Source organism: Artemia sp. Qi Xiang Cuo, unplaced genomic scaffold, assembly GCF_049724085.1.
Source record: "Artemia sp. Qi Xiang Cuo unplaced genomic scaffold, ASM4972408v1 HiC_scaffold_3021, whole genome shotgun sequence".
In the NCBI taxonomy this organism is placed as follows: domain Eukaryota; kingdom Metazoa; phylum Arthropoda; class Branchiopoda; order Anostraca; family Artemiidae; genus Artemia; species Artemia sp. Qi Xiang Cuo.
The window spans coordinates 221283-287135 of NW_028300416.1; the positions used below are offsets into that span (position 1 = coordinate 221283).

The 65853-nt window shown below is 33.6% G+C and overlaps 1 pseudogene across 1 annotated transcript; it reads left to right on the forward strand.

The window, feature by feature from the left end:
* Positions 1 to 1953: 1953 nt before the first annotated feature.
* On the forward strand, positions 1954 to 41342 carry LOC148938705 (glutathione S-transferase Mu 5-like; annotated as a pseudogene). The gene is made up of 6 exons (XR_016143645.1): positions 1954 to 1959; positions 3049 to 3189; positions 11669 to 11854; positions 27994 to 28089; positions 31558 to 31768; positions 40483 to 41342. The product of XR_016143645.1 is annotated as a glutathione S-transferase Mu 5-like (transcript).
* The last annotated feature ends 24511 nt before the right edge of the window (positions 41343 to 65853 follow it).

Genomic DNA, 65853 nt, shown 5'->3' on the forward strand with positions numbered 1-65853 from the left:
AAAATGTGTCTGCAAGTCGATTACAGATTCAGTACAGGGGTAAAGATACATGCTAAATCTGTATCTGAAGTTTTTTTTGGGCCGGACAAGTAGTTCGCTCAGAATCCTGCCAAAACTGGAAATTTGGTAAAACGAAAACAAAATCCGAAGTATAAGGGGTAAGGAGACATACTGCATTCGTTTTTAACCGGAAATTTAGCTTACTAGAAATAAAAGTTTGTTATGAAGTCGATTATAAAATCGAAATAGAGTAAAATTGCATACTGAGTCCATACTTGCTCATCCGTCACTTTATATTTTTGCCGGACAATTAGTTTGCCCGGAATCCGGCTAAAATTGGTAAAAATATTTTTCTGATCTTAATTAGAGTTTCGATATAGGGGTAATGAAACACGCTGAATCTGTTTTTGAGCTTTATTTTCCTGCCGGACAAGTAGTTCGCACGGCATTGCTAAAATCGGGAATTCAGTAAAAGTAAAGGATTTTTCTAAATTCAATTGTCGACTGGAGAGGATATTTAGGCGTAAACATAGCTGCTGAATCCATATCTGAACTTGGTCTTCTCAGCGGAATAGCCGTTTGGTCGTGATCCGTCGAAAACCCCACTTCGGTATCATTTTTTTTTACATTTTCAAGCGGTTGATTAGGGATAAATGCTCTAACATGCTTACGGGTCTGGCAAAAACCGAAAATCTACAAACCCGATTGTCTGGACCAAGAAGTCCAATAAATATTCCAATTTTTGGGATCCCATCGAAATCTTTGGTCTTGTTTTTACTTCGGCAATACACCTATTTTTTTTTATATTATTTTTTTAATCCCACCTCCTCTCCTCTCAGTGACAACAAATTTACTTTAAGCAACAAATCTAATTCTTAACTTTTATGCGTCACCTACAATTTTTTAAATATCAATTAGCAGCCGAACTGGACACACAATAAGTCACCATACACTACCTAAATTTTTTCAATTATAAAAAACTTGCCTTAACCGTAGAAAAGGGTGTCGTTCCCCCACAGGAAACTCTTCTTACGGTGGCTATCTCTTACTAACTCATAAAACTTTTCCAAATAGTGACCCGTCATGTTCCCCCCTCCCAAAAAAAGGAACTAAAACAAACTATTAAATTTAATAACAACAAAACCTAAAGAAAGATTTCTATCATTATAACTTCCTTTAACACAAGAAACCACCATAATATATACGCAAAAAAAAAAACATCGAAAAAAGTTATAATGATAACACTTTTTAAATTTACCTTTTCTTCTTTTCACTTTAAAAACAAATTCGGCTGCTATTTAACGACAATGCACCTTAAGACCAAGGCGAAGTACTAAATTTATGTTTGGGGGCGTTTCGCCATGGGGGGCGTTTGCTAAGAGGAAATTATGTTATGGGGACATCTCCACGGAAAGTTTCGCAGACAAGACGAGTTTGTAACTATGTTTCACTAGAGTTGTAGCCAAAAACTTACCTCCCGACTTGAATGAGCTACTCCAGCGTCTTCAGAACCACCCCTGCCCTGGGAAACAAATTCTGGGTACCTGGCCAAATCTTCCTTGTCCTTCTCAAGCGCTGTATCCACCTCAACCTCAGACTCATTTTGTAATCGAGATTTTTTCACTGTCCTAGATGCACTTGCTTCAAAGGGGTTTCGCGGGGCTCCTGTCATTTGAATTCTGATTGCTTTTCCATTGTGTTTAGAAATTTCATGCCTTCTTTTCCGCTCGTAGTCAAAGTTTGGCCCACAGTCCTTGCACGTAACCTTGTCTCTCACTTTGGGTTTATTCATGTTATCCAATCAGACTTCACTTTAACAACTACCCTACAATAATGTTGACAGGCTAAATCTGAACGACCTATCTGAGACAGACACAAATTATATGCGAGTAAGAACAGGTTTTGAAACAAAGCGAGTTGCTACCAGTCCAGTCCCTTTGGAACAAAAATTATATGCGAGTAAGAACAGGTTTTGAAACAAAGCGAGTTGCTGCCAGTCCAGTCCCTTTGGGAATCATTTCACCAGAGACCTAACGGGGCTATGAAACCTGCTTTAATTTAAACGACCTTGTCTTTGAGTGAAAGTCTTTCCAGGAGGAAGAAAAACGACTCGGACTGTCACTGACTGAGATGAGCGCCCGGGACCTGGATGAGGCCAAAATAAACGACTGATACAACTTAGGAAGAGGCAGGGGGGTGTATCACCCCCCCCCTCAAACCCCCCTCCTTCGAGCCACCCCTGGTGGTAGGCTACTAGTGTTTGAGAAAAAAAATCTGCCATTTTGGATCAAGAATATTCAAAGGTAAATGGTAAGTTTAATGGTGATCCAGACGTCATACTCTTCAACTGGGGTCCAGCTTGTGAAGGACTTAAAGTTAATCTTTATGGAGTGTTGGTTGCTCCTAAACTGGAAACAAAACATCTAGACCTCCCAATCAGTGACTCCCTTAAAACTACTAGAAAGCTCCTCACCTATCATTGCAGTGCTGGAGTATAGTGCCTACAGAAGCATATTATCCAATAATCTTTGTTTTAATCATCAGCTACTGTCTAAACTGCATAACGCATGCGTACTTCTAAATTGTCTATACCTTGTGCCTTTCTGGTGTATTTACTCATCAACAGAAACAAAACAATAGTTTACTGCCGGCATTCGAAGTATCACTTTGGCCTCCACCCTTGGGTAAGTAATTCTTGGACCACTTGGAGGTACAACACCATAGACCCTGATGCTGGCATCATCAGCTGCATCAAAGCATATAACAATGGATCCATAGATGGCCATGGTGTTCAATTTTAAAGCAGTATGTATAATGTAGTTTTTCTGTTATTATTGTGCATTTATTTATGTTATGCATTTCATTCTTGTTTTATTTGTTATTTTTAACCATTCCCTTTTCTCTCTTCTTATACTATACTAAGTTTGTTATCTATGTATGCAGCAGGTCGTAAAACAAATTCAATTGATTGAATTTAAATCAAATAAAGGTTCATTTTTTAATTGAGTTTTTACATTCCTAAGAAATACATTAATGTATCCTTTTTAGCTAGCTCAGCCAATCAGGTTGCTTCTTGGATATACTGGTACTGATTTTGAAGATAAATATTATGTGTGTGGCGAGGGACCTACACATGACAAGTCCTGCTGGTTTGATATTAAGCACAGTCTTGGCTTGGACTTTCCAAATGTAAGTTGTTTGTTTTTATCTTCTTTTACTTCTTTGAGTTGTTTAATTTTTATGCACGATTTTCCCTTTGGTTTTGCCTTTTTAGTTGGAAAAATGCAAGATTAATAATGCTAGCTCTTCTGGATTGGAAAGGAATTATAATTATTGAATCTACACGCAGAGATATAGGCTATTGACTTAAGAATTAAAAATCTGGATTGGTATATGAAACAATGTACTGATGTCCTTCAGGGATATATGTAGCAGAGAGGGCCTTTAGGTGTATATCACCCCAGAAGTGTTGTGATTTTTTGCAATTTGTGCTGTTGTTTACATAAAGTTCACCAGTCTATGATATCCCCCCATGACTTACTTGACTTAAGGCTCCTGCCGAGGGTTCGGCGTAGAGAACGATGATACTAGCCGCCTCCAAGTTGACCTATCTCTTGCCAGGATCGCAGCTTCTTCCACCGGGATGTGGGCTTGGGTGAGGAATTCATCGCCTTTGTCTTTCCACCTAGTGGGTGGGCGTTCTCTGGGTCATTACCATCCGTTTCGGGGGGAGTCGAAGTTGAATGTGACCCATGGTGGGGCGTTATGTGGTATGCAAAGGAGGTGGCCGTACCACCGAACAGTAAACTGGGCGATCCGCATCGAGAAAGGAGTGAGCGATACGTGACAGGAGAGTCTGGTTGCTACCGAAGTCAGTCCAGTGAAGATATCCCCCCATGGTTAAAATAAATATGTTTGTGCTTATCTGTGCTTCAATATAGACTAGGAATAGTTCCCCTATGAATTCTATTTCCTTGAACAGAAGAATTAAGTCCTAGATCTAGGGGTAGGGATTACTTCTTTGATTTAGTTCAACTTTGTGCTGCTTTTACTTCTATTTTTAAATTTTTTGACTAGTGGACGTCAGATTTGAAAAAAAAACTTGACTGACAAATCTGCAGAAAATAAGATAGAAATATGTTGCGCGAAACAGCTTGAGAGGGTAGAAATTTGAAGGTGTAGTGGTCTTTGGAAATCAACCTATTGCTAATGTTCAAATTTTTTAAGACAAAATGTGCTGTCAGATTTAACCAAAACGTTTCGCTTATTTGTTTTAACGGTTCCACTTGGCAACAATGACGAAAATATGATACTATCCGAAAAATCATGATTTTGAACAACATAAAAAAAATTCGTTCGAAATTGTGGCTTTCGTGTATGAACAGACCTAATAGAGTCAGAACAGCTCATTAGTACTAAGTTAGTCTTAAAAAAAGGAAAAAAAAACACATGTAAGGATACCGAGGATGTTTTAAAAGTTAAAAAAAAAATCATTATTAAAGAAAATAGGTTGTTTTTAAGATATTTAAATAAACCTAATTTTCATATAAAGTTGCACTTATTTAATCTATTTATTTAATTAATTACTTTATATTGAGGAATTTTATAAAAAAATTAAAATATCCTTAGAGTTTAAAAGAAGATGAGTCACACTGACATTCAAAGCACTTCTTTATGTTTTGATACCCACACCCTAAGAATTAGAATTGTGTGTACCTATGGCTTATTTTTGTCAAATTCAGGTGATTTTTAATGAGTCTTGATGATTTCTTCAGAAAACTATGTGACCTATGAAAACTATGTTTTCATAAAAACGTGTAACTATGTGACCTGTGTTCATTGGTTGTCTTAACACAGTTCCTGTGTGTGTGCTACAGGCTCATCATGAAAATAATAAATATATGAACTAATTTACGATATTGATTATTGAAATTTTTTTTTGAACCGACAAAGACAAGTGACAGAATAAATGGGAAATATATAATTTGGGCTATATATTTGCACATAAGGGGTCGGGGTAAAGTATTTGGACAGTTTGAAGTCAGAAAACAATTCTCACTTCATAATATGCAGAATAATTGTACCTAACACATTTTGCATGCAGAGTTACTGAGGAAGCGAAAACTGCACGCGTAACTATGTGACGAACGAACAGAACAGAGGGCTGTCCCCTCCTCAACGCCGCGCTCTTTACGCTAAAGTTTTTCATCTTAAATAAAAATAGAGTTGTAAGACAGAGTCAAACTTTAGCGCAAAGAGCGAGACGTTAAGGAGGGGATGGCCCCTTTCATATACGGAATAATTTCTGTTCGTTTTCAGTTTTAATGTCGCTCCTTACTTTCAGTTAAAAAACTTTCTTTTTTTTAAATTTAATTTCTGAATGTTATTGAATTAATGCAGCTTTGTTTTTGGCTCACCGTACATGAATAGTTGAAATGAAATTTGCATATTAATTTAATTTTTTTTTCGATTTCTGTACGATACGACAGATATGACAGATACGATACAATTGAATTTTGTTCGAATCACAAACCCCTGAATCACAAAGGCTGTGTAATTAGAATAGATAGCTCTTTTGAAAGCACTAAAAGAACTTTAGCGTAAAGAGCGAAGTATTGACTAATAGGTGAACTCCCTCATATACATAATAACTTCTGTTCGCTTTAACTTTTAATGTTGCTCCTTACTTTCAGCTGAAAAAACTTGTTTTTTCTTTTTAATTTTTGATCGTTTTTTAAATAGTGCTGGGAAATCCGGTACACCCTTCATAGAAATACCTCTTCCCCCAGGAAAACATCCACCATGTAAAGATCCTCCCACGTCCCTCCTCCTCCTCCGACCTCCCCCTCCCACTAGAAAAAAATCCCCTCTGAAAACTTCTATCTACTTCCCAATAGCCAATACTATAAGATAAGGTAAGATTTATAGCAAAAAGCCTGTGGGCCATAGCAACACATAATACAGTCTACAAACAAAGCTCAGGAACAATATACAACCTTAGATAATAAAAATCAAAAAAAAAAAGAGTGTGGGAGGGGCCCTAGTTGAAAATTGCATTTTTTCTACTGAAAAGTGCATAAATCTTAATAATTTCAGTAATTTGTTGGAATTCAATAAGCAAGTCACAATTCCAACATAAAAATTTGATTTTTTTTTGTGACTTGTTGAAATTCAATAAGTAAGTCACAATTCAAACAGAAAAGCTTGATTTTTTTTTTTACTTGTCCGAATTCAACCAAATCACTTTGTTGGAAATCATTTTTTTTAAGTGCAGGAAGTTCTAATTTCCTTTGAAATCTTTCTTTTGACCCCTTCCCACCACGATTACTAATTCACAAAAATGTTGGGGAGGTGATGCGAAATGTAATTCTAGAAATCTAGGCGGGTGTGGTTTGTTATCATTTCAAGGAAAATAAAACAAAGGGTATTTTTCAATGAAAATAGCAAAAAAATGTATTCAAAATCTAGAGGGGTATTTAGGCTCCCCCATTGATATTTTTCGTCCCTTCATCCCTGTATCGACTTTCTAGGGAGGAGACATCGAGAATTGAATTTAAATGAAAAAGGCCTCCGTATGCAGTTGTGCAGTTTTTGGTGGTAATGGATGCTTAATTAAAAAAAAATGGTGTCTGAAAAATCAGCAAATCGTCTGCCGGGTATCAAAAGGTCGTATCTCCATAATTGTAAATTTTCAGAAGAGCAAACAAAAAACCTCACTGGTTTTTGTTAAATATTAAAGAATCAATATAATTCAAAATTTCATAAGAAACATCTTCGACTAGTTTAAAAATACGACTCAAGACTATTTTACGAGCGTAGATTTATATAGTAAGTTACCGATAGTAACAGTAATATTATATACTATTACTATATTATAGTAAATAATAGAATATACTAGTATTATATTACTATATTATAGTAATAATATAATATATAGTAATGTTACCGATTTTGTTTCCCCTCTGATAACCATTAAATAAAAAAAAACAAGTCTTTTTAACTGAAAGTAAGGAACGACGTTAAAATTTAAAACGAACAGAAATTGTTCCGTATATGAAAGGGGCCGTCCTCTCCTCAACGCCTCGCTCTTTACACTAAAGTTTTTTATTGTTTAAAAAAAATAAGAGTTGTGAGAAAGGGAAACTTTAGCGTAAAGAGCTAGGCGTTGAGGAGGGGACATTCTACTTTTATTTGGTTAAATTGCTTTCTCGAGACTTGTTTAATTTTATTTATGAACGTTTTTATCAGTAATAAATATACGTAACTTACGAATTAACTTGCGTAACGAACTTCTATTTTCATATATTTTCAATACAAATATTAGGGGGCTCGCCTTCTAGTCAATACCTCGCTCTTTAAGCTAAAGTTCGAATTTTGTTCCAATTCTTTGAAAATGACCCCTTAATCACAAAGGCCGTTATTTAGAGTAAATAGCTCTTATGAAAGTACTAACAAATCTTTGGCTTAAAGAGCAAGGTATTGACTAGGCGGTGAACCCAACCATACACGTAATATTTTCTGTTCCTTTTAAGTTTTGATGTTACTCCTTATTTTCAGTTGGAAAACTTGTTTTTTTTATATTTAATTTTTGATCTTTTTTTTAAATAATGCTGGCAAGTCCGGCGCCCCCTTCATGGCAATTTCCCTTCCCCCATGAAAACTTCCTTCGTGGACAGATCCCCCAACATAACCCCCGACCCCCCCCCCCCACTACCAGAAAAAACCCTCCTGAAAAGTTCTCTATACTTCCCAATAACCAATACTATATGTGAACATTGGGTAAAATTCATAACTTTTAGCCCTACCCCCGGGGACTTCGGGGGATTAAGTCATCCTGAAAGACATAGTTCTTATATTTTTTGACCATGTTGAACAAAATGGCTATCTCAAAATTTTGATCGGGTGACTTTGGGAAAAAAATGAGCGTGGGAGGGGGCCTAGTTGCCCTCCATTTTTGGTCACTTAATAAGGGCGCTAGAACTTTTAATTTCCGTTCCAATGAGCCCTCCCACGATATTCTAGGACCACTGGGTCGATACGATCACCCCTGGGGAAAAAAAAAATAAACAGGCATCCGTGATCTTTCTTCTGGCAAAAAATGCAAAATTCCACATTTTTGTAGATAGGAGCTAGAACCCTCTACAGTAGGATTCCCTGATACGCTGAATATTGAAGTAAGTGCTACTCAAGCGGTAGTGAATAAAAGTAACTATTTTGCAAACACGCTGCTTATTGGATTTCGATATCAGCGGGCCACATAAAGCCCAAATCAAAATCATAGGCAGCGCAATAGCGCTGTCTAAGTAAAGATACAGGATAAGTGAAAGTGTTACCACAGATTGTGTAGCATAATATTGTGACATATTCCTCACATTTAAATAGTGACCGTATTTCAAATTTGAAAGTGTTCGAAAAATAAAGTTAGAATTATTAACTTATCAGTTGGGGCGTTGTTGACAAAGAGACAAAGAATATCCAGAAAATCTGAAAAATACTTGGCATCATTGCGGCAGAAACCTTAAATTAATTAAAAATTGCCTGAGATGCCAATTAGAAGGCACCCCAGGCAATTTTGAAAATTAAACAAAGGGTATTTTTCAATGAAAATAGCAAAAAAATGTATTCAAAATCTAGAGGAGTATTTAGGCTCCCCCATTGATATTTTTCGTCCCTTCATCCCTGTCTCGACTTTCTAGGGAGGAGACATCGAGAATTGAATTTAAATGAAAAAGGCCTCCGTGTGCAGTTGTGTAGTTTTTGGTGGTAATGGATGCTTAATTAAAAAAAAAATGGTGTCTGAAAAATCAGCAAATCGTTTGTCGGGTATCAAAAGGTCGTATCTCCATAATTGTAAATTTTCAGAAGAGCGAACAAAAAACCTCACTGGTTTTTGTTAAATATTAAAAAATCAATATAATTCAAAATTTCATAAGAAACATCTTCGACTAGTTAAAAATACGACTCAAGACTATTTTACGAGCGTAGATTTATATAGTAAGTTACCGTCAGTAACAGTAATGTTATATTACTATATTATAGTAAATAATAGAATATACTAGTATTATATTACTATATTATAGTAATAATATAATATATAGTAATGCTTCCGATTTTGTTTCCCCTCTGATAACCATTAAATAAAAAAAAACGAGTTTTTTAACTGAAAGTAAGGAACGACGTTAAAACTTAAAACGAACAGAAATTATTCCGTATATGAAAGGGGCTGCCCCCTCTTCAACGCCTCGCTCTTTACACTAAAGTTTTTTATTGTTTAAAAAAATAAGAGTTGTGAGAAAGGGAAACTTTAGTGTAAAGAGCTAGGCGTTGAGGAGGGGACATTCTACTTTTATTTGGTTAAATGGCTTTCTCGAGACTTGTTTAATTTTATTTACGAACGTTTTTATCAGTAATAAATATACGTAACTTACGAATTAACTTACGTAACGAACTTCTATTTTCATATATTTTCAATACAAATATTAGGGGGCTCGCCTTCTAGTCAATACCTCGCTCTTTAAGCTAAAGTTCGAATTTTGTTCCAATTCTTTGAAAATGACCCCTTAATCACAAAGGCCGTTATTTAGAGTAAATAGCTCTTATGAAAGTACTAACAAATCTTTGGCTTAAAGAGCAAGGTATTGACTAGGCGGTGAACCCAATCATACACGTAATATTTTCTGTTCCTTTTAAGTTTTGATGTTACTCCTTATTTTCAGTTGGAAAACTTGTTTTTTTTATATTTAATTTTTGATCTTTTTTTTAAATAATGCTGGCAAGTCCGGCGCCCCCTTCATGGCAATTTCCCTTCCCCCATGAAAAATTCCTTCATGTACAGATCCTCCAACATAACCCCCGACCCCCCCCCCCCCACTACCAGAAAAAACCCTCCTGAAAACTTCTCTATACTTTCCAATAACCAATACTATATGTTAACATTGGGTAAAATTCATAACTTTTAGCCCTACCCCCGGGGACTTCGGGGGATTAAGTCATCCTGAAAGACATAGTTGTCATATTTTTGACCATGCTGAACAAAATGGCTATCTCAAAATTTTGATCGGGTGACTTTGGGAAAAAAATGAGAGTGGGAGGGGGCCTAGTTGCCCTTCATTTTTTGGTCACTTAAAAAAGGCGCTAGAACTTTTAATTTCTGTTCCAATGAGCCCTCCTGCGAAATTCTAGGACCACTGGGTCGATACGATTACCCCTGGGAAAAAAAACAAAAAAAAACAAATAAACACGCATCCGTGATCTTTCTTCTGGCAAAAAATGCAAAATTTCACATTTTTGTAGATAGGAGCTAGAAAACTCTATAGTAGGGTTCCCTGATACGCTGAATATGATGGTGTGATTTTCATTAAGGTTCTATAACTTTTAGGGGGTCTTTCCCCCTTTTTTTGAAAATCAGCCAAATTTTCTCAGGCGCGTAACTTTTGATGGCTAGGACTAAACTTGATGAAAGTTATATATTTGAATTCAGCATTGGAATCTGATTCTTTTGATGTATCTATTGGTATCAAAAACCCGTTTTCTAGAGTTTCGGTTACCATTGAGCCTGGTCGCTCCTTACTTACAGTTCGTTACCACGAACTGTATGATAAAACAAAAACCAATTGATATGTAAAATCAACGCATATCAATCTGTTTTTGTTTTACAGTTATCAAAGAGGAAATAGAAAAGTTGTGAGGTTTTTGTTTGCTCTTCTTAAAAATTACAAATATAGAGATACAACCTTTTGATACCCAACTGATGAAATACTAAAAGATCCGTATTTGGTTGCATGATGTCTCTGTGTTGCCGTGTTGTGTTTTTGTTGCTGTGTATGACTCTTTTTTTCCATTTTGGTTCCTGAAGGTTTCTAATATTACCGATTTTGTTTCCCCTCTGATAACCATAAAACAAAAACCAATTGATACCTAAAATCAATGCATATCAATCTGTTTTTGTTTTACAGTTATCAAAGAGAAAATAGAAAAGTTGTGAGGTTTTTGTTTGCTCTTCTGAAAAATTACAAATATAGAGATGCGACCTTTTTATACCCAACAGACTAAATGCTAAGCAAAGACATAGACCAAACGGCGTAAGAAGATGAATTTTTCTTTGGAAATCAGCAGGTTATTAACGTTAAAGTCTTTACAGATGAAAAGTGTTGTCAGATTTAACTAGTTAGTTTTGAGTATTTGTTTTCACATTCAAACGTTGCAACCTTGCAACACTGACGAAAATATGGTTATTACCTTAAAACTTCATAATTTTGAAATTTTTTTTTTAGAAAATTACGATTTTCAAATATAAATTTAAGATGAAGCACTCTTTTCTTCAAATTGGTGTAAGGGTTTATCAAAACAATAGAAGTTTCATTTCATATGTCTAATTCAGGGTAAATATTTGACAATTAGGGGATTGGGGGGATGGAATTCTTATTCTAAAGGTACGTCTATTCCTTAGCTATCTCAATCATGGCCATATCCAGGAGGTAATGGGTTTGACCCCCCCCCCCTTGAGATTTTTTTCCGACTCATAAAAACATAACAAAAATGTATATAAACAAATTTTTGATGGGTTTTTTTAAGTTTTTGTACCCCCCCCCCTCAACAACAATAGCAATCCTGGATATGCCCATGATCTCAATTGTCAGTTAATTTGGAAATTTATCTTTTTTTTTAGCTTCCTTACTATATAGATGGTGATGTAAAGATAACACAGAACAATGTGATTTTGCGGTTTATCGCAAGGACGTACGACCCCTCTTTACTTGGGTCTAACAGTGAAGAAATGACGCGTATTGACATGCTTGAAAATCAAGCTGGAGATTTCCGTAATGGATTTGTTCGACTTTGCTATGGAAAATTTGTAAGTTAGAATATTATTTACATTATTTGTTCCATTTTAAGTTTTTTTAAATATTTATTTTTGGCACTTTGGCAGCTATTAGTTAACTTAACAGAAACTGTTAGGGTAAATAATCGCATATGAACATGATATCAAACAGTTCGTGGTAACGAACTGTAAGTAAGGAGCGAACCGGCTCAATGGTAACCGAAACTCTAAAAAACGGGATTTTGATACCAATAGATACATCAAAAGAATCAAATTTTAATTGTGATTTCAAATATATAAATTTCATCAAGTTTAATCTTACCCATCAAAAGTTACGTGCCTGAGAAAATTTGACTTATTTTCGAAATAAAGGAAGGAAAAAACCCTTAAAAGTTAAAGAACCTGAATGAAAGTCACACCATCATATTCAGCGTATCAGAGAACCCTACCGTAAAGGTTTCAATCTCCTATCTACAAAAATGTGGAATTTTTCATTTTTTGCCAGAAGAAAGTCAACGGGTGCGTGTTTATTTTTTTTATTTTTTATTTTTTTTCCCCAGGGGTGATCGTATCGACCCAGTGGTCCTAGAATATCGTGGGAGGGCTCATTGGAACGGAAATTAAAAGTTCTAGTGCCCTTTTTAAGTGACCAAAAAAAATGGAGGGCAACTAGGCCCCATCTCACGCTCATTTTTTTCCCAAAGTCACCCGATCAAAATTTTGAGATAGCCATTTTGTTCAGCATGGTCGAAAATACGATAAAAATGTCTTTTAGGATGACTTGATCCCCCAAAGTCCCCAGGGGGAGGGCTGAAAGTTATGAACTTTACTCAATGTTAACATATAGTATTGGTTATTGGGAAGTATACAGACTTTTTCAGAGGAGATTTTTTCTGGTAGGTGGGGGAAGGAGAGGGTCGGGGGCTATATGGAAGGATCTTTCCATGAAGGAAGTTTTCATGGGGGAAGGGACATTGCTATGAAGGGGGCGCCGGATTTCCCAGCATTATTAAAGAAAAAGATCAGGAATTAAATAAAAAAAAACAAGTTTTTCAACTGATCAACTGATCAAGGAGGCACACTTGTGCCTCTATAAAGAGGCGACCCACCACAATGTTAAGCGATTTCAGGTCCTAGAGGTCGCAGAGAGACGGTGGTAATTGCATTTTGTAGCCCAAGCTCAAACTAAGAAACTTGCAAAATTTCATCCTCCTCCGACTTTATCTTCATGGGGTAAACTGGGCCGGAAGTTTCGACCCTCCCACCACAGCCCCCCTTTAACGGTGTCCGATTGGGCTGAAATTTAGAGGCTAAGCTTTCCTAGGGCCCGGGAGCTTATCCTCGAAATTTCAGCTCAATCCGATCACTCCTTCCCTGTTTTCAAAAAACCAAATATAGCCCCTTAAAGTTCATCTCTTTTTTTTTTTTTTAGCCACGCCTAAAGGCCACAGTTGGCACCGGATCCGGTTGAATGAGGACTCATTCGAAGCAGAATTCGACCTGTTAGGGCCTTTTGATATTTTCAGACCGAAAAAATTATCCCCCGAATTTACATTTACGAAAAACCTCGTTTTCCTATATTAGCCCATGTTAATTTTTCCCTCCACAACCCCCCTTTAACGTTGTCTGATCGGGCTGAAATTTAGAGGATAAGCTTTCCTGGGGCCTGGGAGCTTATCGTCGAAATTTCAGCTCAATCTGATCACTCCTTCCCTGTTTTCCAAAAACCACATATCAAGATTTTTGGGAATTTGCTTGCGTCGAAAATACCTTCTATTTGCTAAACAACAATTACTATTGTGTTTGTATAGTCCAGCGGCTGAGACTTCAGACTTTCAGGCGGAAAACTCGGGTTCGATTCACCATCAGAGCAACTTTTTTATATACTTTGAAAAGAAACTCAGTTTCTTTTTTAAATTATTTGAAAAAAATTACGTTTTCTAAAGAGTTAAAGAGGCTGAGTTACAAGGTCGACCCTTAAAACGTACAGGGATTAGGAGGCACAGTTGGGGGGCTGTTAAAGAGGCTGAGTCACAAGTTCGAACCTTAAAACGTACAGGGATTAGGAGGCACCCTGTACGACGTGATTTGAGTATTCAGGAATTAAAAGCCTTAACACAAGAATGTTCAAGAGCGGGGGGTTTGGGGGACGGAAGCCCCCCAACTTTAACTCCTGACACGATCAGCTAACAGTTAGTCAAGCAATAATAAGTAATAAACTGTACAAAAACGTGCAGAAATTATTTGAAAAAAACTACGTTTTCTAAAGAGTTAAAGAGGCTGAGTTACAAGGTCGAACCTTAAAACGTACAGGGATTAGGAGGCACAGTTGGGGGGCTACCACCCCCAAACCCCCCGCTTTCGCAGCCTTTAAATATAAAAAAAATTTCTTTAAACTGAAAGTAAGGAGCGACATTAAAACTTAAAAAGAACAGAAATTATTCCGTATATGAAAGAGGCTGTGCCCTCCTCAACGCCTCGCTCTTTACGCTAAAGTTTTTATTGTTTAAAAAAAGAGTTGTGAGAAAGTCAAACTTTAGCGTAAAGAGCGAGGCGTTGAGGAGGGCACAGCCTCTTTCATATACGGAATAATTTCTGTTCTTTTTAAGTTTTAATGTCGCTCCTTACTTTCAGTTTAAAGAAATTTTTTTTTATATCTAAAGGCTGCGAAAGCGGGGGTTTGGGGGTGGTAGCCCCCAACTGTGCCTCCTAATCCCTGTACGTTTTAAGGTTCGACCTTGTAACTCAGCCTCTTTAACTCTTTAGAAAACGTAGTTTTTTTCAAATGATTGTGATTAAGAGGTCATTTTTAAAGAACTGGAAAAAAAAATTCGAACTATAGTTTAAAGAGCAGGGTATTGACTAGGGGGTGAACCCCCTATATACGTGTTAAAATTTTATGAATATAGAAGTTCGTTACGTAAGTTAATTCTAAGTTACGTATATTTATTACTAATAAAAACGTTCGTAAATAAAATTAAACAAGTTTCGAGAAAGCCATTTAACCAAATATAATATGCAAATTTTGTTTTAATTATTCATGTACGGCGAGACAGAATAAAAACCTGCATTTATTCAAAAACGTTCAAAAATTAAATTAAAAAAAAACAAGTTTTTTAAACTGAAAGCAAGGAGCAACATTAAAACTTAAAACGAACAGGAATTATTCTGTATATGAAAGAGGCTGTCCCCTCCTCAACGCCTCGCTCTTTACGCTAAAGTTTGACTTTCTCACAACTCTATTTTTCTAAACAATAAAAAAACTTTAGCGTAAAGAGCGAGGCGTTGAGGAGGGGACAGCCCCCTTCATATACGGAATAATTTCTGTTCGTTTTAAGTTTTAATGTCGCTCCTTACTTTCAGTTTAAAAAACTTGTTTTTTTTTATTTAATTCTTCTAGATACGACTGTAAACACTTCCAAACTGTGGCTAAGATAGCTTTTACGGCAGCATTAGTAGGAATAACATGATCGCATTTCAAACAGTGGGGTGACTTACAGCGACATTCACACCGAAGATTATTACACTAAACCGTGGCTCTGTTTATTAAAGGTGTTATAGTGGTAAAAGTTAAAGAAAATATCGTAGTTACTCTAAAGCACATGGCTCCTTGGAAAAAGGGGTTTGGGAGGAAGAGTTACCTCACACTATTTTAAAACTATCAAGAAATTGGAAAGTTTGAGGCCATTTCTTGATTTGGACAGAATAAATTGTTATCATAAAACAAATTTTGTAACATCCCAAATGAAGAGTTGCATCTCTTACGAGGCTGTGGGGGCCATTTGGGTAGGATAACAACAATACCCTAGACACCATTCTTTCCCTTTATGCCTCAGCAATTCGTAAAATTTGTCTTACAAAAGTATTTTTTTTCTTGAAAATGTTTAATAATAGGTTATCCTTCTTAGAGGACAATTCTCGGCTCTTCCCCCCCCCCTCAAAATCTCCAAAAAACGGAATTACTACTGTGATGGAGTTTACAATTAGACAAATCTGGTGTTTTTAACTAAGTGACAATTATCTTTGATATGATATTTCAGGAGCTGCTTTTTTGGCAAAATGTAAGAGACCATTGGTTGAGCATTTTGTTAAATAGTATATATTGACAGATATTAAAAAAAACAACTGGTTGTATGTTTTTCTGAAACTCCTTTACTAAAACAAAAATAATACTGTAATAAATAAAAAAAGTGCTTAAGGAACGAAAATGTTATTGTTTGTGCAACATATGTTGTCAGAATATCATACTTACTGTTATTCCAAGCATACAATGGTGTATCCAGGATTTTTGTTCTGGGGGGGGGTCAAAATAATCGCATCAAGCATTTGTTTATCAGCATTTTTGTTATGTTTTGACGACTCAGACAAAAATTTAGGGCGGGGGGGGGGTCTAAACCGGTAGGCCTACCGCCCCCCCCCCTCAGCTGAATACGATCCTGCAAGAATATATTGCTTGATTTTCGAATCCTAGTACTATTGCTTTAATAACGACATTATAAATATTAATGCTTTAATTTTATTAGTTTGTGGGGATTGATGCTGAAAATATTATTGTTTGTGCAACATATGTTGTCAGATTATCCTACTTGCTGTTATTCCAAGCATATAAGGGTGTATCCAGGATTTTTGTTCGGGGGGGATTCAAAATAAACGCATCAAACATTTGTTTATCAGCATTTTTGTTATGTTTTGACGACTCAGACAAAAATTTAGGGTGGGGGGGGGTCAAAACCGGTAGGCCTATCCCTCCCCCTACATGGATACGATCCTGCAAGAATATATTGCTTCATTTTAGAATCCTAGTACTATTGCTTTAATAACGACATTATAAATATTAATGCTTTAATTTTATTAGTTTGTGGGGATTGATGCTGCTATATTTGTTAAAAAATCTGCTTCGTATATTGATTCTAAATACATAAAATTTAGTAAGTTTAAAATTATCCATCAGCAGCGGTTAATATAACTTCAGAAAAGGGGGGGAAATCTACAGAAAGGGGTGAGTCTCCGATAACAACCATGTCACCAAATTCAATGTATTTATGAACCCGATAACGGATAGTTTTTAAGTTCCTAAATACACAAACTCGAAAATCTTCAAATCTTACTGTGAGCGTTGGTCAGGGCTGCCGGTTCTGTTTTCTTTCGATTTTTTGGCATAGGCGATCGCGTCGAACTATAAAAGGTGAAATATAGGGAGAGGATTCATTCGGACAGCACTTCGAAGATCTAGTGTCCTTTGTAGAAAAAGAGATCGTGCTAGAGCAAAGTGTCGGCTTTTGCCATTTTGGGTAATAAAACTACATTTTTGGCCCAATCTGAGCCAAAATGTACGTTCTAAGAAGGTTCTCATGGAGTGAATGTTCGGAGATAGCCAATCAGTGGAAAACTTCTCAGAGTGAAAAAGATCAGAGGGCAACTAGTCCCTCCCATCCTCAACGCTTTTGGGCCTATCGGATGGATAAACCTTTCGATAAAAATTTCAGTTCACTATTTTGTTAAAAATAGTTCAACCGTCAGATATTAAAACTCAAGGGTCGACACAACCCCCTCAGGGCCCAGGGAAAGGTGTTGTAATTTATACACTGGAGATATATATGGTTCTTATATAAGGGATACTCGTATAAACTTCAGAGAGGGCTCATTTGATTGAAAATAGAAAGTTCTAGTTCACTTTTAAAGAGTCAAAATAGACCGAAGCTTAATCTAGTCCCCCACGCCCTTTTTCCCAAACCCATCCTATAAAAATTTTGAGATAGCAATTTTGTTAAAAACAGTTCAAACATCAGATAATAAAATCTCCGAGGTTGACGCAAACGTATTTTTTACTTTGATATTGTTACTTTGATATCAGTTTTGATACTTTGATGAATATTTGATTTTTGTGGACGTTTGATTTTGAAATTAGGAAATTTTAAAAACTTGAAATTTTTTGCAATAAGAAACGAACCAAAAATTAACTAAAAAAAACTTTCCAAAAAAAAAATTTTCAACTATATAAATTTTCAAACCCATTTTTTCACTATGATATTGTTACTTTGATATCAGTTTTGATACTTTGATGAATATTTTATTTTTTTTTAAAGTTTGATTTTTCAATAAGGAATTTATAAAAAATTTAAATTTTTTTAAATTAAAAAAATAAAAAAAATTAATTAAAAAAAAATTTCAAAAAAAAAAAATTTCAAATAAAAGTAAAGACATTTTTAAAATTAAGATCAGCATATACAAATTCCTTTTAAAATTCAATCTCAAAACGACCAGAAATTACTAATAAAGATTAAATGAAACCCAAAACGAACAGAAATTAAATAAGCAATCATTGTAAAAACATACAACAAGTGATAATATAAATGAATAAATAGATCTTAAAGCGAGTAATGCTTAGATTGAATATGAATATCAAGCTTAAAATGAAAAAAAAATATCTTCCTATTGAAGTATAAAGGAAACTTAAAACGAACAGAAATTAAATAAACAATAAATGCAAACAAACATACAATAGATAGTAATGTAAATTAATAAATAAATCTTAAAACGAGTGAAAGTTAAATTGAATATGCAAATCAAGCTTGAAACGAACAAAAATCACCACAAACACGAGTTTAGGTATGACCTTCTCTCACTGTAAAATTCTAAAACCTAATGTGTCATTGGCGCGTTACTGAAAAATATATTCGTATTCAACAGTCTTGGTAATTATAAACAACATCAAATTGAATATTTGGTGAATAATGATATTAATTGTTGAAAGATCTATCAGTTCAAGAATTTATTTCACTGTAATTTTATTTTATTTTCAATACTGTAAGAACTGGAAAAGAAAATATTTGTAATATAATTCGTTTTCAGTTAAGCGCCAATGACGCAGTAGGCTTTTGGTTTTTATTTACAGTTAGGAAAGGAGGCAGTATCCAAAACACTTGTCTGTAGGGAAGCTATATTCGTCTTTAACAACTTTAAAAAGAGCTAATAAATTAAACTGAATAGAGAGAGAAAAATTCCTTTTTATTAAGTATCAATATTCACAAAAAAACATATCAAACAGACCTACCACGTGAAAATCTATACAGATTTGTTTGTGGCAGGACTCACTATTTTACTCACTCATATATATATTGAAAAAACTCACTCACATATATAATGGAAAACAAAATAATAATAATGCAATCCTATAAATAAATAAGAAATAAACCTCACGGGAACCGCAAACCATTCCTTACACAAGACAGTATACGGAATACAGCCCCCCCTCAGCCATCCCTATTCATTAAGAAATTCGTTAACCTATTTTTAAAAGAGGACACACTCTCAGCAATCCTAGTGCTTTCCGGAAGACTTTTCCATACCGAAACACTCACATGCCTAAACACAAAACTAGACCTAGCAGTGTGTCGTCTCTCATGTACTAGGTCCGCAGAATTCCTTGTATCATAATATTATATATTAATATTAATAAATATTAATAATATAACATATATTAATTGCTGAAAGCTCATCAGTTCAAAATTTTACTATAATTTTAATGTTTATTTTCAATATTAAGTACAAAAGAAAACATTTGTTATAAAATTGGTTTTCAGTAAAGCGCCAATGACGCAGTAGGTTTTAGACATTTACAATGAGAGAAGGAGGTTATACCCAAACTCTTGTTTGTGGTGATTTTTGTTCGTTTCAAGCTTGATTTGTATATTCAATTTACCTTACACTCGTTTTAAAAATTACTTATTCATTTACATTAATATCTACTGTATTTTTGTTTGCATTGATTGTTTATTTAATTTCTGTTCGTTTTAAGTTTCATTTATACTTCAATATGAAAATATTTTTTTTTCATTCTAAGATTGATACTTATATTCAGTCTAAGCATTACTCGATTTAAGATATATTTATTCATTTATTTTATTAATTTCTGAATGTTTTTCCTGTGATTGCTAACTTAATTTCTCCTTGTTTTGGGTTTCATTTATTATTTAAAAGTGATATCTGATCATTTTGTGTTCTGATTTCAAAATTTATTTTTATATGCTTTTAATAATTTGGAAATTGCACTTAATTTTCTTTGAAAAACTTATTTTTCGGAAAGTTTTTTTTTTTAATTAATAACATATAACGACTTGAAAATATTCTGTATATGAGAGCTTGGCCCCTCGGCTGCCGTCAATCAAAAGGCGATATCTGACATGACGAGCGAAATTGAGATTTCTGCGTATGCCAAGTAAAGACACTCCGCTCTATCGGTTGGTCGAGTCAAAAACGTGATATCTACAAAAATAGCCAAGATATATGGTAGTTTTATTTGCCGTGATCCGGAAAACTTGTAGTCTCTTGTGACTCAAAATGCGATATCTACACAGGCAGATATCGTCTTTTAGATCTTTGCTTTTACTTCCAGCGCAAGAGCAGATATCGCCAAATAAGGCCAACCTTTCATCACATTCAAGGCTATGTAGAAGAAAAGATTCCGTAAAACTGAAGAGCAGAATCATGAGCCGTGGCAATTTCTTGTTGAAAGAGGCCCTTAAGATAGCGAGAGAAAAGTAAGGGTAAATGGCTTGTTAGGCCTGTGTACCTGTAAAAGGAATTCTTTTGAAATTTGTAGAGATTTGACCCCGGCAAGGGAATCAGCAGTTGTAGGATAGGTCAGTTTGTTTCTAGTTTGCAATTCTGATGCAGGTTTTTCGTCATAGCTGTTCTGGGGGTTCGTTTTGCAGATGGTTTGCTGTTGTCAGACCACATTATTGCTTGTTTGGCAAATGTTTTGTGTATTTTTATCTCTTCAGCAGTGTTAGCTACTATACATTTTGAGGCTATTTAAGAAGAGCTTGAACTCTGTTAAAATCTGACGAAAACAGGATCTTTCCCAGTCAGGGCCACTAGCTGTTTATGGGGTAGAGTACCCACTATTTCGGGCTACTCCATGGATGCATGTCCTGTGCATGTCCACAGTCAGGGATGGTACTTTAGATAGATTTTTTTTCTTTTACGATTTAAAATGTAATAAATAACAAAAGTGTTTTATCCAGTTTTGGCCTCGAAATAATTTATGACTGAGTTATATACTTTACATTTAAAAATTTAATGTAAAAAATCATATTTTACATGTAAACGTTACGTTACATTTTTTTTTTTTTTTTTACATTGCCAACCCCTGTCCACACTAGAAGCAATCAATGCATGTCTGCAGCACTCAGGCAGTATCTATATATTTGGGGATCTGTCTCCTGTCATGACTCTGCGCTCTCAAATAAAATCTGACATTGTATCCGTCCGGGTCAAATAATTGAACCATTAGAAACAAGACAAAACTAGCCTTCAGTCGGGAAAACCATTCGAATCCACCGTTTTGGCAATTTGTACCTTCAAAAACTCTCGCGGTTCCATGGCTGTGCTGAGATCTGGCTGATGGCTGCTCGACTAGGTGTTAATCCGGTATGCAATCCCTTACCTTCCGAAATCTGATCCATGGTCCAAAAAGTTTCGGGACCCCTCTGCTTTACGCTATTTGTTCTTTGTATTTTCTGCTGATAATTTTTTTTTTCAGGGAAACAGCTCAAAACAATGCGCAAAGTAGCTCAAAACAGCTCAAAAGAGACACAAACAATGAGATGGCAAAAAAGATGCACGCTTACAGCAGTGAAATGGAGACACCAGATATGCATGCGGATAGCAGGGTAGCAACTCCTTTTGTCGTGTCCCAAAAACAAAGAATCATCAGAATTGTTCCCAAAGAAACAGTGATACCAAAAGAAATACCCATCAGTGGAATATTCTCAAGCCATCCATTACCACAAAAATTTTCAGTAGACCAAACAGATGCTCCACCTGAATTAGAGAGCATACAGTTTATCAAATACTGGCTGGAAAAAGTTGAGACTGAGAACATTGGAGTAAACTATGATATGGGGACAGAAATGCGTGCGGAAAACAATGAGACTACTACAGAAGATATGTATGTAGATATGAGTGAGTTTAGTGAAAGAGACGGTGGAATAGTTTTAGACTTGTCCACTCAATCTAACCGTCATGCAGCTAGTAACGAAGATACCAGACAAAGCCTACATAAAAATTTACTTGATTCAGACGATGACTTGGAGACCAACAACTCAGCAAGTGAGTATCAGCCAGATGGAGAATCAGAAGATTCTGATTCTACAGGCGCTAGTGTTCGAAGAGCAGCAAGACAAAGTACTGATGTACAAGGCGAGCTTATCTCATTATTACCTGAGAGTGAAGTCTCTATCGCCAGTGTTGAACGACAAGAAAAACTAGATGTTGAAGAACCTGCTTTTGTGACAAAATAGAAGACCCAAGTCTTAGAAAAAGGAGAAAGCAGATTGAAAAGAAAAGGCAAAAACATCCATTCATAGAGAATGGGTGCAACCCTGAAAAGTGTAAGAAAAAGTGCAAAGAATTTGCAATTAATCAGAGGAGACAGATCTATGACAAGTTTCAAGAATTAAGCCAGGGAGAAAGAATTGCATACATCAAGTCGTTTTTTTTAGTTACCCGCAAAAAAATAATAAACCTGGAAGACAAGAAAAGTCCAAAATTTATAGACAAAAGTTTCGTGTATCACCTACCAAATGCTGCTGGAGAACTCTTGGTGGTAGTGTGCTAAAAGACGTTTCTTTCAACTTTGGGTTACACCAGTCCGAAAGTCATCGAGGTAATATCAAGAAAGCTAAAGACCGCGGGCGTTGGATTTTCCCCTTCAGAAAAAAGAGGAGGTGCTAGAAAGGTGGATGTGGATCGCGAAGCTATTCGCATGCATATAGAATCGTTCAAGCCCTGTCAGCCCCACTAAAGGAGGTATAACAGTCTCTATGTGAGATAAAGAACGAGAGAGATTGCGTATGAAGCTATGTTTGCTGACTTTCAAGAATAATGTTCCGAGCAGCATTGTAGTCAGAGTTCTCACCTTCAGGTTTTGCAAGAAATGAACATATCAAACAAGATGTCAAGGTTAGATGCATGTGAAATCTGTGACTTGTTCAAAATAAAGGAATCCAGGCAAGGTGTGCCAGACGAAGAAAGGGAGAAGCAACAGGAGCATAGAAACCAGGCAGAAAAAGCTAGGTGAGAACTTGACAAAGATACTAATCACGCACACGGCGAGGAGAAGGCAGTGTTTATAGCTGATATGCAAAAAGTCCTAATTCTCCCAATACAGCCAGCAGTTAAAGAATTACTTTTCACAAGCAGGCTAGTGTGTTTCAATGAAACTTTTGTTCCACCGGTTTCTAGTGCTCGCACCGGCTCGTGACTAAAAGTGGTATACTGCGTAGTATGGCACAAAGCAACATATGGTAGAAACGGGATGCTGTCGCCTTTGCTATTTTTGGTCTTGTGGATGAGTTACGGGATACAAAAGAATTTACATTCTGGGCCGATAACCGCTCGTCACATAACAAGAACTGGATAATCTTTTCCATGTTTGTGCGCATTGTAAACGAATCATGGGGTCCAGAGAAGATCTCCATCAAGTTCCTGACAAAGGGACACACACACATGGCAGCTGACAGCTTGCATGGAGTGATAGAGAAGAAAACCCGCTCGAAGCAGGTTGTTGAGGACTTTCCCGAGTTGAAAAAGGTTTTGCAGGATTCCAGACAAAATACCCGAGTTAAAGAGCTCCGAATAAGCGATTTCTACGAATGGAAGAATGAGAAGTCTGGGAAAAAGTCAGTTGATATTCAACTTAGAAAGATTTTACAGGCAAGTTTCATAAAGAAAGATTTAAAACTATATAAACGATATGATTTTGACGACGAAATGAAAGCTGTAGATTTTATGACAGTGACAGCCAAAAGTGATGCAGGAAAAAGTTTGCCTAAGTATATGTTAGTTCCAAAGGGTATTTCAAGGGACAAAAAAAACAACATCCATATGAAACCTGTTTCCCAACATTTCAGAAACACTGAAAAAGTCTTTCTCGAAGAACATTCACACAGCCAACGTGCAAGACTTGGTTGACGAATTCGAGGGCTGTGAACCAGAAGACGAGTAAAAAAACGTAGACTTTTTTTTTTTTTTATAACATAAATGAATATCACCTTTATTACCTTTATAAAATTAAACGAATTCAATGTTGTGGAAACGCTTGTGCTGTAGTTTGACTTGATCTTAACGTATTCCTCTGAGAATTTGCGCTTTTTCCCGCAATAGAAACGATCGAAGACCAAGACCAAACAACAGCCTGAAAACAAGGTTATTCTACATCATGACATAGCTGATGTTGCTGGAAAGCAAATACGCTTATTGGAAACTGCGTTTCGCTTTGATTTAAAGTCGTTTTGTAAAAAGGTAATCTCGTTTTTCTTATAAGGAATTTTACTGTGGCGCTCTTGCAGATACCGCCATTTGTTGACAGGTTAAAAGGCGATATCTGCACTATCTTGAGAACGAAAAAGAATTGTCTAGTTTTTCCTTAACAAACAAATTTGTCTTGCTCTGAAACCTAGGTTTGATGTATTTGTTTGCAAAACAGGCACCTCCTATCATGTTTTCTAAGGCTTCAAACTTTTTTTGTTTTTTCATTCTCCTGTAAAATTGAGTTTATGTCAGATATCGCCTTTTGATTGACGGCAGCCGCCCTGTCTCAATTCCTCGTCCTGTATGCCAAACTTTTAGTGATTTGTTGAAATTATCGTGACTTGCTGAGAGGATTCATTCGCAGGGTTGTGACTAGCCTCCCGGTGCGGGGGGCGGGGGAGAGGAAGAGATTTTACCGACTGGCTGGTCATTCTTACCGACTGTTTTTGTCAAAAATTAGCATAATGTCTGTTTCGAATACAGTACGTAAAATCACTGCAGGAGTCGGTAAAATCGCTGCATCTACCAACCAAGATTCAGATTTTGGTACATATAATCTCACTATTATAATGCTGTTTATTTAAACAAATTGAAAGTTGTGGCATCATCTACACACTCACGGCAGGAGTCGGTAAAACTGCTGCGTTTACCAACCAAGTTTGAACTTTCTGTATATGACATGTCTGTATTTTCGTGGTCTTTTTTTAACCGAACAAATAATTTTAGCGGCGTCGGAATTTTACCGAGTGACCCAAACCTTGGTGCCCCCCCCCCCCTCCCCCCTCAAGGGTAACGACCCTGCTCATTTGGACTGCATTTTGAAGATCTAGTGTCCTTTTTAGTAAAGGAGACGGTGCTAGAGCAAAGTATCGGCTTTTGCCATTTTGGGTCATAAAACTACATTTTTGGCCCGACCGGGGCCAAAATGCTATGGAGTAAACGTTCTGGGTTATCCAATTGGTGGAAAAATAATTAAAACCTATAAACAGCCTCTCAGATGAAGGCTTATACTGATCCACAATGGCAATTTGCCAACTAAAATACCAACTAAAAAATAAAAGAATAAAAGAATGAAATAAAGAGCGACAATGCAACATGTAACGACCTGAAAGTACCATGTGCGTGAGAGCTTGGCCTCCTCCCTCAACTCCCCGCTCTGTATGTCAAAGTTTTGCTAATGATTTGCTAAAATCATTCGCAGCATAGCTTGCAAGCAGCAACTAGTCGCTAATTGCAAGTCTTTTGTTTGCCAATTGTCTTTCCAAACCCATGAATTAAAAGAAAAATTTGCTTAAACCATTTGTGCATTAATAATTTCTTCAGTTGTTAAGGCATTGCGAAAAATACTTATTTACCCCATTCCCATTGTTTTAGAGTTTATTCCTGAAGTTTGGAGTTAAACCATTGATTTCTGAAGTCTTGAAGTACGAATTGAAAGTAGTCCAATTTTAGCACTCACTCCTTCAAATTTTGCTCTTTACATTAAAGTTTAACTTTTTAATTATGTAGATTTGAAAAAAAGTATCATTTAGTGTATTCACTTTTCGAAATAAAATTGATTTTTTTCTGAAAAGATTTATTTTATCTGCAATAAAAGAGGAGGTTTGATCCTCATCAGCGACTGCACTGCAAGCTTCATCCTATTTTCAACTAAATGAAGATAGTGTAGGTATTAAATCGATATTCATCTGAAAGTTCATGTATTTCTTCTAAAGCGCCCCTCATCAAGGCCGTACCCAGGGAGGGTAGGGGTGTTTGAGCCTTCCCCCTGAAATGTTTGTATGACTCGCAAAAACGTAACAAAAATGGATATAAATATTTTTTTTATGCATTTGTGAGGTTTTTTGTCCCCCCCCCCCGAAAAATATCTTTGATTAACCCCCCCCCCCCGAACTCTGGGCCTGAAAATGCTTTTAAGAGGCCTTGAAGTTATTTGAATTGAGGTTATGAAGTATTTTGCAGTAGGTTGCATCAAGATATGGCTAATTGTAGACAAAGAAAAGCCAAGACAAATAGTCCAAGTAATTGAGAGGCAAATGTTTAAATGGCTGGGACACGGCTAAATGGCGGGAGTATACATGACTACGAATATTGGTAACACCCCACTCTCTGTAAAAAGAAGCCGCTGGCATCCATCATCATAGTCGGTACGCAACAATGCGATGCTCGATTACCGCCAGTATTATTAGATAAATAGTCTATAATAATGGTTCATTTGTGGACCATGGACACATGTCCATATGTCCATATGGACAGCATTCGTCCATAAACATACATGCAATCTATAAAATTGCATGTATGTTTATGGACGAATGCCGTACATGGCGTCAGCATGGCATCGGAGACTAGCAGGATGTATCAATACTGTTTCAATAGTTCATAGAGTTTTGTATTGATTACATTTCGTCCGTGTTCGATCCAAAATTGCCGGGAAATTCCGGGAAAAATGTCAAAAAGAATTATTACATTTCGTCCGTGTTCGATCCAAAATTGCTGAGAAATTGTCGGGAAAAAATAACCTGAAAAATTTCGTGGAAAATGTCAGAGATCAGCAGTTGAACATAGTGTGATCTCTAGTTACTTAAAATTGGCATTAAATCATAAAGTTTTTATTCTTCTGATAATCTACGAATATTGGTTCAATCCAATCACATCTGAGGAAAAAATTTATATGCGAGCACAGTTATACATACATTTTGAGATTTTAAGTGATATTTGCCATTTTGTATTTACTTAGCAAATTTTAAATGTTAAATAAGAACTAGGTGAACGGTGAAAACGGAGCATAAACGTTGAAACAAGAACTAGAAAATTGCTATTTTCCGGGAAAAATGTCAGAGATCAGCAGTTGAACATAGTGTGATCTCTTTAGTTACTTAAAATTGGCATTAAGTCTTAAAGATTTTTATTCGGGTGAGCCTTCCTCTGATAATCTACGAATATTGGTTCTATCCAATCACATCTGGGGGAAAAATATATATGCAAGCACAGTTATACATATATTTAGAGATTTTAAGTGATATTTGCCATTTTGTATTTACTTAGCAAATTTTAAATGTTAAATAAGAACTAGGTGAACGGTGAAAACGGAGCATAAACGGTGAAACAAGAACTAGAAAACTATAGTAATTAGTGTAACAGCTAACTGTATGTCATGGTTATAATCGTAAATCCTGATTTAATACTGCCTTTATTTCTATTTTTGTGGTTGTATACGTGCCAGTATTGTTTTTCTTTGATTGATGTTGGTGATTTGCCTGCAAAGACTTTTCACTGCCATTTTAAATTTTGTCTGCAATTTCTGTGCCTTTAAGAACTTTTTGGGCTCTTAAATTATAAGAGACCTATTAGAAACCACCTCAATTAGTAAAAATTCAACTTTAAAATTATAAGTTTTTGAATCCCCTGAAAACCATTTTCACGGTTTTGACGAAATATCTAACTACGCCCTAACTGCAGCAGGTTTATACTTTCTATGGTCGAGATCGGATCAATTTGCTTAGTTTGTTTTTTCTTTTTGACTATTGGCAACCCAGGTCCAGAGGGTGTTAAACCCGTTTTTGAATTGCAGAAAAAAAAGACAAATGAATCAGCCAATTGAAAACCTTCTATCCTATGCAGCTTTAGAAAAATTATTCTCACAGTTTCATTGGCTGATTAATTTTGTATCCTTTCTATATAATGCGTACTGACTCCATGCAGTTATAAGTTCATAGCCAGGGCTACCAGTATTCTTAATAAACTCTTTTACGGGTGGCCAGTGACATTTTTTCGTTTGTACGAATGCTAGACTAAAGGCCATAGGTCTTAAGTAATTTTGGCATTCTCTTTTTTAACCTTTATACTTCTTTTTCTAGAATGAAAATAAAGAAAACTATAAAAATTCTTTGTCCCAGAAGCTCAAGGAATTTTAAAATTTTATTGGGAATCTAAAATTCTTCGCTGGTTACAATGTAAGAATAATTTTTTTTTTTTTTTTTGACAGTTTATCTATTTTAGTTTTTTTATACTATTTTTTCACGTTGGCCACGTTAGTTACTATCTAATTCACGTATTAGTGCACGAAAGTGCTGAAACCCCTAAAAGCTTGTGGAATCTCTGATGAATTATAGTTCCCCCCCCCCCGAAAAAACCCTAGTCATTTTGATGACTGTGCCTATATGCAAGAAGAGCAAGTGAAATTTCTCTTCAAAAATATTATTGCCTAGGGCTAAAACTCTTTCTTGCGCCCGCCCGGTAAATATCCTGTAATCTCCCCTCTCAGAGGTTAGACTAGGTGCACCTATGGATGCTCAAGGTGAACCTATACTTACGGTTGCTCCTAATGCACGATACTGAAGGTGTTCCTTTGTAATTATACTCGTTGCTATTTCTAATCAGTGTGGACAAAGTCTATAGTAGAATTTTGTTCTAAAACCAAGTTCTCTACAAGCATCCTCATAGCCTTTCTGTTTCAAACTCAATATTAGTAAAAATATTTGTGAAAGTAAAAAAAATAAACAGCGTTGTGGTTGTTTCCTAGTAGTCTGGCGTGGAACAGGGTTATGTCCTTTCCATTTTTTTGAGTCTGATAGATTTAGTACACTGTTATTAATTTTTTTTTCAGGCTTGTTAAGTCATAACATGCCCTTGATTGCTATCTGGATGGTTCATCTATGTTTTTTATACTGTTTAGAAAATATTAATTAAAAGAAAAAGAGTTAATGATATAAGTAAAGGAAACGATCAAAAATGGGATTTTTAAGACCAAACGGAAATACTGAATAAACAAACAAAGCAAATATTTCGAGAGGACAACCGCCTCTCTTCTTCAGCTCGAAACGAAATAACGTATTAAAGAAAAGTGCCGAAGAAAAAAAAACAAAAAAAACAAACGCGGAAAGTCAATGTGAAAACTACCAACAGCAAAATGTCAAAATAAATTCCACCGACCAACTACCAACAGAAAAATGTCAAAATAAATTCCGCCAATAAACTATAAACAGCTAAATCGCTCAACAGCATTAGTTTATAGGCATAAAAGATTGAAGTATGTCTTCATTCGTTTTAATTTACCCTAATGGTTGCATTAAGCTATGTGACCGACTTGTGTCAATAACCCGGAAAAACGAAATGATTCTCGGCAAGATGTTACTGAATGTCACCCTAGGGATATACAGCACCGAAAGCACTCAGGAAACAAATAATTTCCGAAAGTGGTCCTTTGTTATTTAGTAGTGGCGTGATGAGCTAATCACCTTTAGATTTTTGAGGTGATCATGTTTCAGAGTCGTGCTTGACCACTGTCATTATCTTGGCTCCCGATTCTAATCTTAGTCCGGAGGCTTATATTCTTACCCTTTGCTATAAATGAGTCTACTACTACTCAGAATAAGAACTCTAGGGCAGCTTGAAATGCATTTAATTCAATACCTCTACTTTGATGCAAATACAGAACAGGAACAAAAGAAAACCCTGAAAAATAACAATACTTAAGACTTTGGAATGCTACTCATTTCCCTTTCATCAATTTATCATGCATTTAGCACCATTACTTTAAATACTGCTTAAATTGTACTTTTAAATCTGGCATATTTACTTTGAAATTTGATAATACTATTCCAACCTTTTGACATACTGATGTAGCAAAACTCGGCTCAATTTAAATAACGGTTTTTTTTCTTAAAACTATAAAATATCCATTGAGCAAAATCACAAGCCGCTTTGACATATTAGGACAAAGTGAACCGTTTCAATGGCAAATTCTAAAAATTAATTGCATTGCCTTACATTACTGATGGGGAATCGATACATTGTCGTCAACAATGGGAATTCGCAGAGCGACAAATTAACTACAATTAATGTCAAAATGGGTACTAAAAGAAGTCAATGGAATAATATGGTATGATCAAACAAATATAAGTAAATTTTAAAATGGGTTAAACTTTAAAATCTTAAAACTTTTTCAACGGCGAAAAACTATATTGCGCATTCCCTATATTATACATTATGTTTTTTAATAAAACATATAAAAACAATATTTAGCATTCCCTATATTATACATTATGTTATTTAATAAAACATATAAAAACAATATTGCGCAGTCCCTGTTTTATACAGTATTTTTATTAATAACAAATAAAAAAAAAATCTTTATCATTAACTATTTTATAAAGTATGTTTTTTAATTATAAATATAAAAACCTTATTTCTCAGTCACTCATTCATACATTATTTTTATTATTGAAACATATAAATACCATATTGATCATTCAATATTTGATTCAGTATTTTTTTTAAACATATAAAAACCATATTGCGCATTCCCTATTTTATACATTATGTTTTTTAATAAAACATACAAAAACCATATTGCACATTCCCTATTTTATACATTATGTTTTTTAATAAAACATATAAAAACCATATTGCGCATTCCATATTTTATACATTATGTTTTTTAATAAAACATATAAAAACCATATTGCGCATTCCACATTTAATACATTATGTTTTTACCAAAGTAGTGTAACTCCGTAAGTGTCAGGTATCCATTGTTTCTGTCACATAAATACGGAGTTATATAGATATATATATACTTTATTTTACCAAAGCAAACAATTAATGCAGCTACATTTTACCAAAAAACTAAACAACCGTATAAAAGACAAAACTCCCCTGGGTGGCTTTATCTTCTAACCACCTTTTAACTTTAATAAATTGTTACTTCTTTCATAAATAAAAATATAATTAATATTTAAAAATAAAATATAAAGAAAACCATCATTATAAAAAAAGGAAAAAATTATATATTCTTTGAAAAATCCTTTTATAGTTTTCTTTATGGATAAAAAAGAGTGAATTATTATTAAAAATATTATGTCAAGAAAGACCCTTGTCAATACAATTGCATCATAAATTAACTATTACGGTAATATTTTCTTGAAAAAATAATGATAAATTCCAGAATGTATTATTAAAAACTCAGAAGGAGAGCTCTGGCTTCTCACATATGGGCATATTGCACTCTTTTTGCTCCTGACTTTACACGAAAGATCTAAGGAATAGTCCTTAGCTATGAAATGATAATAATTTCATAGGTAAAAAAGGGTAAAATAATTTTAAATCGTAAAAAAAAGAAAGACTGAAATGATTTTATACTTTACTTGCCCGCTGTATGTCAATAAATACCGTTATGGGTGTTTTCGCTGGAAAATACCCTTTTTTTGGTATTTTTATTAAAAAAAACTCGTTTATAGTTATTTATAGATAAAAAGAAAAACTGAAATGTTTCTATACTTTACTAGCCCGCTATATTTCGATAAATACCGTTTTGGGTGTTTTCACTGGAAAATACCCTTTTTTTGGTATTTTCATTAAAAAAACGTTTGTAGTTATTTATAGATAAAAAAGAAAAACTGAAATGATTCTATAATTTACAGGTAACGTTTCCCGATTTTATCATGTACGAAATGTTGGATCAACACAAAATCTTCAGCTCAAGCTGTTTGGAAGAATTTCCAAACCTCAAGGACTTTGTAAACCGAATTGAAAGTATTGATAATATCAAGAAATACATGAATTCTGATAAATTTATCAGAATGCCCTTGAATAACCGAATGGCGGAATTTGGAGCCCAGAAAGCTTAATTAAGTATCGTTCATGATATTTTAATTGCCAAAATGAATGAATTTCTTTTTTCTTTCTGTTCTCAAGCAATAAATTACACAGTCTCATGAATGTGTTTCTTTTCTTTTTTTTCGTCTCTTGTAGATTATATTAAATATAAAAACCAAGTTTTTTTCAACTGAAAATAAGGAACAATATTAAAACTTAAAACGGAAAGAAATTATTCCGTATATGAGGGGGCTTGTCCCCTCTTCCATATCTTCCTCTTCACGATAATATTTTTATTCTAATTAAACTGTAAGTCAAGAGTCGTTTTTTAATAATTGGGATGAAAATTCTATCGGGCGGTAAGAGTGTAGTATTTTGGAAGAGAAGAACCCCCTTATATACGAAATGAATTCATTTCGTTATAAATTCCTATGTTGCTCCTTACTTTAAGTTCAAAAAGCTTGTTTTAGTACTTTCATTTGGGATCGTTTTTCAATATTGCTGGGAAATCCGGCCTCCCCTTCATGGAAAATTCGTTCCCCCACGTAAAATTTCTCCCACATAACATACTCTCCCCCCCGTGAAAAATTCCCCCGGATAATTCCATCCTCGCTGAAAATTCCCCCGAAAAATTTCTTGCGGAAAATTCCGCCTGAAAAATTCTCTTTAGTATACTTACGTTTGAAAAAGACTTTTTTCTTATCGTTTTTCTAACCATGCCGGAAATTTGCTCCCCATAAAAAATTCTCCCCGTGGAAACCCCCCCCCCCCTAAGTATTTCTGTATACTTCCCAATAACAAAAACGATACGTAAACAATGGGCAAATTTCATAGTTTAAAGCCCTTTCCTCAGGGGCTCTTTGGGATCATGTTATTCCCAAAGGCATTGTTATTGGACCTTTCAACTATGCTAAGCAAAATGCCTATCTCAAAATTATATTCAGGTAACTTTGGGAAAACTGGCGCATGGGAGGAGAGCTAGTTGCCCTTCAATAGGTTCGATAAGCTTACCCCTGGAAAAAAAATAATCACTCATCCGTGATTGTTCTTCTGGCAAAACAAATCACATTCTTGCAGATTGAAGCTTAAAACCTCAACAGTAGTTATCTGATACGCCGAATCTGATGGTGCGGTTTTCATTAAGATTGCTCGTCTTTTTTGTGGTGTTTCTCCCCTTTTTTGAAAATCAAGCAAATTTTCTCAGGAAGCTTTTTTTCGTAGCTTTTGATGGGCTGCACTAAAATTAATGTCTTGTATATTTGGAATTAGCATAAAAGGCCAATTCTTTTGATATATATATTGATATGAAAATCCTGTTTTTCTTGGAGTTTTGGTTACATTCGAGCCGATTCCTTACCGTGTCGTTCGTTATCACGAACTGTTTGATAGTATTTCAAATTTATTTTAGAAATGTTTTATATTTATTTATCCTTGAATTATTTGTCTATTATGTGTCTATAAAATGTCCTTGAATTACTAATTGGCTAAGGGGCTCAGGAAGAGCTGAAGCTTAATGTAAATGCTATGGGAAAGTGATAAAACTTGTCTTTTCCAGTTATTTCTGAGGGAATATTCAACGCTATATACAGATTTGCATTAAAATTATAAAACCTCGTCAATGCCGAAGCCTCGATGAAGGCAGAAGCGGAATGGATGAGGACTATCAATCAGTGACGATTTCAGATAATTCAATGTCTCGGTATTCTTTCAGCTTTGAAAGTGTCTTTGAAGGTTAAAAAACTGGTTATAAGGAGCTTATAATATAATTATGTTTTTTACATCCGAAATCCCTTGCAGTAAATATTTTTTCTCCTCAAATTATTATCGAACAACCTAAACATTTCTTATCTCTTTTTTTATTCTTTTTGTTTTATTCCCTTTTTTCTTTCTCTTTTTTATTCTCTTTTCTTGTGCTACGGTCTGTGATTATTATTATTATAATTCTCACCTATACTAATATTCTATTATAATAATCAATTATTATTATAATGGAATTATTATTATTATTACTTATTAAGAAGTGCAATAACACCTTTTTTGGACTTATTGAAAGTTTTTTATAGATATAATACTTATCTGATAATAAACTTATCTGACTGGTTTTACCAAGACTCTAGACAATTCTTATCTCTCTCTTTTTTTTATCCACTTTTTTTTCTTTCTCTTTTTTGTTCTCTTTTCTTGTGCTACGGTCGGTGATTTTTTTCGTATCAATTATGGTTTCAGTGGCTGCCATTTTTTCACCCTTTATAAATTGGTGACGGCTGAGAAAATGCTAGATACCTCCTTTTCAATTTCATTGGTTCAAAAAATTGATTTATACATCAAATTTTAACTTAAATTGACATTGCTTAAAAATTAAGCTTTGAATTTATGCCAATGCCAGGCACTTGCAGAGGAAAATATTTTGAAGGTGAAAAGTTTCATTGGATAAAGGACATATTTTAAAACACTGAATAAGAATTTTTTCTTAAATCATATGAACGGATACAAACCTTCGGATTTCATAGAGGAGGGGCGGGAGGTGAGAAATCCTACTCCCTAATTTCCATAAAGAAGGGTTACTGACTGCTGCTTTTATACCAAATACCAGGCTGTAAAAGATGCTAGAGATGCAGTTGAGACGTCTGAGAGGATGCCACAACTCTCCTTATTCAATCTATATGGGTTAATTTTGTTTTTGAATTTGTGCTAATGTTTGGAAGGTACGCAGGAACATATTTTCGGGGATGAAGAAGCTCAAACATTTGGGGGAGGGGACTAAAACGATAGAAATAGTAGAACGCCGTGACAAGCATCAGACATAGTATGAAACAATAAAGTATATCTCAAGATTTCGAGATGGGGGGGGGGCATGACCTAAACAAAAATTGCGTTTACTTCCGGCATTTACTATTATTGTATTCGTTTTCTTATCCGGTTGGGAAACCCGGCAAACGAATTTGATGAGACTGGAGACTCAAACTGGTTCCTGAGGAAGGAAAGTTGGTGCGGCGTCTCGGAGCACAATACAAGAATAATTTTCTTTTTAAGTTCAGCGTTTTAACTTAAGTATAACTTAATTGCAAAAATTTGGAAAAGAAACCTTGGTTGCCAATATCTTGGGAAAAACTGTCCAGCTCTAGTAGTCTTTTATTTATATGCACGTTTAAGTTCAAATATCGGATGGATTATTTTATGTGTGTTTTTACAGCGTTTTGATGGAGAAGAGCCTTTTAACTAAGCTGGGGGAGGGGGGTCATGGTTATCCAGTCTGTGTGTACATACATACTCACGCAGGGGAGGGTTTAGTCATTTCCTTTAAAGGATAGTTTGAAGATCCTCTTGGCAAGCGCCTTTTAGCACGGGGGGGTGTGATTCTCCTCCTCGTGTGTGCATGTCATCTTACAAAAATAATGCACTTACTCATGCTGGGAGGGGTGGGAGCGGGAATTTACCTTTCCCTTCGAGCAGAGTTCAAAGGATCTCTCCTCTTGGGAAAAAACGCGTCAAAGTGTAAGAACACTTCAAAACTGGGACCTGGAAATACTTTATACTGAACTATCAGTTTCAGTCCATGCTATTTAGTAATCATAATGTTAATTATGATGTCAGGTATGATGTCAGTAATCATAAAGTTAATTATGATGTCAATTATCATACTGACTGTAAAGTATGTGCTTTTATTAATTCTACTATGGACAGTGTAGTTGATATCTCAGTCGCATTTTTTTATATATACTAATATCTCTCCTGACATTACTCTGAACTCAGCAAAAAGCCATTCCTAGGAATTGAACATGACGTCATGATGATGTCAGAATACTTAAAAGATAAAAATACAGTTTCTCCGTGAAAAAGTGGTATCCTACATAAATAAAATAGAAATAATCAAAAGAAAAACTGTAAAATGTGCTACTTTGCCTCCTTTATTAGTGATACAAAAACTTGAACGAAATTGAAGCATAAGAAGTAATCATAGCGGGCGGATATAGGACTACATTTTTATGTGTCTTTTATGTCATCAGAAAATGCAAAAGTGGCTGTTTTTACTGTTTTATTTGATTAATTCAACATAACAAAAACATGTACCCCCAACAGAGAGCAGAAATCTGATTAGTATTTTCTAAATTAGCTTGTGCTGATGTACAATCATGAGGGGAAAATGGTGGAAGGTTATCATCAGATGATGCAGGGCAATGGTAGTTAATCAACTTTTGGGGTCTGGTCTGAAATTTTTTTTAGCTCACATTGTGGCTCAGATTGAGCTGAACTTGTTATAGGCAAAGGATCTTTCATCCTTGTTATTGACTAAAAAATGATTTTTCATTCTCATTTCTTTGTTTCCGTTCTGGCATTCTTTGCCAGGTTTTTGGTTTTCATGTTTTTATGATATCTTGACTCCAGGTTCCAATTCGGCCTCTCGGGACTTGTAATTTACTATAAAGAGTATTAAGTTGGCTTTATCTACTGCAAGTTGAATCTGTTCCCGAATTCCTTGCTCAAAAGTATGATCCATTCCACATCGATACTTCCGGCATCAATAAAATTAAAAAATATGTTGCTCCACTGTGCAAAACCATAGGTACCGGTCCCAGATAGTATGGACCACAGTTCATATAATTATCCAGTAAGATTATCGCAGATCATTTCTGGTCTTCGTTCTCGGTGCGAACAAAAAGCTCCTCCCACTTCTTCGTGCAGTTATTAATAGCGGGTTTCCACTTGTTTCCGATTGTTTCGCGTCTGACTTGTCTACCCGTGAAAAGATCTGACGCCGCTTATGTTTCTACGTTCTCTGGAGCACTCGCACCCCGGTCCGGGTTTTTATAATGGGTGAGATAGGTAATGATCATACTGGATAATTATATGAACTGTGGTATGGGCTGACCCATTCATAATCGCTTTTTTTTGCTTCGATCAATTTTAAAAAACGCAAGTGTACGTACGTTGGTATTCTTACAATTGCAACAACGTTTGCCATAAAATTAAGATAAGAAATTTGAATAACATCATGGTGCATAAGTAACCTAGTGCCTCTAGGGGATTATCCCACTACCTAATCATAGTACCCTTACACATAGAGAGTTGGAGAACAATAACATGGTGTTCTGCAGCTAATGTAGCCAAGTGGCGTGCGCCTATACCATTTACTTTAAAACTGCTTTCTGCTTCTTTTCTCCGCTAACTGCACATCGATATTGACTGGCCAATTTATAATTTATAAGGTCGCATTTGCTTTCAGGCAAGACTCTATTTGATCTATATCTGTAATATCCAGAATGGCCTTACTGCAAAACAGTGGCGCAAGCAGGGAATGGGCTGTAAATGTAGTCTGTAATGCATAGCCTAACAGCCTTTTGAACCGGTAATTTAAACACCAGGGATAGCCATATGGTGGGATAGTTCTATGACTTATAGTTCTGTGGGATAGTTTATGCCCTAGTAATGACACATGGATGGATGATAGATAGACTTATCTATCAACAAATGAAATCACATCATTTTTATACAATTATAAAAAGAGCTTATCCCTGATTTGCCTCTCAATCACCCGGACTATCTGTTTTAGCTTTTTTCCACAATTAGTCATGTCTTGATGCCTATTGCAAAATACTTGATTTTAATTCAGCTAAAAAATTAAATTGCTAAAAATAGCTTTTAAATAGCTAAAAAATCAAGCCCTCATGCAAAAAGTAAGCATACCCTTAAAGCTAAAAAATCGGAATCCACTTGGCTACCGACTTGACTGATTTTCTTCTGCTGCCAACTTTTTGCACGAGGGTGGTTTTCTTGTTGTTAGGCAGCAAGCAGAATGTCAAAGTAGCGCCCATTGCCTTTCCTTATTGCAGGCTTAAACTATATTTTCAACCTCTAAACCAGTAGGTAGTTCTTGCTTGGTTGAAGCATCTACTGCCTTCAAACTGCAGTGGCGTAATTTAGTCAAAATTCTGGGGGGGGGCGCAAAGTTGGATCAAATTTTCCGAACTCAAGTGGAAATGACAGTAAAAATTGAAAAATGAGCCTTATAGTGACAAAAAAGATACAGATATACTAAAGAAAACTGACCCGTTTCTGTGGATGCTTGAATTATGCAGGCTTATGTTAGTTTACAAGATTTTTGGAGAAACTAAATTTCAGCTAGGGGGGGGAGACTGAGGTCTAGGAGGGGAATTTGCCCCACCCCCGCCCCACAACAAATTACGCTCCTGTGTAACTGCTAGAGTAAATATTTATCAATATTTTATGGGTACAAAGTTGACATTGTTCCTGTGAATTTTTATTTAGGTTTGGCGAACGCACTACTGTATGCATCTCTTTTTTACCTGGAAGCGAAATGGAGTCATGGGCTTGGAAATAGATAGTGTTAACTGATCCTGATCCGTAGCTTTCTAGGTTTAATAGAATAACCGATTACAGGCAATGGAAATGTGATGGCTTCTAGTTTAGCTTTTTGCTTTTCACTAGCAACGTACCACCTATTTTAGTCTCTTCAAATCCTACTACTGCAGAAATATCTCCTGTTTGTGCTGAGCTAATTGGATTTTGCTCATTGGCATGCATTTGTATCAAACCAGCAATTCTTTCTATTTTTGCCAGTTCTATTGTTTAAACATAGAATCCGGCATCTAGGGTGTCTGCATTAACCCACAAAAAGGCGAGCCTACCCACAAAAGGATCAGTTGCAATTTTAAAAGCATAACGTTAGTAATCTGCGTTTAGCACACTCGGCAATATTGACTAGAATCCCTCAAGGTCTTTCCAGGTACTTCGAACTTGGTAGCACAATCCATCGAGGAAGAGCTCTCCGCTGCAACCAGTACAATGTTGTGCTACCGAGAAGAAGGCTTACAAGGTCTCAACACTATCCATTTTATGGAAGAGATCTCTGTATGGAACTCAATTAATGAATCTATTAAATCCATAAATCATTTGGCACATTTCAAAAACGATACCTCTCTTACACAGTATTTGATACCGCATGAGTTAATGTCTTAATTTTTCTTTCGTATCTTATCCTCTCACTCTCCTTCTTTGACTCCACCTCTTCTCAATTCTTTTCTTTCTAATTCTTTATCCCTCTCTTATGTTATCAGCTCTCCTCTTTTCATTTCATAGTGTAATATAAATTGGTTTACCAATATCAGGTGTGACTCGCACAAGCATTGCTTTGAGTTGAAATGTTCATGTTAATTGTTTCGTTTTTTCATTTATTTAAAAATAAAAGGTTGACTTTCCCCGTATCTGGATGGGTACTTCCTACTTGGGGTAAATCTAGGGGAGAGGGAAGTAAGCAAATACTACATCCAATTGTGCTTGGACCCCCTTATTTTTAAAAACAGAACCACAGAACACAGGAGAAATAGGGAGCTGAATAACTGCTTTGGGAATGGCTGCCCTGATTGCATCTGGTGTAATAGCATCCGGATGATCAATGAATTTTTCCATTAATCGAAAAGTGTAAATTATCTTTGTTTTTAATGTAATTTCACTTACATTTTGGATTGGCATTTCCATTAAAAATGCATAAAGTATAATAATATAAAATAATACTATACTTAATTCTAATAGTTATCATAAATAATAATTATGATAAGTATTACAATAATTCATAATAACTAATTAAAAATGATAATATACAATTATACTTGTTCTAAATAGAATCAAAACTTATTATAACCTTCGAAACTTTGATAATTTTATAAACCACATTGGCCTGCCATCACAAAAAAATCAAAGAGAGAACAAAAAAACGAAAATGGGGTTTTATATGGCTGACAAAAATACTGGAAGCGACAAAAACGACAAAAGACGTTTTTTTTTAGAAGAAAGGGTTTATTAATCAACAAAACCATAACAAAACTTGTAGCAAAGCTTGTCTAGGTAAATAATCCCCCCATTAGGTCTAAATTTAAATAAACTCCACACACCAAAAACAAAGAAATGAAATGACAAGAAAGGCAAGACAAAACAAGAAATGACAAAAAATCAAATGCAAAAAAAACCGGTCGGTACCTCCCATCATAAACCAAATAAAAAGTTTGATTGATTAAATAAACAAAAGAACCAGAGAACTCATCACCCATCCTTTGTATAAACCCTAAAACAATGGTCTTTCAGCAGCCTTCTCAACTCACTCGGGTTTGGTTCCTTTACAATATTCTGAGGCAAACTATTCCAGGCTCAAGGGCAAACATGACGCACAGAAAACTTTGATCGTGTAGTAACTACTCTAGAGTTTGTAGACTGAATTAAGCTCCTTGTATTATGCTCGTGAGCACCTAAAATCGGTAAAAAAAAGACCGCAAAGCAATTGGGCAACAAATTATTTTGGCGCTTAAACATTAATAAAGCATTATAAAATTTCACCAGACCAAAAATGGGTTATATCTGAAGTTCATCATAGCTGAACCTAATTGAAGAACGTTTATCTACACCCATCATTGCTCTAACTATTTCATTTTGAAGTACTCTCAATGGGGAAGGCGTCATAACATCGAACCGTCTGGAGCACGAACGTCGGGAGCAGTACAAAATCCGTCATAACATTGACAAAAAAATCTGTCAGAACCTCGAACCGTCATAAAATCGAAAATTTTCAAACTTTAGTTTTTTGGGGTTTCGGGGGGAAAACGTACCTAGGTTAGGTTACGTGTTTCATGTATGCTACGCTTTACCTCCACCCCCTTGTAGCGCAAATATATAGCCCAAATTTGTTTCTAAACTATTATATACTTATTACTATTATATAAACTTATAAATTTTTTTAGATGTTATGACGGTTCGAGGTTCTGACGGTTCCATGTTATAACGTTTCGTGCTTGTGACGGTTCGCCGAAATGGTAGCACCCTTCAATGGATGCAGATGAACTATGAACGTAGAAGACCATACAGTATACTAGCAGTGTATACACAAGAGAGAAATAAAATATCCTTATGGTAGTATCCGGGAAAATATGGGTTTATTTTAAATTTAATTTAATGGCTATGATTTGATGTCGATGGATTCAGCTTAGGGTGAATTTATTTCCAATCCAGAGCAGGCAAAAGGTGTTCGACAAAAAGATAGTATATCCTGAAGGACGGTATGTGTGTCCTCTTTGTAAAGATGAGGACGAAGATTTGGACCATTTTCTCTGGAAGTGCCCCGGCCCTCTGATCTGATTTAAGGGAAAATATCTACATGGGGTTGATTTGCAGCTTCCAAAGTAGTAATCCAAAGAGTTTGTCTGTACATAGATAAATGCGTAAAAAAAATTTCATACAATTAATTTATTTTGTCTCTAGATTAGGTATTTTTTTTTTGCTTTTTATTCTTTTTCTGTGTGTTTTGTAATGTGTTCTGTTGGTGCTTTTCTTGTTTTTATAAATTTTTGTGTGTATACGGTCCTTGGGTTTTTTGAATACTTATCTATCTATCCATCTATCTGTGCTTAAGTTTTCTTATCATTCCGATGCTACGAGCAATCTTGGCAGAAATATGACGGACAAGATATTTAAAGTTGAAGCACGCTTCCAGCACAACTCCAAGAAACTTCAGTAATTTATTGTGGAATTCCTCAAGGAACCTTATTGGGACCACTTTTATTTCTAGTCATGATTAACGATATTGGTAGGGATTTTCCCCAAAGGTGGAAATACGTGGATGACTTGTTGATCCTTGATGTATGTCACAGGAATACTAAAAGTGACTCCCTCTAAATCCTAACCCACATTTCGGATGAAGCTAAGAACCTAAATATGAAAGTAAATTCCACCAATTCAAATATAATGACGATAAATTTTTTGAAATCCACTCCCGCTTTCCTTGACCCTATTCCACCTGAAATGCATGTGAAATATGTTAAACTCCTTGGTGTCACAATTTCAAATTATCTTAAATGGGACATGCATGTTTCTAATATTGTTAAACAAGCAAACGTTTCATTATCTCTGTTAAAAATTTTAAACAAATTTAATTGCTCTAAGATGCAGTCCCTCCTTGTTCATTTATCATTTAACAGGCCGCTATTAGAGTATTTATGTCCGATCTGGCATTCGCATCTTTCAAGCGAGCTTAGTGACAAAATTGAGTTGGTCCAAAAGCGTTCGCTCAGGATCATCTATAAAGAGAGCAAAATTCCATACTCCTTCCTCCTTAAATCCGCAGGTATTACCACGTTAAAAGTAAAGAGAGTACGGATTTGTTTGCGTTTTACTAAATCCGCAATATCTAATCCTCGTACTGAGGACATCTTTCCTGATTTACATGACCCCATTATACCCCGTCTCCCCCGCTTAGCTTCCTTGGCAATTCCAACATATTCACCTATCCATACCGTTACTGAGAGGTTCCGGAAAAGTTTTATCCCCTTTATTTTGGCGCACCTAAATAATCACTGAACTATGCTCTGTACCAAAATCAATTCCTCCGTTCCTTATTTTAGTTGTTGTGTATGTTCACAATAATCATGGGTCTTTTTTTCTCTTTATCTTTGTCCCTTTTATTTTCCCTTTTGTGGATACTTATTTATGTTAAATTTCTTTTCTGACCTTTAATTTAAAAAAAATTTTCCTTTAAGTGTATTCCTTTTTTTAATTGTAAATATTTCTTTTGACAACTAATTTGGCTTGATTTTAAGTGTTTTTTTTTTTTATTTTATTTATTTGACCTTGAACACGATTTCGGCAATGTTTTTCTTCTTTACTGTGATTTTCTTTTATCCCCCACCCCTTCTTCTTCTATTCTTCTGTTTCTATTCTAGTCATTTGTTAAATTCTTATCGAACATTTTTATGCTTGATTGGTGTTTCTTTTCTTGTTGTATTATTTGCTTTGTCTATCTCTTTTTGACATATGAAGCGAATTCGGCTCTATCAGAGCTTGTGATAGCCTTTGGAAAATAAATATTATCTTTTTTCGTAATTTCGCACGTATGATGTTTCCGCTTAACTGTATCTGCTCAAACCAAGGGTAATAATTAGGGCTTCTACCATATATTACTGAGGAGCTTTTCTTGTGGTGGTTTGCTTCCCTTTTTCTACGATACTAGAAAAAGTCCAAAATAATCTAGTTCACAATTTCTTGGCGGAAATGAGAACGATTTAAACTAGAAAAAAGAGAATAAAATAAATAGAAAGACAAAAACATACAACGTGGGTATCAATATGAAACAAACCCAAATTGGAAGAATTGATAAGCTATTTAGACAGAATAAAATAATAGGGTAAAAATATATAAGTGACTAAGATTTGTTCAAGTGGAATAAATGATAAAGCAGAAAACTACGTTACATTTGTCCAATTATAAATAAAGCTTGTTTAGCACAGGATCTTTTAAATCTGAAGGGTCAAGAATTCGTATCATGTTGTAAATGTGGAAGTGGCATATAGTTTTGCCAGGTTTTTACTGAACTTAGGGACGGGGTCTTTACCTTGATAAGTAAAAATATCATTTTTCTTAAGATTTCTGGCGATTTTTTCTGAAACCCCTTTTATAGAAGGAAGACACATTGATCACAAAGATAAACTACATTTTCCTTTTTATCTGAACTATCTTCATCTATTATTCTAAACTTTTTTTAAACCTAGCAAAACTATAGAATAAAAAAATTACCTGGCTTTATACTGAGACCACCGATACAAATAAAGTAATTTAATGGTCATTTAGTTTTGCCAACAAGTTAAAAGATCCACGTTGATTTAAGTTTCCAAAATGTCACAGGTTTTCAGGAGTTGTTTTTAAATGAAATAATCTATTGTCACTAGGCTCTCCAAATTAACAAATAATAAATAAGAAGAAGAAGAAGGATTTATTGAAAAAAAAACATATCTACAAAAAACTATTGCTGCATCCCCTAAAAAGCAAAGCTTGTCCATGGGGGAATTATTTTACCTTATGCATTGGATCAACAAGAATGACCTCATAAAATTTGTAAGTTGTATCTTGCTCAACCCAATATGAGTTGAGGACACCGACGATCAACACGTTAGTAAAAAAAGAAATTCATTAAAAATTTTTAAGATTAACAAAAAATGACGAGAATTTTACATTATAAAATTTATAAAATGAACTTTATACTAGTTGCAGTGATTGCTTCAGTGATATTTGGGAGTAATTAAGACGCTAGTTTTATTTATTTGTTTTTGTTTTTCTGTATATGTTGTGTTTAACTTAGCCTATTACTTTTTTTCCATAGATAAAAGCTCCCGGACGTGGAGTCGAAATATTCAGATTTTATTATTTAAAATTTGTTGTTTTTTCATTTTGCTGCTGTGTTTAAATATTATCCCCCTTTTTCTCTCTATATTTTCAATTAATAAGTTTTATATTCTTCATTTCTGAAGATCTGTCGGTCGGGGTCTTTGGATAAGTGATGCTTCTTCTTTTTTCTTTTTCTCTGTCTGGTCGCAGGGCTGTGTCCTGTTCGTATTTATATTCATTATTCTGGTGGAGCTTATTCAAAGAACACGTCAGAGACTATGAGAGATTAAATAAATAAAAAAATTCAGATGAACGTAAGGAGCAGCATTAAAACTTAAAACGAACAAAAATCATTGCGTATATGAGGGGGGTTTCCGCCTCCTGAATACCTCGCTCTTTATCACTAAAGTTTTTATTGTTTAAAAAAAAGAGTTGTGAGAAAGTCAAACTTTAGCGTAAAGAGCGAGGCGTTGAGGAGGGCACAGCCCCTTTCATATACGGAATAATTTCTGTTCGTTTTAAGTTTTAATGTCGCTCCTTACTTTCAGTTTAAATTTTTTGTTTTTATTTAAAGGCTGCGAAAGCGGGGGTTTGGGCGGCGGCAGCCCCCCAACTGTACCTTCTAATCCCTGTACGTTTTAAGGTTCGAATTTTTGACTCAGCCTCTTTAACTCTTTAGAAAACGTAGTTTTTTTCAAATAATTTCTGCACGTTTTTGTACAGTTTATTACTTATTATTGCTTGACTAACTGTTAGATGATTGTGTATTATTCTTTTCTTTCTCGATAGGGTGTTTTAAGGGTCTTTAACTCTTTAGAAAACGTAATTTTTTTCAAATAATTTAAAAAAGAAACTGAGTTTCTTTTTTAAACTTTAAATTCAGTATATAAAAAATTTCCTCTGACGGTGAATCGAACCCGGGTCTTCCGCCTGACAGTCAGGAGTATCGATAGCTGTACTAAAGAGACACAATTGTAATTGTTTTTTAGTAAGTGGAATCTATTTTTGACACAAGCAAATCCCCACAAAACTTGATATTTGGTTTTTCGAAAACAGGGAAGGAGTGATCAGATTGAAATGAAATTTCGAGGACAAGCTCCCAGGCCCCAGGAAAGCTTATCCTCTAAATTTCAGCCCGATCAGACCACGTTAAAGGGGGGCTGTGGTGGGAAAAATTAACATGGGCTCTTATAGGAAAACGAGGTTTTTGGTAAATGTAAATCTGGGGGATAATTAGGCCCTAACAGGTCGAATTCTGCTTCGAATGAGTCCTCATTCACCCGGATCAGTTGCCAACTGTGGCCTGTAGGCGTGGCTAAGAAGGAAAAAAAAATTTGAACTTGACTTGAAAAATTTGAAAAAAGTGGCTATATTTGGTTTTTGGAAAACAGGGAAGGAGTGATCCGATTGAGCTGAAATTTCGAGGATAATCTCCCGGGCCCTAGGAAAGCTTAACGTCTAAATTTCAACCCAATCGGACAACGTTAAAGGGGGGCTGTGGTCGGAGGGTCGAAACTTCCGGCCCACTTTTACCCATGAAGATAAAGTCAGAGGGGGGTGAAATTTTGCACGTTTCTTGGTTTGACCTTGGGCTACAAAATGCGATTACCGCTGTCTCTCTGCAACCGCTAGGACCGGAAATCGCTTAACATTGTGGTGGGTCGCCTCTTTATAGAGGCACAGTGCCTCCTTGATAATGAGATTTTTTTTAAATTCTAAAAAAACTTTAGCGTAAAGACTGAGGTATTGATGAGGGGCAACCCCCCTCATGTATGCAATAATTTCTGTTCGTTTAAGTTTTAATGTTGCTCCTTTCTTTCAGTCAAAAACTTTTTTTTTATACTTAATTTCTGATAATTTTTTAAATAATACAGGGAAATCCAGCTCCCGTCCATGGAAAATTCTCTTCTCCCACGAAAAATCCTTCATGGAAAGATCTTCCAAAGAAACCCCCCTCTTTTTCAGTAAGAATACCCCCATCCCCCCTCCCCTGAAAAATAGATGTAGCCTATACTTCCCGATAGCCAGTATTATAAATAAGCGATGGGCAAAGTTCATAGCTTGCAGCCCTTCCCCCGGTTGTTGTGGGGGGGGGGGAGGTCAAGTCATCCTCATAGATATAGTTACTAGATCTTTTGACTATGCTGATCTAAACGGACATCTCAAAACGTTGATCCGACAACTCTGAAAAAAAAGGTGTGGGAGGGAGGCTAGCTGCCCTCTAATATTTTTAGTCGATAAAAAATATTTAGTCGATTTTATTTCCGATTGAATTATCCTTCTGCTGATCTTCTAGGATCACTGGTTCGATGCGATCACCCCTGGGAAAAAAAAATAAACACTTATCCGTGATGTTGCTTCTGGCAAAAAAAAATGTAAAATTCCTTATTTTTGTATATAGGAGCTTGAAACCTCTACAATATGGTTCTCTCATATGCTGAATTTGATGATGTGATTTTCATTAAGGTCGCTTGATGCTTTAGAGATGTTTCCTGTCTTTTTCAAGAATTAAGCAAATTTTCTCAGACTCGTAACTTTTGATGGTTAACATTAAACTTGATGAGTTTTATATGTACTGAAGAAGCATCAAAATTCGATTCTTTTGATGTATCCATTTTTATCAAGACTGTATCTTAGAGTTGTGGTTACTATTGAGCCGCATCGCTCTTTTTATAGTTCGTTGCCACGAACAATTTGAACATGGTACTAAATAATATCAAAACGCTAAAACTGTACCACACTATACTATTCAGATGACTTGAATGTCCTAGATGAAAATGGTAGCGAAATGTATGTTTCGCTCAGGATGCGAGAGTAGATTTGAAAATTACTTTTAAGAAGATATTTTGAGACACTCCTTTTATTCAAAATAGCCCAAATATCATATAACAAGGCTGTTGAGGTTGATACAAACCACCAGAGCCTGAGAGCGAGGGTTGTAAGTTATGCCCCTGGGGTATTTAAGGTTCTTATGTAAGGGATGTTGTATAAGCTTTAGAGGTAGCCCATTTGGTTGAAATTGGAATGAGAGCTTACGTTAGGTAACAAAAAATTAATAAAGAGGATAGCTTCACGTACCTGGTTAGCAATTAGTTAACAGGGTAGATGCAGTGAAGATGTAGAAGTAGAATAGCCAAGGCGCATGTTGGCTGCTTCGGAAGGTTGAAGAAAAAATATACTACATGTTTACTAGGGATATTTTCTAATGGTAGTTTTTGGTGTTCATTTTGGTAAATAAAGCTCTTTAAACGGACCAGGTTTCTTCTGGTGCTATTACTGCCCTCCCAGAATGTTCTTCGCCTGTTTTCCATTTTACTGCCAGGTCTCTTGATGGCTTGTCTCTCAGGGCAGATATTTAATAGCAATTATTGGTTCTTACATAAAAATTGGCGAATCTTGAGAAATCTTTGTGGGTCTTCTTTTCAGTTATATCTGGTCCGAAACACCAAACACTTGGCTACCATCCAATCTACTAATAACCCTTCTATTCCTTGGAAAAGAAAGTGCTAAATATGTTTCGGTAATGGATGGTGGATAGGGTGATCCTAATTCGTAACCGTGAAACACGTGTTCATTTCCCTTCTTCAATCATTTTTTTCTGGTCAAGTTCCTTTTTTCAAGAGACTTGGTCAAGTCATTTTTCTGGTCAAATATCTATTAGCGCAAAAGTCATTGGGCCTTATGCATCATTTAGTGAATCTCGGGAAACATTTGTGCATTGTCCATCGCTTAGTGAATATCAATGAAAATTTGTGTATTGATCTTTGTTCAAAACGTTACACACCGGACTACTTTATTACCAACATTTTTTTTGTCAAGTCTCTTGATAGATTGCCCATCAAGACTGAAAACGTGACATCACAATTGCTTTTAAAAAAGAGACATCAAGCCTCTTTATGGGTGGTGGATAAACATAGCGACGGTCATTAGTTAGTGAATATCAAGGAACCATTTTGTATTGACTCTGACTCAAAACACTAAGCAGCTGGCTGCCATCCTACTCTCTAACTACACCCCAATTTTTTTTTTTTGAAACGATTTTTGACACTTAATGTGTCTTGATTGCGGATATGGTGAATCTAATTTGGAACCATGAAACACCTTTTCATTCCCTATTCTCCAATGTTTTTTTGGTGGGCGGCGTTTACCCCCCCCCCCCGCGATTGTCCCCTCCCGGAAAATACCCCCCCTCCCCGTGGAATATACCCCCTCCCGGAAAGTATCCCCCTAAAAACCACGGAAAATACATCCCCGAAATATAACCCCCCTCCGTGGAAAATAAGGTTTTCCAAATTTGAGAATTTTATTTGAGTTTTATTTTTTAATTCCGTAGGGGGAAGGAGTTTTGGTACTAGTGTAGTATTGGCCACTCAAGTTTACGCTGTATAAAACTCGAGAATAAACCAGTTTCTTCGTTATTTTTTTCAGCTTAGTGCGATACAAGACAAAGACATGTGACAGAATATACGGGAGATAAATAGTTTGGGCTTTATATTTGCGCATAAGGAAGGGGGAGAGGTAAAGTATTTGGACACTTTGAAGTCAGAAAATAATTCTTACTGGGTATATTGTAACTAAAAAATTACGGAAGAATAGCGAGGTATCTGGAAATTTTGTTAACTAAAAAAAAAAAAAAATAAAGTAAACGTAATGTTTCATTTAAGTGTTTTTTTGCAAGTGCCAAGTGTGTTTTTTCTTTTCAATGACCGTTTTCCCAAGTATTAAGTACTATTATTAGGTAAAATTAGTGTTCATTTAAGTATTTTATGATGATCGCTAGTAGTATGGTAATAGGCACCACTGAATACACATGCACTTTCACAAGCCTGAGGCATGGATATGTGTGCAGTTTAACCGGTATATTGGCTTACCAGGGTCATTCATCTATTACTAGGAACGGTACATTGGCTTAGCAGACGGGTTTTTTATAAGGTAACAGGTATTTTTTGGGGGTCAGACTGTAAGAGAGAGTGGCGGCCACACTAACTTGATTAGTAGTTGGATTCGGATATAAGGAGTAATTTTCATTGTTTATTTTAAATAATTCTAGGAGGAATGGGGTTTTGTTGGATGGTATGGAAAAATGGTACGTGTTAAATATTCGGGAAACATACGAGTAGAAAAAATGCTTCACTACGGATAAGGCTATTGTGTCTTTCTGAACTTTCTGAGGGAGGAGGGGGTAACTTTTTAGTTTTAAAAATTTGTTTATGGATAGAAAAAAGCTTCACTACAGATATGGCTATTGTGTTTTTGTGAACTTTCTGAGGGAGGAGGAGGTAACTTTTTAGTTTAAATAATTCTAGGGGGACTTGGGTTTTGTTGGAGGGTATGGAAAAATGGTACGTGTTAAATATCTGGGAAACATACGAGTAGAAAAAATGCTTCTCTACAGATAAGGCTATTGTGTCTTTCTGAGGGAGGAGGGGGTAACTTTTTAGTTTAAAAAATTTGTTTATGAATAGAAAAAAGCTTCAATACAGAAAAGGCTCTTTTGTTTTTTTGAACTTTCTGAGGGAGGAGGGGTTAACTTTTTAGTTTAAATAATTCTAGGAGGAATTGGGTTTTGTTGGATGGAATGGAAAAATGTTACGTGTTAAATATACGTTAAACATACGAGTAGAAAAAATGCTTCACTACGGATAAGGCTATTGTATCTTTCTGAACTTTCTGAGGGAGGAGGGGGTAACTTTTTATTTTAAAAATATTGTTTACTAATAGAAAAACGCGTAACTACAGCTAAGTATACGGTGTTTTTGTGACTTTCGTAGGTAGTTGGATGTAACTTTTGTTTAAAAATTTATATTTTTTTTAGAGAAAAACGATGCACTACATTGATTACTGTTTCGTTGTTGTGAACTTTCTCTATAAGGAGGGTGAAACTGTTTAGTTTTAATAATTCTTGTAAGACGAGGGTGGGGTGTGATGATCTGGTAAAATGGTACGTGTTAAATATTCGGGAAACATACGAGTAGGAAAATAACTCACTACAGATAAGGATATTTTGTCTCTCTGAACTTTTTGAGGGAGGAGGGGGTAATTTTTTAGATTAAAAAATTTGTTTATGAATAGAAACACACGTCACTAAAGATAAGTTTAGTGTGTTTTTCTGAACTTTCTGAGGGAGGAGGGGGTAACTTTTTAGTTTTAAAAATTTGTTTATGAATAGAAAAACGCTTCACTACAGATATGGCTGTAATGTTCATTTACAGACCAGATTTCTACTTCATATATTTTTTTGATAACTTGATAGGTGATTTGAATAAAAAGGAATTCAAATATTTTGTCTATGAAATAGAAGCTAACTCAATTTGCAAAAAGGTATTCCATTTTGCACAACTCTGATCTGATTGAATTGTCGCCGACAATGAGATACAATCACTGCTAAGCCTATTGTTACTGTGAGAGAGTTACCCGATTTACAGCTTAGTGTTAACTGACAGACTTCCAAATACGAGCATTTTGAAAAGCAGACAAAAAATAACAAAATTTGCACTTTACTGAAAAATACTAGTGAATATTTTTTTTGCAAAAACTGAATTTTGTTTCTAAACTATTAAATTTTTATCCCATTTTGTTTTATTTCATTTTCATTAACCCGAACTTTACTTCTTGTATGGTTTACAGCTAATTGAACAGTACTTTGGATCGAGTTGCACGAGGATTCAGTAGCAGGAGGGTTCAGTAACATGGGGATTCAGTTGTAAAGGGGTTTCGGTTATACAGGGGGTTCAGTTACATGGAGGGTTCAGTTGCACGGGGGGATATCTGCTATAAAAAACACTTCATTCTAAACAAATTGTAGGTACAAAAAGATTTATAGGCCCTTAATTTATGTATCTGACTATCTCGTAATGGCTACGAACTGCTAAAAATCTTGATATCGGCTATAAAAAAAACACTTCATTCTAAACAAATTGTAGGTACAAAAAGATTTATAGGCCCTTTAATTTAGGTATCTGACTATCACGTAATGGCTACGAACTGCTAAGAATTTTCATATCTGCTATAAAAAACACTTCATTATAAACAAATGGTAGGTACAAAAAAATTTATAGTCCCTTAATTTAGGTTTCTGACCATCTCGTAATGGCTACGAACTGCTAAGAATCTTGATATCTACTATAAAAAAGACTTCATTCTAAACAAATTGTAAATACAAAAAGATTTATAGTCCCTTAATTTAGGGGTCTGGCTATCTCATAATGGCTAAGAACTGCTAAGAATCTTGATATCTGCTATAAAAAACACTTAATTCTAAACAAATTGTAGGTCCATAAAGATTTATAGGCCCTTAATTTAGGTATCTGACTATCTCATAATAGCTAAGAACTGCTAAGAATCTTGATATCTGCTATAAAAAAACACTTAATTCTAAACAAATTGTAGGTACAAAAAGATTTATAGGCCCTTAATTTAGGTATCTGACTATCTCGTAATGGCGATGAACTGCTAAAAATCTTGATATCTGCTATAAAAAACACTTCATTCTAAATAAATTGTACGAACAAAAATATTTATAGGCCCTTAATTTAGGTATCTGACTATCTCGCAATGGCTACGAACTGCTAAGAATCTCGATATATACTATAAAATAAACTACATTCTAAACAAATTGTAGGTAAAAAAATATTTATAGGCCCTTAATTTAGGTATCTGACTATCTCGTAATGGCTACGAACTACTAAGAATATTGATATCTGCTATAAAAAACAATTAATTATAAACAAATTGTATGTACAAAAAGATTTATAGGCCCTTAATTTAGGTATCTGACTATCTCGTAATGGCTACGAACTGCTAAGAGTCTTGATATATGCTATAAAAACACTTCATTCTAAACAAATTGTAGGTACAAAAGGATTTATAGGCCCTTAATTTAGGTATCTGACTATCTCGTAATGCTTACGAACTGCTAAGAATCTTGATATCTGCTATAAAAAACACTTCATTCTAAACAAATTGTAGGTACAAAAAGATTTATAGGCCCTTAATTTAGGGGTCTGGCTATCTCATAATAGCTAAGAACTGCTAAGAATCTTGATATCTGCTATTAAAAACACTTCATTCTAAACAAATTGTAGCTACAAAAAGATTTATAAGCCCTTAATTTAGATGTCTGACTATCTCGTAATGGCTACGAACTGCTAGGAATCTTGATAACTGCTATAAATAACACTTCGTTCTAAACATATTTTATATACAAAAAGATTTATAGGCCCTTAATTTAGGGGTCCGGCTATCTCATAATAACTAAGAACTGCTAAGAATCTTGATATGTGCTATAAAAAACACTTCATTTTAAACAAATTGTAGGTACAAAAAAGATTTATATGCAAATAATTTAGTTTTCTGACTATCTCGTAATTCCTACAAACTGCTAAGAATCTTTATATCTGCTATAAAAAAACACTTCATTCTAAAAAAATTGTAGGTACAAAAAGATTTATAGGCCCTTAATTTAGGTATCTGACTATCTCGTAATGGCTACGAACTGCTAAGAATCTCGATATCTGCTATAAAAAAACACTTCATTCTCAACAAATTGTAGCTACAAAAAGATCTATAGGCCCTTAATTTAGGTATCTGACTATCTCGTAATGTCTACGAACTGCTAAGAATCTTGATATGTGCTATAAAAAACACTTCATTCTAAACAAATTGTAGGTACAAAATGCTTTATAGGCCCTTAATTTAGGTATCTGATTATCTCTTAATGGATTCGAACTGCTAATTATCTTGATATCTGCTATAAAAAACACTTCATTCTAAACAAATTGTAGGGACAAATTGATTTATAGGCCCTTAATTTAGGTATCTGAATATCTCGTAATGGCTAAGAACTGCTAAGAATTTTTATATCTGCTATAAAAAACACTTCATTATAAACAAATTTTAGGTAAAAAAAGATTTTATAGGCCCTTAATTTGGGTATCTGACTATCTCTTAATGGCTACGAACTGCTAAGAATCTTGAGATCTGCTATAAAAACACTTCATTCTAAAAAATTGTAGGTACAAAAAGATTTATAGGCCCTTAATTTAGGTGTCTGACTATCTCGTAATGCCTACAAACTGCTAAGAATCTTGATATCTGCTATTAAAAAACACTTCATTCTAACAAATTGTTGGTACAAAAAGATTTATAGGCCCTTAATTTAGGTATCTGACTATCTCGTAATGGCTACGAACTGCTAAGAATTTTGATATCTGCTATAAAAACAAATCATTATAAAAAAATTGTAGTTACAAAAAGATTTATAGGCCCTTAATTTAGGTATCTGACTATCTCGCAATGGCTACGAACTGCTAAGAATCTTGATATGTGCTATAAAAAAACACTTCATTCTAAACAAATTGTAGGTACAAAAGGATTTATAGGCCCTTAATTGAGGTATCTGACTATCTCGTAATGGCTACGAACTGCTAAGAATCTTGATATCTGCTATAAAAAACACTTCATTCTTCATTACGTGCGCGTACGTAACCTCGTCTAAATGAACCTTAAAAAATGAAATAAAGCTATGTCGACTTTGCATGTTGATTTCATGACATTATTTTACTTTTTTTTTTATTTACTGACCTTTAGTTGTTGTGATTTTAAAATTTCCTCTTTTATTTCAACCATCGAAATTGAACTTTTCTACACTTCTTTGAGAAAAATTAAAAATTGAAGTGAAACTTTTAATCTTCATAGGAAATAATCAAAATCATAGTATAACTTTTCCTATCTTCTATGTAAAAATTTAGAACTGAACTTTAAATTTTTTATGTCATGGTGAACTTAAAACTGAAGTGGAAGCTTTTTATTTTCTCTTGAGAAATTAGAATTGAATTGTGTTCGTTGTTAAAATTCAGAAGAGAACTTGAACTTTTCTATCTACTATGAAAAATTTGGAAGTATTTTAAATTTTTTCATCTTTGAGAAAAATCTGAACTGAAATGGAAAATTTTGATATAATTTTGAGAAAATATAATTGATCAATAATCTAGTTCATTTTCATTAAGAAAATTCAGAATCTAAGTTGAACTTTTCTTCTTCCGGGGCAATATTTGGAACAGAACTATAAATTATTTCATCTCTTTGAGAAATATCTGAATTGAAGTGGAATTGCTCAATAACTTATTTAATTTTCATTGAGAAAATTCAGAATTGAAGTTGAACTTTTCTTTTCCGGGAAAATATTTGGAACAAAACTTTAAATTTTTTCATCTCTTTGAGACAGGTCAGAATGGAATTTAAGAAAATTTAGCATTAAATCAAAGCATAACTTTTTTTCTATCTTATATGAAAAATTTGGAACAATATTTTAAATTTTGTCATCTCTTTGAGAAAAATCTGAATTGTAGTGGGAAATTTGGAACAGAACTTTAAATTTTTTCATCTCTTTGAGAAAGGTCGGAATTGAATTTAAGAAAATTTAGAATTATATCGAAGTATAACTTTTTCTATCTTCTATGAAAAATTTGGAACAATACTTTAAATTTTGTCATCTCTTTGAGAAAAATCTGAATTTTAGTGGAAAATTTTATATTATTTTATGAAAATAGAATTGATCAATAACTTATTTCATTTTTCATTGAGAAAATTCAGAATCGAAGTTGAACTTTTCTTTTTCGGGAAAATATTTGGAACAGAAATTGAAATTTTTTCATCTCTTTGAGAAAGGTCGGAATTGAATTTAAGAAAATTTAGAATTAAAATGAAACTTTTTATCTTCATGGAAAATAATCACAATCATAGTATAACTTTTGTCTGAACTGAAGTGGAAAATTTTTATATTATTTTGGGAAAATAGAAATGATAAATAACTTATTTCATTTTCATTGAGAAAATTCAGAATCGAAGTTGAACTTTTCTTCACTTCTTTGAGAAAAAATAAAAAATTGAAGTGAAACTTTTAAGCTTGATATTAAATATTCGAAAGCCCATCGTAACTTTTGCTATCTTATAATCAAAAATTCATAACAGAACTTTACATTTTTTATGTCAAGATGAACTTAAGAATGAATTGCTCGCTTTTTATTTTCTCTGGAAAAATTAGAATTTCATTGTGTTACTTGTTAAAATTAAGAAGAGAACTTGAACTTTTCTATCTACTATTAAAAATTTGTAAGTATTTTAAATTTTTTCATCTCTGAGAAAAATCTGAACTGAAGTGGAAAATTTTGATATTATTTTGGGAAAATGGAATTGATCAATAACTTATTTCATTTTCATTAAGAAAATTCAGAATCGAAGTTGAACTTTTCTTCTTCCGGGGAAATATTTGGAACAGAACTAAATTTTGTCATCTCTTTGAGAAAAATCTGAATTGAAGTGGAGAATTTTATATTATTTTAGGAAAATAGAATTGATCAATAACTTATTTTATTTTCATTGAGAAAATTCAGAATCGAAGTTCAACTTTTCTTTTCCGGGAAAATATTTGGAACAGAACTTTAAATTTTTTTATCTATTTGAGAAAGGTCGGAATTGAATTTAAGAAAATTTAGAATTATATCAAAGTATAACTTTTTCTATCTTCTATGAAAAATTTGGAACAATATTTTAAATTTTTTCATCTCTTTGAGAAAAATCTGAATTGTAGTGGAAAATTATATATTATCTTATGAAAATAGAATTTTCTATGTAAAAATTTAGAACTGAACTTTAAATTTTGTATGTCATGGTGAACTTAAAACTGAAGTGGAAGCTTTTTTTTCTCTTGAGAAATTAGAATTGAATTGTGTTCGTTGGTAAAATTCAGAAGAGAACTTGAACTTTTCTATCTTCTATGAAAAATTAGGAAGTATTTTAAATTTTTTCATCTCTTTGAGAAAAATCTGAACTGAAGTGGAAAATTTTGATATTATTTTGAGAAAATAGAATTGATCAATAACTTATTTCATTTTCATTAAGAAAATTCAGAATCGAAGTTGAACTTTTCTTCTTCCGGGAAAATATTTGGAACGGAACTTTCAATTATTTCATCTCTTTGAGAAATATCTGAATTGAAGTGGAATTGATCAATAACTTATTTCATTTTCATTGAGAAAATTCAGAATCGAAGTTGAACTTTTCTTTTCCGGGAAAATATTTGGAACAGAACTTTAAATTTTTTAATCTCTTTGAGAAAGGTCGGAATTGAATTTAAGAAAATTTAGAATTATATCAAAGCATAACTTTTTTTCTATCTTCTATGAAAAATTTGGAACAATATTTTAAATTTTGTCATCTCTTTGAGAAAAATCTGAATTGTAGTGGGAAATTTGGAACAGAACTTTAAATTTTTTCATCTCTTTGAGAAAGGTCGGAATTGAATTTAAGAAAATTTAGAATTATATCGAAGTATAACTTTTTCTATCTTCTATGAAAAAATTGGAACAATATTTTGAATTTTGTCATCTCTTTGAGAAAAATCTGAATTGTTGTGGAAAATTTTATATTATTTTATTAAAATAGAATTGATCAATAATTTATTTCATTTTCATTGAGAAAATTCAGAATCGAAGTTGAACTTTTCTTTTTCGGGAAAATATTTGGAGCAGAACTTTAAATTTTTTCATCTCTTTGAGAAAGGTCGGAATTGAATTTAAGAAAATTTAGAATTAAAATGAAACTTTTAATCTTCATGGAAAATAATCACAATCATAGCATATCTTTTGTATGAACTGAAGTGGAAAATTTTTATATTATTTTGGGAAAATAGAAATGATCAATAACTTATTTCATTTTCATTGAGAAAATTCAGAATCGAAGTTTAACTTTTCTTCACTTCTTTGGGAAAAAATAAAAAACTGAAGTGAAAATTTTTATCTTGATATGAAATAATCGAAAGTCTAGCATAACTATTCCTATCTTCTAATTAAAAATTTAGAAATGAACTTTAAATTTTTTATAGCTTGATGAACTTAAGACTGAATTGTAAGCTTTTTATTTTCTCTTAAAAAATTAGAGTTTAATTGTGTTCGGTGTTAAAATTCAGAAGAGAACTTGAACTTTTCTATCTACTATTAAAAATTTGTAAGTATTTTAAATTTTTTCATCTCTGAGAAAAATCTGAACTGAAGTGGAAAATTTTGATATTATTTTGGGAAAATAGAATTGATCAATAACTTATTTCATTTTCATTAAGAAAATTCAGAATCGAAGTTGAACTTTTCTTCTTCCGGGGAAATATTTGGAACAGAACTAAATTTTTTCATCTCTTTGAGAAAAATCTGAATTGAAGTGGAGAATTTTATATTATTTTAGGAAAATAGAATTGATCAATAACTTATTTTATTTTCATTGAGAAAATTCAGAATCGAAGTTCAACTTTTCTTTTCCGGGAAAATATTTGGAACAGAAGTTTAAATTTTTTCATCTCTTTGAGAAAGGTCGGAATTGAATTTAAGAAAATTTAGAATTATATCAAAGTATAACTTTTTCTATCTTCTATGAAAAATTTGGAACAATATTTTAAATTTTGTCATCTCTTTGAGAAAAATCTGAATTGTAGTGGAAAATTATATATTATTTTATGAAAATAGAATTTTCTATGTAAAAATTTAGAACTGAACTTTAAATTTTTTATGTCATGGTGAACTTAAAACTGAAGTGGAAGCTTTTTTTTTTCTCTTGAGAAATTAGAGTTGAATTGTGTTCTTTGGTAAAATTCAGAAGAGAACTTGAACTTTTCTATCTTCTATGAAAAATTAAGAAGCATTTTATATTTTTTCATATCTTTGAGAAAAATCTGAACTGAAGTGGAAAATTTTGATATTATTTTGAGAAAATAGAATTGATCAATAACTTATTTCATTTTCATTAAGAAAATTCAGAATCGAAGTTGAACTTTTCTTCTTCCGGGAAAATATTTGGAACAGAACTTTCAATTATTTCATCTCTTTGAGAAATATCTGAATTGAAGTGGAATTGATCAATAACTTATTTCATTTTAATTTAGAAAATTCGGAATCGAAGTTGAACTTTTTTTTCCGGGAAAATATTTGGAACATAACTTTAAATTTTTTCATCTCTTTGAGAAAGGTCAGAATGGAATTTAAGAAAATTTAGAATTAAATCAAAGCATAACTTTTTTTCTATCTTCTATGAAAAATTTGGAAAAATATTTTAAATTTTGTCATCTCTTTGATAAAAATCTGAATTGTAGTGGGAAATTTGGAACAGAACTTTAAATTTTTTCATCTCTTTGAGAAAGGTCGGAATTGAATTTAAGAAAATTTAGAATTATATCGAAGTATAACTTTTTCTATCTTCTATGAAAAAATTGGAACAATACTTTAAATTTTGTCATCTCTTTGAGAAAAATCTGAATTGTAGTGGAAAATTTTATATTATTTTATGAAAATAGAATTGATCAATAATTTATTTCATTTTTCATTGAGAAAATTCAGAATCGAAGTTGAACTTTTCTTTTTCGGGAAAATATTTGGAGCAGAACTTTAAATTTTTTCATCTCTTTGAGAATGGTCGGAATTGAATTTAAGAAAATTTAGAATTAAAATGAAACTTTTAATCTTCATGGAAAATAATCACAATCATAGTATAACTTTTGTCTGAACTGAAGTGGAAAATTTTTATATTATTTTGGGAAAATAGAAATGATCAATAACTTATTTCATTTTCATTGAGAAAATTCAGAATCGAAGTTGAACTTTTCTTCACTTCTTTGAGAAAAAATAAAAAATTGAAGTGAAACTTTTAATCTTCATAGGAAATATTTGGAACAGAACTTTAAATTTTTTCATCTCTTTGAGAAAAATCTGAATTGAAGTGGAAAATTTTATATTATTTTAGGAAAATAGAAATAGAATTGATCAATAACTTATTTCATTTTCATTGAGAAAATTCAGAATCGAAGTTGAACTTTTATTGTCTGTGAAAGTATTTGTAAAATAACATTTAGTTTGTTCATTTCTTGGAGAAAGGAAGGAATGTAAGTTAATAAATTTTCGAATTATTTCAAATCATAAAATTTTACGTCTTCAACGAAAAATTTTTAACAGTATTGTAATTAATTTCATCTCTTTGAGAACAATCTGAATTGCAGTGGAAAATTTTATATTATTTTTGGAAAATAGAATTTGATCAATAACTTATTTCATTTTCATTAAGAAAATTCAGAATCGAAGTTAAACTTTTCTTTTCCGGGAAAATATTTGGAGTAGAACTTTAAATTTTTTCATCTCTTTGAGAAAGGTTGGAATTGAATTTAAGAAAATTTAGAATTAAAAAGAAACTTTTTATCTTCATGGAAAATAATCACAATCATAGTATAACTTTTGTCTGAACTGAAGTGGAAAATTTTTATATTATTTTGGGAAAATAGAAATGATCAATAACTTATTTCATTTTCATTGAGAAAATTCAGAATTGAAGTGAAACTTTTAATCTTGATAGGAAATAATCGAAATCATAGTATAACTTTTCCTATCTTCTATGTAAAAATTTAGAACTGAACTTTACATTTTTTATGTCATGGTGAACTTAAAACTGAAGTGGAAGCTTTTTATTTTCTCGTGAGAAATTAGAATTTCATTGTGTTCCTTGGTAAAATTCAAAAGAGAACTTGAACTTTTCTATTTTCTATGAAAAATTTGGAAGTATTTTAAGGGCCTATAAATCTTTTTGTACCTACAATTTATTTAGAATGAAGTGTTTTTATAGCAGATATCAAGATTATTAGCAGTTTGTAGGCATTACGAGATAGTCAGACACCTAAATTAAGGGCCTATAAATCTTTTTGTACCTACAATTAGTTTAGAATGAAGTGTTTTTATAGCAGATATCAAGATTCTTAGCAGTTCGTAGCCATTACGAGATAGTCAGATACCTAAATTAAGGGCCTATAAATTTTTTTGTACCTAGAATTTGTTTAGAATGAAGTGTTTTTTATTGCAGATATCAAGATTCTTAGCAGTTCGTAGCCATTACGAGATAGTCAGATACCTAAATTAAGGGCCTATAAATCTTTTTGTACCTACAATTTGTTTAGATTGAAGTGTTTTTTATAGCAGATATCAAGATTTTTAGCAGTTCGTAGCCATTACGAGATAGTCAGATACCTAAATTAAGGGCCTATAAATCTTTTTGTACCTACAATTTGTTTAGAATGAAGTGTTTTTTATAGCAGATATCAAGATTCTTGGCAGTTCGTAGCCATTACGAGATAGTCAGATACCTAAATTAAGGGCCTATAAATAATTTTTTACCTACAATTTGTTTAGAATGAATTGTTTTTTTATAGCACATATCAAGATTCTTAGCAGTTCGTAGCCATTACGAGATAGTCAGATAACTAAATTAAGGGCCTATAAATCTTTTTGTACCTAAAATTTGTTTAGAATGAAGTGTTTTTTATAACAAATATGAAGATTCTTAGCAGTTCGTAGCCATTACTAGATAGTCAGATAACTAAATTAAGGGCCTATAAATCTTTTTTAACAAAAATTTTTTTAGAATTAAGTGTTTTTTTATATCAGATATCAAGTTTCTTAGCAGTTCGTAGCCATTACGAGATAGTTAGATACCTAAATTAAGGGACTATAAATCTTTTGGTACCTACAATTTGTGTGAATGAAGTGTTTTTTATATCAGATATCAAGATTATTATCAGTTTGTAGGCATTACGATATAGTCAGAAACCTAAATTAATGGCCTATAAATCTTTTTGTACATACAATTTGTTTAGAATGAAGTGTTTTTATATCAGATATAAAGATTATTAGCAGTTAGTAGCCATTACGAGATAGTCAGATACCTAAATTAATGGCCTATAAATTTTTTTTTAACTACAATTTTTTTATAATGAAGTGTTTTTTATTGCAGATATCAAAATTCTTAGCAGTTCGTAGCCATTACTGTATAGTCAGATACCTAAATTAAGGGCCTATAATTAATTTTCTACCTCCAATTTGTTTAGATTGTAGTGTTTTTTATAGCAGATATCAAGATTTTTAGCAGTTAGTAGCCATTACGAGATAGTCAGATAAATAAATTAAGGGCCTATAAATCTTTTTGTACCTACAATTTGTTTAGAATGAAGTGTTTTTTATATCAGATATCAATATTCTTGGCAGTTCGTAGCCATTACGAGATAGTCAGATAACTTAATTAATGGCCTATAAATAATTTTGTAACTAAAGTTTTTTAATTATATAGTGTTTTTTTATAGCACATATCAAGATTCTTAGCAGTTAGTAGCCATTACGCGATAGTCAGATACCTAAATTAAGGGCCTATAAATCTTTTTTTACCTACAATTTGTTTAGAATGAAGTGTTTTTTATAGAAGATATCAAGATTCTTAGCAGTTCTTAGCCATTACGAGATAGTCAGATACCTAAATTAAGGGCCTATAAATCTTTTTGCACCTACAATTTGTTTAGAATGAAGTGTTTTTTTTATAGCAGATATCAAGAATCTTAGCAGTTTGTAGGCATTACGAGATAGTCAGACACCTAAATTAAGGGCCTATAAATCTTTTTTTGTACATACAATTTGTTTAGAATGAAGTGTTTTTTATAGAAGATATCAAGATTCTTAGCAGTTCTTAGTTATTATGATATAGCCAGACCCCTAAATTAAGGGCCTATAAATCTTTTTGTATTTACAATTTGTTTATAATGAAGTGTTTTTTATATCAGATATCAAGATTATTAGCAGTTCGTAGCCATTACGAGATAGTCAGAAACCTAAATTAAGGGCCTATAAATCTTTTTATAACTAGAATTTGTTTAGAATGAAGTGTTTTTTTATAGCAGATATCAAGATTCTTAGCAGTTCGTAGCCATTACGAGATAGTCAGAAACCTAAATTAAGGGCCTATAAATCTTTTTGTACCTACAATTTGTTTAGAATGAAGTGTTTTAATAGCAGATATCAAGATTCTTAGCAGTTCTTAGCTATTATGAGATAGTCAGACCCCTAAATTAAGGGCCTAAAAATCTTTTTGTACCTACAATTTGTTTAGAATGAAGTGTTTTTTATTGCAGGTATCAAGATTCTTAGCAGTTCGTAGCCATTACGAGATAGTCAGATACCTAAATTAAGGGCCTATAAATAATTTTTTACCTACAATTTGTTTAGAATGAAGTGTTTCTTATATCACATATCAAGATTTTTAGCAGTTCGTAGCCATTACGAGATAGTCAGATACCTAAATTAAGGGCCTATAAATCTTTTTGTACCTACAATTTGTTTATAATTAAGTGTTTTTATAGCAGATATAAAAATTCTTAGCAGTTCGTAGCCATTACGAGATAGTCAGATACCTAAATTAAGGGCCTATAAATCTTTTTGTACCTACAATTTGTTTAGAATGAAGTGTTTTTTATAGCAGATATCAAGATTATTAGCAGTTCGTAGCTGTTATGTGATAGTCAGATACCTAAATTCAGGGCCTATAAATCCTTTTGTAACTACAATTTGTTTAGAATGAATATTTTTTTATATCAGATATCAAGAGTCTTATCATTTCGTCGCAATTACGAGATAGTTAGATACCTAAATTAAGGGCCTATAAATCTTTTTGTACCTACAGTTCGTTTAGAATGAAGTGTTTTTTATAGAAGATATAAAGATTCTTAGCTGTTTTTCGCAAGTAAGAGATAGTCAGATACCTAAATTAATGGCCTATGAATCTTTTTGGAAGTAAAATTTGTATATAATTAAGTGTTTTTTTATATCAGATATCAAGATTATTAGAAGTTCTTAGCTATTATGAAATAGCCAGACCCCTAAATTAAGGGCCTATAAATCTTTATGTAATTACAATTTGTTTCGAATGAAGTGTTTTTTATAGCAAATATCAAGATTCTTAGCAGTTCGTAGCCAGTACGAGATAGTCATATATCCCTAATATAAGGGCCTATAAATCAGTTTGTGCCTACAATTTGTTTAAAATGAAGTTTTTTTTATAGAAGATATCAATATTCTTAGCAGTTAGTATCCCTTAAAAGATAGTCAGATAACTAAAATAAGGGCCAATAAATCTTTTTAGAAATGCAATATTTATATTTATAATTGTTTTTTATAGAATATATCAAGATTATTATCAGTTCGTAGCCATTACGTGATAGTCAGATACCTAAATTAAAGGACCTATAAATCTTTTTGTACCTACAATTTGTTTAGAATGAAGTGTTTTTTTAGCCGATATCAAGATTTTTAGCAGTTCGTAGCCATTACGAGATAGTCAGATACATAAATTAAGGGCCTATAAATCTTTTTGTACCTACAATTTGTTTAGAATGAAGTGTTTTTTATAGCAGATATCCCCCCGTGCAACTGAACCCTCCATGTAACTGAACCCCCTGTATAACCGAAACCCCTTTACAACTGATATCCCCATGTTACTGAACCCTCCTGCTACTGAATCCTCGTGCAACTCGATCCAAAGTACTGTTCTATTAGCTGTAAACCATACAAGAAGTAAAGTTCGGTTAATGCAAATGAAATAAAACAAAATGGGATAAAAATGTAATAGTTTAGAAACAAAATTCAGTTTTTGCAAAAAAAATATTCACTTGTATTTTTCAGTAAAGTGCAAATTTTGTTATTTTTTGTCTGCTTTTCAAAATGCTCGTATTTGGAAGTCTGTCAGTTAACACTAAGCTGTAAATCGGGTAACTCTCTCACAGTAACAATAGGCTTAGCAGTGATTAGATCTCATTGTCAGCGACAATTCAATCAGATCAGAGTTTTGCAAAATGGAATACCTTTTTTGCAAATTGAGTTAACTTCTATTTCATAGACAAAATCTTTGAATTCCTTTTATTCAAATTACCTATCAAATTATCAAAAAAATATATGAAGCAGAAATCTGGTCTGTAAATGAACATTATAGCAATATCTGTAGTGAAGCGTTTTTCTCTTCAAACACAAATTGTTTAAACTATAAAGTTACCCCCTCCTTCCTCACAAAGTTCACAAAAGCACTATAACCTTATCTGTAGTGAAGCGTTTTTCTATTCATAAACAAATTTTTTAAACTAAAAAGTTACCCCCTCCTCCCTCAGAAAGTTCAGAAAGACACAAAATTTTTAAACAAGAAAAACGGGTTTTAATGTTCTATAAAGCAGTGAAATACAAAACAATTAATTATGCACAAAAGCTCCGAATATTTCGGCCCCACATCCGGGAGCCTTTCTCAACGGGGAAAAAAATAAAAATAAATAAATAAAATAAATAAAAAAAAACAACTTACATCACAATAAAACATACTAAACACATAAAGAGAAAAAAAACAAAAGAAAAAAAATAAATAAATAAGAAACAAAACTCACATATTAAATAAACACTTCCATGCACTGAATGTCTATAATGATTCAACTTGCCTCCTCCCAGTATATAAATGGAAATATATTAAATAAACACTTCCATGCACTGAATGTTTATAATGATTCAACTTGCCACCTCCCAGTATATAAATGGAAATCTATCAAAAATGAAGAATATATTTATACTTAGACCAAAACAATAAAAGGTCAACTAACCCCCCGGCCCATAACTCCTAATTAAATTTCACAAGTTCATCAACCAATTTATGAATTATAAATTGAATGGATTCGTTTGGTTGCAAGCTTAGCTGCAAGCTTAGCTTTTGTGCATAATTAATTGTTTTGTATTTCACTGCTTTATAGAAAATTAAAATCCGTTTTTCTTGTTTAAAATTTTTTTGGTTTTAATGGAAAAGCAGTGTGGTCTAAGAAATTATTCAGAAAGACACAATAGCCTTATCTGTAGTGAGGCATTTTTCTACTCGTATGTTTCCCGAATATTTAACACGTATCATTTTTCCATACCATCCAACAAAACCCAATTCCTCCTAGAATTATTTAAACTAAAAAGTTTCACCCTCCTCCCTCAGAAAGTTCAGAAACACAAAATATTCTTATCTTTAGTGAATCTTTTTTATATTAATAAACTAATTTTTTAAAATAAAAAGATTCCCCCACCTCCCTCAGAAAGTTCAGAAAAACATAAACGCCTTGTCGGTATGGAAGCGTTTTTCTATTCACAAACAATTTTTTTAAAATAAAAAGTTACTCCCTCCTCCCTCAGAAAGTTCAGAAAGACACAAAAGCCTTATCCGTAGTGAAGCATTTTTTATAATCGTATGTTTTACGAATATTTAACACTTACCATTTTTCAATACCATCCAACAAAACCCAATTCCTAAAAGAATTATTTAAACTAAAAATTTACCCCCTCCTCCCTCAGAAAGTTCAAAAACACACAATAGCCTTATCTGTAGTGAATCTTTTTTATATTAATAAACAAATTTTTTAATCTAAAAAGTTACCCCCTCCTCCCTCAGAAAGACACAATAGCCTTATCTGTAGTGAAGCATTTTTTCCACTCGTATGTTTCCCGAATATTTAACACGTACCATTTTTCCATACCATCCAAAAAAACCAATTCCTCCTAGAATTATTTAAACTAAAAAGTTATCCCCTCCTCCCTCGGAAAGTTCACAAAAACACACTAGCCATATCTATAGTGAAGTGTTTTTCTATTCATAAACAAATTTTTAAAACTAAAAAGTAACCCCCTCCCCCCACAGAAAGTTCACAGGAACACATTAGACTTATATATATTGATTCATTTTTTCTGATTGTATATTTCCCGAATATTTAGAATGTAAAGTATTTACGTATCAACCAACAAAAACCAATTCCTCCGAGCGTTTTTTAAACTAAAAAATGAAAATTACTCCTTATATCCGAATCCAACTTCTAATCAAGTGAGTGTGACCGCCACTCTCTCTTATAGTCTGACCCCCAAAAAATACCTGTTACCTTATAAAAAACCCGTCTGCTAAAACAATGTATCCTTCCTAGTAAAAGATGAATGACCCTGGTAAGCCAATATACCGGTTAAACTGCACACATATCCATGCCTCAGGATTGTGAAAGTGCATGTGTATTCAGAGGTGCCTATTACCATACTACTAGCGCTGATCAAAGTTTA